Source organism: Polypterus senegalus, chromosome 11, assembly GCF_016835505.1.
Source record: "Polypterus senegalus isolate Bchr_013 chromosome 11, ASM1683550v1, whole genome shotgun sequence".
NCBI lineage: Eukaryota > Metazoa > Chordata > Cladistia > Polypteriformes > Polypteridae > Polypterus > Polypterus senegalus.
This window is the reverse complement of record NC_053164.1, coordinates 81218342-81290430: the sequence shown is the minus strand read 5'-3', so window position 1 is coordinate 81290430 and position 72089 is coordinate 81218342. Positions and strand designations below refer to the sequence as shown.

The following is a 72089-nucleotide window of genomic DNA, read 5'->3' as shown; positions in this document are numbered from 1 at the left end:
GTCAGCCAACACAGGGCTCAAGGCCGGAAACAAACCCTGGGCAGGGCGCCAGCCCACCGCAGGGCACACACACACCAAGCAAACACTAGGGAAGCCCTAATATAAGGGGGTAAAAAAAAATAGTCAAAGAAAAATATTAAATACAAACATACAGTAAACTGTTGACAATGACATTTAAACAAAAACAACAATAGAATTGCCCACTTGTTACTAGTAAAACCTGCCAAACAATGGAAAATGCTCAGCTTCTTAATATGTATTTAAAAAAGTTCAAGTTCAGAAATCTAAACGTCAGTATTGTTTGCAAGCACACACTCGTGGCATACACACAGTAAACTACCTGCATTATTGACAATGTGGCCTTCATGACTCTGAAGGCAGGCAGCAGGATGCTGTGGTCTCCTTGCTTTTTACAAAGAGGGCACTTGGATTCATTCAATGTAATCAAAGTTGTTTTTATATTCTCTGCCTTTATGGAGAAATGTGACTGTGGAAATCACGACTAAAATAATACGTAATACTAATTTGGCAGAAAGCGCTAACGTGCTTTTATAAATACCTAACTTAACTACAGAAAAATCAAGTTAAATAAGATATTTAACACACGTTAACGTTAAATATAAATACCTTTCATATTGTACACTAACATTGCAGATTCTCTACATAACATCTCATAAATAAGTGAAAAAGTTAATATAGATGAAATAATATGGCAAATATTAAAAAGAAATAATACAAGAGGTAAAAATAGTTAAAACGATATGCTTAAAAATACGACATGTCAGTAATGACGATAAACAGAGAACACTTGGATTCGCTATACAGTATATAATCGTACATCTTATTAGTTTTGTTTAATGAATCTAAAGTTTCTTTAAATATACTGAGCTTTTTATTCTGTGAGTCCATACCTGGTTCTGCTGTGCTATTGTTCCGTGTCGGAAAACGTTTTCAGCTCCTTTTCTTTTTCGAATTGGAAAAACTGTACAGCAGCTCTTCTCCATCTCTTTCTACGGACTCTGGCCGGTTGTGGGGCGGACTGTGAAAGGCAGGAGGCGTGGAAGGCCAAGTCTGCGACCTGCAGCCGGACCCTTCACAGTAAGTCCTGAAATGACAGAGACGTCACTTCCGGGTCCGTAACGGGGGTCTACAACTGCGGTGACGTATGGTGCTGTGGCTCTGCAAGTGGATGCTTCTCCATCATGACGCAGTCTCAGTACTACACATGTCTGCTCAAAGCTTCGACTCATTATTTATTTATCGAGGTCCCGTTTGAAGTAGCCTACATATGGCATCAACAGAGTTCAAAAACTCGACAGAATTCCCATTGAAATGAATGTTTGTAGATGATCAATACATGTTAAATGATTGTACCCGATAATACTTTGTGGCAAAAAATAAAATTATAAATTATACATCATACAAATGCCGACTTGTAGAATGCATAATATTGCAAAGAAGAGCTTTAATAATACGGGTGACGACACAACTCTCACTATAATACTCTTATAAATGTCCATTCTTCGCCTCATGCAACGTTTTCATGCAACACTGAATGTATGTCATATAGTATATATCTATATATAATTGTTTTCGTCTTCATTACATACATACATGGGCCTACATTAAAAAAACATACATTATATACATCCACTCTGCTGAAAATAGTAGTGGTGCAGCGGTAGCGATACCGCTTCATAATAAGGATTGCGTGGGTTTGGATCCCACGTCCGCCCACTGTGAGTTATTAACCAAAAGAGTCTGTTTTTCTTTTTTTTTTTTTCATTAAACAGCAAATTCCAACGTGGACCGGGAACGAGCAAGGCGAGAATACTAGTAAAGATATGTCAAATGGAAATGTGCATCTTGTTTTAAGTCTATGTATATAAAAAAAATATTTGAGTAACGATTGAGTAACTGTTTTTTACGGAAGCGTATTAGGGCCACGGTGAAAAAAAATACGGACACAGCGAAGAAAAAAAAATCTAAATGTCGAGATTAAAGTCGACATTTCCACTTTATTCTATTGTTTATTTTATCAGTAGAATGTCGCAAACTAAACATCTTTAAATTAATGTTCAATTTACTAGATTTTCTCAAACCCCTTCATTAATTAATGTAGCACATTAAATGCTTTATATTAAGTGTTCCCTGACCCAGTTGTTAATCTCTATGCGCTTCTTAAACTGACATCTTCTTGCACTGAGAGGCGCAGACAGCGATCGCCGCACATTAACTTCATGATATTCCTGCTCTAAGAACATTCAGAATACTAAGAGAAATGCTTGATATCTTCTTCACGATGAAATGCACTAAAGCATGTATTAAACATGGGTGGCGTGACTATAGAGCTGCTCCTTTGCATTAAGGGGTCCCCAGTTGTATGTTCAGTGTAGTGCAAAGTCCCAAAAACTGGATATATGAATGGGAATCGCACTGGTTTAACTTAAATATTGTGTAAATATTGGGCTTGGTGGGTCGGAGACACGAACACAGGATTAAATGGATGTTCTTCTGAGCGGGCTTTCTTTATTGCATGCGTGCTGTCTCTATCTGACGTACTAAACCTCCAGTTCCTATCCTTGATTTTTCTTTCTGCACATAACCAATCACCACAAGATAAACGTCTTTGTGAAATTAAAACAAGTTATAAACTTAGACCTCGGAGTTTTCAGAACTTTAAATTATTAAAGCATGTGGGGGCACGGTGCTTGCTGGGATGGAGTTTTCAGAAATCTTCATTATACATGTTTAATTATGCCATCCATTCAGGGTTGCGCCCATCCCAGCAAGCATCTTGTGCGAGGCAGGAGTAAATCCTGAATGAGACGCCAACACATCGCAGGGTGAATACGTGCAACAGATAAAGTAGCAGGGTCAATAATACATAACAAAACCCCACATCCAACATGCCTTTGAAAGGAAACTGAAACACGCCGAGTAGACCAACGAGAAAAACATGCAAATTCAAGGCAGGGAACACCCGGGACCCCCTTGCTGCGAAGCAGCAGTGTAACCACCACGCCACCGTGCCCCCATATGCTTTAATACATTTTAAGTTCTGTACATTTTAAGTTTTGAAAACTCCGGGGTCTATGTTTATAACTTGTTTTAATTTTACAAAGACGTTTATCGTGTGGTGATTGGTTATGTGCAGAAAGAAAAAATCAAGGATAGGAACTTGAAGTTTAGTACGCTAGATAGAGACAGCGCGCATGTAATAAAGAAAGCCCGCTCACAAGAACATCCATTGAATTAAATATTAAATTAATAAGGTGGAATGTGTTCTTACCTTGAGTGTTTTCTAAATGGTAAATGTGTTAGTAACTGGGATTGCGCCTCTATTACTGGAAGATTGCTTAGGAATGATACAGACTGGACAACTATATGTTTTAGGAAATGTTTTATTATTGCACTGTGCTGTGACTAAGACAACGTTTTACTGATCGCCTACCCGGACCTTGAACAATGTTTTCACGAGGGTGGGATGCTGCTGTTAAAAGCAAATGCTTTTTCGACAACAGCAGGTCCAGATGTGTTTATCCCGCTGCTTTTTGTTGCCTCAGCACTCAAGAGGATCTTTAATGCCGACCTCGATATCTGCAATGCTCACCTTGGAGTGTCCCGTGTGTGTCTGTGTGTCGGAGACTGATCTGCGCCGTGTCTCTCAGTCTCTCTGATGTGCTCCAGACCGACACCTTTGAATGTTTGGTGCAGCAGAGCAAATTCAACCTGATCTACCACAGTGGGTTTGTTATCACCTTATTCAATGGAGGGGTGGACGTGAAATGGCAATGAATAGAAGATGCATTAATGTAAATACGTGAGTTGCCGTTCGCAATTAGACATCTTATTTTGATGGCGATTTTGAGTGGGGATGATTCCCGAACAGATCTCTTATGCGATCCTTCCACAGCATCTCTCAAAATTATTTAGTTCAAATTGGTTATAAAGATTTCACTCCTGATCATTTTTTTTATTATTATTAAGTTGGATGAGTCTAAGTCGGATCAAACTCGGGCTTGCACTACGCTCAGAATTTGAAAAGCGACCACTTTAGTTAGTTGAGCCATTGACGGCGTCTTTTCTTTGCAGCAAACTCGTTACTTTTGTGCTCCACAAAATATTGTAAAGTATTAAAAAATTAAATATTTCAATACTTGATCGAATAATAACAACTGTGATTTAAGGATTTCACCTTTTCTTTCTCAAATGTGCTTACCTATATCATGGCAAAGTACAGGGATAAACCTTTATTTTCCGTCTACTCCGTTTTAATTAAGTCAGACCAAAGAAAACATTTAAGGCTATTAAATGTGATCTCGAGAAAAGATGAGGGATAATTATAACACTAATAACAGGACCGATTATAATCATACAGTGCAAAAGTAAATACTAATTCAAAGAGCCGGGAATCCATGAGTGAGGCGTCTTATTTTGTTTAACTCTTGATATCGTATAGTGCATTTCTGCCTGTCAGCGTTAGTGATATAAAAATATAAATAGTTATTTATATTTTTAAGACATCAGACACTAGAAGTCGCTGACGAACGCTTCTCTAAGTTGTCAGTCTGTACAAGCGACGAAATAAAAGCAATAAGAGTTATAACAGACGTCATTGAAGTAGATCATGAGTTTGTGTAATGTTAATGAAAATGGCCAGGAGGGGTCACTAGAGAGGTGAGTGTCAAATGCTTCGAAGCTTCGACACGATTTCCGACACAATTGCTTCAAACGTTTTGATGCTTCATGAGGCTTCACTCCGCCCATCACTATAGATCTCTGTTCTTTAAATAACACAGGGTGCCCACTCACAGCTGATTGTCATCCCATTGATTGAAAACACCTGACTCGAATTTCACCTTCAAACTAACTGCTAATTCTAGAGGTTCACATACTTCTGCCACTCACAAATATGTAATATTCGATCATTGTTACCCTCCCCAGGAGTGGTGGACCAACAAAGATCACTCCAAGAGCATGGCATGTAATAGTCAGCGACAAAGGACCCCATGGTAACTTCTAAGCAACTGAAGGCCTCTCTCTCACATTGGCTAATGTTCATGTTCATGAGTCCACCATCAGGAGAACACTGAACAACAATGGTGTGCATGGGAGGGTTGAAAGGAGAGAGCCACTGCTCTCCAAAAAAAACATTGCTGCTCGTCTGCAGTTTGCTAAAGATCATGTGGACAAACCAGAAGGCTATTGGAAGAATGTTTTGTGGACGGATGAGACCAAAATAGAACTTTTTGGTTTAAATGAAAAGCGTTACATTTGGAGAAAGGAAAACACTGCATTCCAGCATAAGAACCTTATCCCATCTGTGAAACATGGTGGTGGTAGTATCATGGTTTGGGCCTGTTTTGCTGCATCTGGGCCAGGATGGCTTGCCTTCATTGATGGAACAATGAATTCTGAATTATATCAGAGAATTCTAAAGGAAAATGTCAGGACATCTGTCCATGAACCGAATCTCAAGAGAATGTGGGTCATGCAGCAAGACAACGACCCTAAGTCGTTCTACCAAAGAATGGTTAAAGAAGAATAAAGTTAATGTTTTGGAATGGCCAAGTCAAAGTCCTGACCTTAATCCAATTGAAATGTTGTGGAAGGACGTGAAGCGAGCAGTTAATGTGAGGAAACCCACCAACATCCCAGAGTTGAAGCTGTTCTGTACGGAGGAATGGGCTAAAATTCCTCCAACCCGGTGTGCAGGAATGATCAAAAGTTACCAGAAATGTTTAGTTGCAGTTATTGCTGCAAAGGGGGGTCACACCAGATACTGAAAGCAAAGGTTCACATACACACTCACAAATATGTAATATTCGATCATTTTCCTTAATAAATAAATGACCAAGTATAATATTTGTCTCATTTGTTTAACTGGTTTCTCTTTATCTACATTTAGGACTTGAGTGAAAATCTGATGATGTTTTAGGTCATATTTATGCAGAAATATAGAAAATTCTAAAGGGTTCACAAACTTTCAAGCACAACTGTACATGGAGAGAGATCCACCGTTCCACTCTCATCTTTTAGCTTCTTAAGAAATTTTACTCTGGCTATGAGGACATTTTGATGTTAGGCTGAATTCAGCTCTTGTCTGTGGCTGGCGTGAAGGCTGACATGTCATGTCAAAGAAAGAAAGAGAACAATGACACTTTGTCCCACACCCCCTTCCCAAATCCTCTTTAATAAAACCCCTGTGTGTGTCCAGGTGTCTGTGTGTCTTCTGGTGAAGTGCGCATGTGCGGGCCGTGCCGTGCATGGCGCTGTACCCCACCCATGCGCAATGGCACCGTGGACGCACACACACTGGAAGCTGGGCACACAGTGAATGGCCTTGCCACGGCCGCGCATGATAAGAAATAAAGGACAACATTGCTGGGGAGAGTGCCGATTGGGTAGTCGCGACCGCGCACATAAAATCCGTTGCTGGGGAGACGCCACACATACAATAATCAACTGCACGCCAGCACAGATTAAAATTCTTGCTGGGGAACTGCACAGTACTTGCTAGGGAGACGCCACGGGCATAATTATCAGCTACACGCCACACATTAAATCAGTTGCTGGGGACACTCTGCAGATTGCCAACTGTTGTGACAGAAAATTAAAGTCATATTACGGACAACAAAGCCAGTATTACTGTCAGAGAAAATTACAGGCATTTTATGGTAATACAAACCAGTATTACTGCGAGAGAAAATTAAAAACATACAATAAATACAGTGACGCATATTACAGCCACATACAAGCCAGTATTACTGTAAGAGAAAATATTACGGACGTATCTACTAACAACATGACACCCAAAAAAAAGGACACGTCAAGTAGGACAAAAGACACAGACAATAAAATCCTATATAAGCAACATCTCTTGGAAGAACGGTCAGCTCAACAAGTAAACATCAACAAAAGAAAGGCTGAAAGACAAAGAAAAATACGAGCAAATAGATCGATTGAAGAAAAACAAAATGAGCGTGAGAAAAACGCTGAAAGAGAAAGACTCAGAAGAGTAAACCTTAGAAAAAGTTGGCATTTACTTGCCAGAACCAGTATTCAGCCACGGTCAGTTATATGTTGCGCTAGCAAAATACCCGCGCTTCGCAGCGGAGAAGTAGTGTGTTAAAGAAGTAATGAAAAATAAAAGGAAACATTTTAAAAATAATGTAACATGATTGTCAATGTAATTGTTTTATCACTGTTATGAGTGTTGCTGTAATATATATATATATATATATATACACACACACACACATCTACATATATACATATATACAGTAAATACACACATACATCCACATATATATATATATATATATATATATATACTCCGTTTGGGGTGTGAGCAGCTATTGCTGGGGGTGCCAGAATCCATTGAGGAAGACAAATGAAAAACATTATTTGTACAATTTGACTTCCGCTCTTACACGCACTTAGTGCTGCGTGGGTATTATGAACTATCGTATCTGTTCAAGTTCTATTTAAATTTTAAAAATATGTAATTTTTATTTAGACAACAGAAATATGTCTGGTGGGAATGTAAGTTAAATTTAGTCATAATTGGGGTGCGAGCAGCTATTGCTGGAGGTGCCAGAATCCATCAAGGAAGACAAATGAAAAACATTATTTGTACAATTTGACTTCCGCTCTTACGCGCACTTAGTGCTGCGTGGGTATTATGAACTATCGTATCTGTTCAAGTTCTATTTAAATTTTAAAAATATGTAATTTTTATTTAGTCAACAGAAATATGTTTGGTGGGAATGTATTGCATAAAGTTTTCTTCACCACAGGAATTTAAAGAATAAATTCAACTTACATTCCTACCAAAGATATTTCTGTCAACTAAATAGAACCTACTTATATCCAAATAGAACTTGAAAAGATATATTTTTTCGAATCTGACCGCGCATTTTAGATCAACTTGATGCACACTACATCAAGCCTGCGTGGTATTGTGCTCTCACCTAGGATTACAGTATGGCTTTACCAAAACAATCATTGATGGTGAATAAAGTATCCATTATTCATTAAGCTTCAATTGATGATCTTTTGTTCTGCGTTAACCTCATATTTTTTAATACTTCTTCTCAAACCAAGGGGGTGTGAAATCGGAATCGTTCGTCACAGGGGGTGCGAGTGTAAAATGAATCGGGAAGTGCTGATATATATGTATGTGTGTGTGTATATATATATAAACTGCTCAAAAAAATTAAAGGAACACTTTGAAAACACATCAGATCTCAATAGGAAAAAGAAATCCTCCTGGATATCTATACTGATATAGACTAGGTAATGTGTTAGGAATGAAAGGATGCCACATCGTTTGATGGAAATGAAAATGATCAACCTACAGAGCCCTAAATTCAAAGACGCCCCAAAAATCAGAGTGAAAAAATTATGTGGCAGGCTAGTCCATTTTGCCAAAATTTAATTACAGCAACTCAAAATTGTACGCAGCACTTTGTATGGCCCCTGTGTTCTTGTATACATGCCTGACAACATCGGTGCATGCTTCTAATGAGATGACAGATGGTGTTGTGGGGGATCTCCTCCCAGATCTGGACCAGGGCATCACTCAGCTCCTGGACAGTCTGAGGTGCAACCTGGTGGCATTGGATGGACCAAAACATAATGTCCCAGAGGTGTTCTATTGGATTTAGGTCAGGAAAGTGTGGTGGCCAGTCAATGGTATCAATTCCTTCATCCTCCAGGAACTGCCTGCATACTCTCACCACATGAGGCCAGGAATTGTCGTGCACCAGGAGCCACTGTACCAGCATAGGGTCTGACAATGGGTCCAAGGATTTCATCCTGATACCTAATGGCAGCCAAGGTGCCTTTGTCAAGCCTGTAGCGGTCTGTGTGACCCTCCATGGATATGCCTCCCCAGACAATCATTAACCCACCACCAAACTGCTCATGCTGAATGATGTTACAGGCAGCATAATGTTCTCCATGGCTTCTCCAGACCCTTTCACTTCTGTCACGTGCTCAGGGTGAACCTGCTCTCATCTGTAAAAGCACAGGGCACCAGTGGTGCATCTGCCAATTCTGGTATTCTATGGCGAATGCCAATCGAGCTGCATGCTGCTGGGCAGTGAGCTCAGGGCCCATTAGAGGACATGGGGCCCTTGGGTCACCCTCATGAAGTCTTTCTGGTTGTTTGGTCAGAGACATTCACACCAGTGGCCTGCTGGAGGTCATTTTGTAGGGCTCTGGCAGTGCTCATCCTGTTCCTCCTTGCCCAAAGGAGCAGATACTGGTCCTGCTGATGGGTTATGGACCTTCTATGGCCCTCTCCAGCTCTCCGAGAGTAACTGCTTGTCTCCTAGAATCTCGTCCATGCCCTTGAGACTGTGCAGGGAGACACAGCAAACCTTCTGGCAATGACACGTATTGATGTGCCATCCTGGAGAGTTGGACTACCTGTGCAACCTCTGTAGGGTCCAGGTATCGCCTCATGCTACCAGTAGTGACACTGACTGTAGCCAAATACAAAACTAGTGAAGAAACAGTCAGAAAAGATGAGGAGGGAAAAATGTCAGTGGCCTCCACCTGTTAAACCATTCCTGTTTTGGGGGTCATCTCATTGTTGCCCCTCTAGTGCCTCTGTTGTTAATTTCATTAACACCACAGCAGCTGAAACTGATTAACAACCCCCTCTGCTACTTAACTGACCAGATTAATATCCCATAAGTTTCATTGACTTTATGCTATACTCTGATTAAAAAGTGTTCCTTTAATTCTTTTGAGCAGTATATATATATATACACTAGCAAAATACCCGCGATTCGCAGCGGCGAAGTACTGCCTTAAAATTTTTATTAAGAAGAAAATGAAACCTTTTTAAACTGAGAGAAAATATACCACTAATTATTTGTTAAGGATCTCTTTGTATACCACATTGTCATTCCGGCCCTCCGGTTGTAATATGACCAAGCTGTGCGCTGAGCTTACTCTTGAGCAAGCAACGTACAATTGGCCATGTGAACAGCAATCTTGTTTCAAATCTCACAGCTTGGATTGCTGCTGTCATAACCGGTTTGACTTTCATGGTTTGTTTCAATTACATTAGTATTTGCAGGAATTGTGTTGAAGTGACATTCGACATCTGTCAAGCGTTGTAAGCATACAACCAGTTTCATCGATAACTTCACATCCAGCTTTTGAGAGTTTAAACATTCATAAACATCAAAGTGTCCACTACTGAAATCGTCACCTGTCAGTCTAAGATGTTTAAGAGGCATTGGCGGTTGTCGAAAGGTGTAAAATATTTGGCCATTTCGGGACACTTGAAAGAGACAAAAGAACAATTCAGCGGCAGCCATCAACTCACATGCAGAACCATAGGCGAAGGGCTTAAGCATTTCACTCTTATAGTGCTCCTGTGTAGTATAATTATCTCCTGTACCATCATCAGTCCACACCTTGAACCTGTTTCAGTCATTCAATACATAAGACAGAATGTTCCTCCAGATACCAAGAGTGAGCCTGATATGGCCGTGCAATATGTAACACAGAGAATGGAAAAGGTAGGTGCCATCTCCGGGCATGGAAAACACTTGGTAAGTGACAGTTCTTTGATCGATGGTGATCACCTCGATAGACATGTTAATGGGGGTACGGTTGGAACGATAAAGGAAATGGGTACCTGAACAATGTAAAGTAAGTCTAAAATACCTAAACAATAACTATAATCGTAATAAACTAACAATAAGACAGCAAAGAAGCCAAGGATTAAATAAAAAGGCTGTAGTTATCAGCAGGGAGACGTGAATCCCGTGGCGAAGCAAGGAAGGGAATGTAGAGACTGGAGCGACGGACGGCCTTATATAGGCAGGCAGCCAACAACGTGGGAGACGTTGGGATGGGGGACCCAACGCCACCTCACACGGTGACCGAGCTGCAGGCTATGGATGTATATATGTACGTAAGTAGGATTCAGTTAGCGTTGGGAACCCACATACAAATTTCTTGAAGATAGGCCCATAAGTAACAAAGGCCGTTGAAAAGTTCGACTTCGAAAAGGCAGCCGACAGTGGCATCATACCACTGAAATAAGTACGTACATCGGTTTCGGTTAGCTCAGGGAAGTCACCTACCAAATTTCGTGAAGATGGGGCCATAAATAAGAAAGTTCAACATGGCGGACGTTGTCGACCGTTATGACCGTTACGCGTAGAATTTCTAAATGAAACCTGCATAACTTTTGTAAGTAAGCTGTAAGGAATGAGCCTGCCAAATTGTAGGCTTCTACCCACACGGGAAGTTGGAGAATTAGTGACATTGGAAAGTTCAATATGGCGGCTGACAGTGGCATGATGCCACCGAAATAAGTATGTACATTGGTTTCAGTTAGTGCAGGGAAGCCGCCTACCAAATTTCGTGAAGATGGGGCCGTAAATAAGAAAGTTCAACATGGCGGATGTTGTCGACCGTTATGACCGTTAGGTGTAGAATTTCGAATTGAAACCTGGTTAACTTTTGTAAGTAAGCTGTAAGGGATAAGCCTGCAAAATTTCACCCTTCTACCTACATGGGAAGTTGGAGAATTAGTGATGAGTGAGTGAGTGAGTCAGTGAGGGCTTTGCCTTTTATTAGTATACATTATCAAGAGTTAGAAGTTTTCCAGATGTTGTTGTCAAGGTTGTAGATGGTCCTGATCAAGGCAAAATGTTGCCAAACTCAGACAGAATATTTATAAGAAATGTTGTCTATAATGAAATTTTATAGAAACATTTCATGAGGTAAAAAAATAGAACATTTTTCCTAAATATCTTGTTCAGATATTGTGTCTTACAGATTGTTACACTATGACAATATTAATTATACTTACTGTGTTGTCAGATACGTTTCTATTTTATTTTTATTATTATTTTACTTTAGGCTTCTTGCAAAAATATTTTTGACAAAAAAAAAAAATGAAGACAAGAAACAGAATGAGGTAAAGGTCCCATGCCATTTAATATAGACTGTTCCTACTAATGTTTATGCACTACTGTTCTAGCGCCCGTTATTGTAATGGGCTTAATGTCCAGTAAATATATAAAATAGATGAATGAATGAAAATGTAATGCAACTAATCCACTATACATCCATAAAGCTGTATAAAGAGTAAAGAGAACTGCTGTGGAAAGAATAAGCGAAGAAGAGCTAGTGTGTGAGCTTAGAGGGCCAATGGGCAAGATCACCTAGGGTTCAACTTTCCACCTTCATTCAAAACCCTAAAAGAACTGGCCAAGCACTAGAAAACAACACGAGGGATTTCAGTTGATTTGTGCAGAAACTTCAAAAGACTCTTTTTGGCAGGTGGTATCTTATCCAGGGATCTTGTTCTCCTGTCTTGCTTAATGAATCTTAGCCTGAAGAGCTCTATTCATTTTTTACATTTAAAACGTCTCACTTCAAGGTTTTCCAATGTCGTATCTGTCCTGGTGTCGATATAAACACAAGGAACTCCAGTTTCTGTATTACACCTTGCCTGAAGAAGGGGCCTGAGTTGCATCGAAACATTGTATATTGCAATCTTTTTAGTTAGCCAATCAAAGGAGTCATTTTGCTTGACTTCTCACTACATTCATGCTGAGTGGAAGACTCTAAAAACTGCAGAATACGTGTCAACAATATAGACGGCACACCTTCTGCACTTTCACACAAAGAGTAAATACCACAGAGAATTGGTGACAATCGGGTATCCATTTCCCTCTTTTCAGCAAGTACACACTCCATTAGCCGAAGCTATGAAGGTTCTCAGATGGTTCCAAGACTTGACAGTAAATTCAGCTTAGATAGATACGATAGATAGATACGATAGATACTTTATTAATCCCAAAGGGAAATTCACATACTCCAGCAGCAGCATATTGATAAAAAACAATATTAAAGAGTGATAAAAATGCAGGTATAACAGACAATAACTTTGTATAATGTTAATGTTTACCCCCCCGGGTGGAACTGAAGAGTCGCATAGTGTGGGGGAGGAACGATCTCCTCAGTCCGTCAGTGGAGCAGGACAGTGACAGCAGTCTATCACAGGACAGTGACAGCAGTCTATCGCTGAAGCTGCTCCTCTGTCTGGAGATGATACTGTTCAGTGGATGCAGTGGACTCTCCATGATTGACAGGAGCCTGCTCAGTGCCCGTCGCTCTGCCACGGATGTCAAACTGTCCAGCTCCATGCCTACAATACAGCCTGCCTTCCTCACCAGTTTGTCCAGGTGTGAGGCATCCTTCTTTATGCTGTCTCCCCAGCACACCACCACGTAGAAGAGGGCACTTGCCACAACCGTCTGGTAGAACATCTGCAGCATTTTATTGCAGATGTTGAAGGACTCCAGCCTTCTAAGGAAGTATAGTCGGCTGTACTTTCTTGCACAGAGCATCAGTATTGGCAGTCCAGTCCAATTTATCATCCAGCTGCACTCCCAGGTATTTATAGGTCTGCACCCAGTCACCTCTGATGATCACGGGGTCCATGAGGGGCCTGGTCCTCCTAAAATCCACCACCAGCTCCTTGGTTTTGCTCGTGTTCAGTTGTAGGTGGTTTGAGTCGCACCATTTAACAAAGTCCTTGATTAGGTTCCTATACTCCTCCTCCTGCCCACGATAGCAGTGTCATCAGCGAACTTTTGCACATGGCAGGACTCCAAGTTGTATTTGAAGTCTGATGTATATAGGCTGAACAGGACCGGAGAAAGTACAGTCTCCTGCGCCGCTCCTGTGTTACTGACTGCAATGTCAGACCTGCAGTTCCCAAATAGTTCACAATCCATGCCACCAGGTGTGAATCTACTCCCATCTCTGTCAGCTTGTCACTAAGGAGCAGAGGTTGGATGGTGTTGAAGGTGCTAGAGAAGTCCAGAAACTTAATTCTTACAGCACCACTGCCTCTGTCCAAGTGGGAGACGGATCAGTGTAGCATATAGATGATGGCATCCTCCGCCCCCACCTTCTCCTGGTATGCGAACTGCAAAGGATCGAGTGCGTGTTGGACCTGTGGCCTCAGGTGGTGAAGCAGCAGCCACTCCATGGTCTTCATCACATGTGACAGAGCAACAGGCTGGAAGTCGTTCAGCTCACTAGGACGTGATACCTTTGGGACTGGGGTGATACAAGATGTTTTCCAAAGCCTCAGGACTCTCCTCTGTTCCAGGTTCAGGTTGAAGATGCGCTGTAGATGACTCCCCAGCTCCAACGCACAGGCCTTCAGCAGTCCTGGCGATACTGCATCTGGACCTGCTGCTTTGCTGGCATGAAGTCTCCTCAGCTCTCTGCTCACCTGTGTTGCTGTAACCAGACCTCAATCCATCTGAGCACCTTTGGGATGAAATACATCACAAGGTCATCTGTCACAACAACAGGACCCATCAGAGTCAAAGATAACCTGATGCAGCAACCCTTTGTTTGTTAAACAAATAAATGTACCAAACAAGTTTTAGCTAAACCTTATTAGTATTATTTATATATTTGTAATAGGTGTTCTTTTAATATTGAACTGGCTATTCATATCTCTCTGTTATATAAAAAAAATCCTGGGATGAGACAAGATTTTTCAAAGAGACAATTTCATGTCTCACATTACAAGATTTTGTGCCAAGAGATTTAACCACGCCTGGGGCCAGAAAAAAAAAAAAAGAGTAGATGACAAAGTAGAACGTCGTAAAGAACTGGCCACGCTGGTAAAAAATGTCAGAACCTACAGAGAATGCAGTTTGTTGTGTTTTTATGAAACGTGGCTAACAACTACCATCCCAGATGCTAACGTGGAGCTACCCGGGTTTAGCACAGTTAGAGCAGACAGAAACTAAAATACCTACGGAAAGGAGGAGGACTCACTCTCTATGTAAATACAAGGTGGTGCAACTCTGGACATGTAAACATCAAAATCTCCACTTGCTGCAGGGACATCGAACTGTTGGCCGTAAGTTTGCGTCCCTATTACTTCCCAACGTCCCAACCACATGCTCATTCAGGAAGTGGTCCCCTGAGGCAGAGCAGGCTCTGAGAGTCTGCTTTGGAACTACAGACTGGAATATCCTGCAGGGGTCACATAGTGAGAACATTGAGGAGGCTGTTGACTGCAAAACTGATTACATCAACATCTGTATGGACATTGTAGTTCCAGTAAGAACAGTACGCTGCTATGCTAACAACATGTCATGGATTACAAGTGACATCAAGGGCCTTTTGAACCAGAAGAAAAGGGCCTTTAAAGGATGTGATCAGCATGAACTCAAGCGCGTGTAGAGGAAACTCTGAGTCCAGCTCAGGGTGGCGAAGGAGCAGTACAGGAAAAAGCTGGAGCAGAAGTTGCAGTATAACAGCATGAAGGAAGTGTGGGATGGGATGAAGATCATCACTGGCTGTAGCTTGAAGTGGGGTGCCACCATCGAGATAGACGTTGAGGGAGCAAACCAAGCGACCTCTTTTAACAGGTTCGACCACCCTAACCCACTCTCACCTTGGAGTACTGCATCCTCCAACAATCCTTCTGATGATACCAGCATAGGAGAGACATCCCCACCCACAATTACTGCAGCAAAGGTGAGCAGAGAGCTGAGGAGACTTCGTGCCAGCAAAGCAGTGGGTCCAGATGGAGTATCACCATGACTGCTGAAGGCCTGTGCATTGGAGCTGGGGAGTCCTCTACAGCGCATCTTCAACCTGAACTTGGAACAGGGGAGAGTCCTGAGACTTTGGAAACCATCTTGCATCACCCCAGTCCCAAAGGTATCACGTCCTAGTGAGCTGAATGACTTCCGGCATGTCACTCTGATGTCACATGTGATGAACACCATGGAGCGGCTGCTGCTTCACCACTTGAGGCCACAGGTCTGCCACGCCCTCGACCCTCTGCAGTTCGCATACCAGGAGAAGGTGGGGGCGGAGGATGCCATCATCTATATGCCACACTGATCCGTCTCCCACTTGGACAGAGGCAGTGGTGCTGTAAGAATTAAGTTTCTGGACTTCTCTAGCACCTTCAACACCATCCAACCTCTGCTCCTTAGTGACAAGCTGACAGAGATGGGAGTAGATTCACACCTGGTGGCATGGATCATGGACTATCTTACAGACAGACCTCAGTATGTGCGTCTTGGGAACTGCAGGTCTGACATTGTGGTCAGCAACACAGGAGCGCCGCAGGGGACTGTACTTTCTCCGGTCCTGTTCAGCCTATATACATCAGACTTCAAATACAACTGAACACCAGCAAAACCAAGGAGCTGGTGGTGGATTTTAGGAGGCCCAGGCCCCTCATGGCCCCCGTGATCATCAGAGGTGACTGGGTTCAGACCTATAAATACCTGGGAGTGCAGCTGGATGATAAATTGGACTGGACTGCCAATACTGATGCTCTGTGTAAAAAAGGTCAGAGCCGATTATACTTGCTTAGAAGGCTGGCGTCCTTCAACATCTGCAATAAGATGCTGCAGATGTTCTATCAAACGGTTGTGGCGAGCGCCCTCTTCTACATGGTGGTGTGCTGGGGAGGCAGCATAAAGAAGGACGCCTCACACCTGGACAAACTGGTGAGGAAGGCAGGCTCTATTGTAGGCCCGGAGCTGGACAGTTAGACATTCATGGCAGAGCGACTGAGGCTGAGTAGGCTCCTGTCAATCATGGAGAATCCACTACATCCACTGAACAGGATCATCTCCAGACAGAGGAGCAGCTTCAGCGACAGACTGCTGTCACTGTCCTGCTCCACTGAGAGACTGAGGAGATCGTTCCTCCCCCACACTATGCGACTCTTTATTTCCACCCTGGGGGGTAAACGTTAACATTATACAAAGTTATTGTCTGTTATACATTCATTGTTATCACTCTTTAATTGAATATTGTTTTTTTATCAGTATGTTGCTGCTGGAGTATGTGAATTTCCCCTTGGGATTCATAAAGTATCTATCTATCTAAAGAATTCAAAAATCTTGGCGCGGTACACATGCAGAGCAGGTTAGAGATAATGAAAGTATCAAAAAACTGACAATAAAAATCAGCAAACAGAAATTATTACTCGGTGAAATAACAGAACAGCAAAAAGAGATTGAATATATTGTTCGATTTAAACTTTAAGTCGGAGACTTGTAGATCATGTAATTCGTGTTGCCATCAGGGAAACGTAGCGTTTCTTCCCAATGAAGAGGTGTATCCGTGAGAATTAAAAGATTTGTTGTTTGGTGAAAGTTAAATCCACATATGCGAGTGGCAGAGATGCAAAGTGGCTGGCACGCAGTACAGGCTGGGGGGTTGGCGAGCGAAGTGAGCTGGGGGCAAAGCCCTTTAGGTATGTAATAGAAAGTAAAGAGCAGCAGGTTTCTTTTGATTGGGTGATTAAAAAAGGGGACCTTGGATAAGGTTACCAGATACCTGCAAACCCAAAGAAGGACGCGTCCCATTCCATTCATGAAACTCGGTGGGAACTGTGTTACATTGAAAACTTTAAAAACAACTAATTTAACAGGTCACAAAACGAGTCATCAAAATTAAAAGTAAAAGTATAATTATGCAGTTTCATATTTTTCAGACGAGGCGTCTTTTTTGCAGCAGTTCATCGTTCCGGCAACACAGGCGTGGAAGTCCAGACAAGAAACATTCTTGAAATTGTACTTCCTCTGACAGTGTCAAGAGACAGTCTATTTCTCTATTTTGTCCACTGTGCAATGATCAAGGAAAATGGTCTTTCAGCATTGCCATTGTGTCCAGGAATACAAAAGAAAAATTTGCAGATTTTAAGCAGCTCTGAGTAACTGGCTTCATTTGCACAACTTTGAAAGCATGAACACAGCTGTTCATAAAGGAGACGGTCAGAAAATGGGTCATCTTTCTGTCCTGCGAATGATTGCAAGTTGCAGTACTGGTCAAACAACTAAAAGTTGAAGAATATCGAGTGTACCCTCTTTCACCAAAATCCAACAAAAGCATAGAAATTCATCGAAGGGGGTCATCCACTTTTCCAAATAATCAATGCACCCTTGGTCTTGCATTCTTCACCTCGGCCGTTTTCACACTTTTTTTTCAGATTTTCTCTCACTTTCAGGGAAATAAAAGTTTCACTGTGTCTGCTAAGCTGTTTGTTTCGTTGGCTGAAGTTTCTTCCTTTTCAATAGCTGCACTTTTCGCCTCACAAACTGACATCAGCAAATGCATAAACCACAAATATACTTCTGAAAAACTGTTCTCGAAAAAATTGTTGATCAGTACCGGTGGCTTATGCTCTGACAGTATGCTTTCAGAGGGGGGGAATAGCTGAGAACAGCCACTCAATTGCTGGAAATAGGCTGAATAGCGCGTAGCCTCGATAAAACACAGCTGATTGTGTGCGACTTGAGCCAATAATCCTGTCAAGTCAGTGATTGATGAAAGCCGGACATTTTCACCTTTATAGGCAATGCCTACCGGACAAAGGACTCGATGCCAAAAAGGAGGCCATGTCCTCCTTTTGCCGGATGTCTGGTAACCCTAAGTCCTTGGACGACATGGTGCAGCATCCTACTTTTCAGGCTACAGTATACAAGAGGCACCGTAAATACATTCTTAGAATGAGACATGTGCTTAATTTCCTCCTGATACACTATCAGCCAAATTTGCCAATGATCTCAATAGATAAGCATATACACCAATTGTTATTTAATGAACATATTTTCAGTAGAGGGGGGTTAGGAGCACCCGCTGATACAGCGCATTGCCGCACCCGCCACATGACAAACCAACTCAGGATCCAGCTTAGGACCCGAGTGCAGCCATGCAATGGGCGACATCTCACCACCACACTAGTTCAGATGGAGTGGAACAGTGGGAGGTTTTTTTTGTTTCAGTAGAGACCAAAATTTATGAAAGATAACTCCTAGATTAAAAAATATGTTGATAGCATTATGTATGTAATAATGTATTTTATTTATATAGCGCCTTTCCCATTCTCAAGGCACTTAGTTATGTACTGTAAACTGGCTTTCCACAACTTTTTCAAAAATGGCCATTTACCTCACAATTAAACGATGAAGTGGATGACCTAAAGGTATTACATGCACATTAACTATTTAAGAAAAATTAGAAATTTTTGTGCAGTGTAAGGCATCATTAATTATTCAATGGCATTTGAACATAAATCATAAAGAATTGTAATTGGAAGCCGTTTCTGAGCCCATGATCACATTTATTTGTCTTAAACAAGACAACATACAAAACTATTTTCTGTAGCAATTGGTTACCCATTGTGTAACTGTGAAGAGGGCCTGCTTTTCTAGGACACAACTTTCTTTTTGACAATATCCCCCCACACACACACTTTCTCCAAAGCTTTAAACACTGCTCGTTTGTGTGTGTTTGTAGTACTGATATTATGTAAACTGTTCTCTAACCATCTTCTAATTTAACATTAAATGAAGGAAGACCAGGATCAGCCCTTAGAAGGGACACTTGCCCATCACATGTAGATGAGCCATGTTTCCTAACTATGCTGGGTGGAAATGCACACAAACATGATGTGAAAATATCAATTCCACACCAAGGGTACTCAAACACAAAGCTTCAGCTACCGAGTACACCATCAGTGCCACCTTCTCTGTCACTGTGCTGCCCCGCCAAGATATGAATATCTGGTGTTCAAGCAGCAACTGGATATATGAACAAGTACAAGAAGTATGAAACAAGCTAATATTTTTATTCTGAACTTTATTTCACTCATACAAATTAAAAAAATCCTTAACATGTCTTCCTATCAAGTGTTCACTCACAATATGGTCACTCAGAAATAATCAGATCACAAAATTTACAATTAAAAAAGGCAACTTAAAACTGGGTAAATGTTGCTCTCAGAGCTTTATAATGCAGAAAATATCTCTTCCAGTTACAAAGTACAAGGAATATTTCAAAATATTTGGAGAACTTTTCTGATCAAGCATTGTTTATCTTAAAATTACATTTTACAAGCATCTTAACCAGTTATTTATATTAAAAAAAAAAAAAGGAGAAGAAGTGAGAGCATTGGCTGCCGTGGTGCACACTAAATTACACACTAAATTAAAATGATCAATCATTTTCCCATTACTTATTTCCACTAAATAATACTCATAATGTCTAAAGTGAAGAGAGGGCCCTGCCCTTCTTCATTAAGGGGCAAATAAAACACAAAATGCACAACAGACCTCTAAAAATGTTCAGATCACAGACAAGCCTCACAGCACACACGTCCGTCCCCCTTGACCTCTCGTGTTCAGTGTTTTACATTTGCGTTCAGGAACAACTGCAAGATCAATTTGTGAGAGATGATCAAAGCTGTAACATCTTCTCTAACCTAATCTAATTTTTTCTAGAGAAAGCAGCTCGTTTTTTAACAACTGAAGAGAAGTGCTACTAAATCAGTCATTGGTATTCATCATTCTAAAGACATCTTAAGGAATAACAAACATATGGAGTTCTAGTGAGGATCCAGCGAAAGTGACCATTGAACAAATACATTCTCGTTTTATTGCGAGGCTAATTTTTATAAGTCACTGTCATGTCCTTTATCCAAGCTGTTAAAATCAAGAACAAAGGTTTTGTTAGTAAATAATTTCTGTAATGACCAAGCTAACATTTTCAAGTCATGTGGCACATACACCTTTAGAAAATGAATACTGTTACGAAAATAAGCATTACAAACAGAAAAGAATGACAAAATGCCAATCTGTGCAACTCTTTAGCTTATTAACAAATTTTGCAAATTTGCTACATTTTTAAGAGTGGTCAATCCTTGATTTACAATCACAAATACATTTTTTGTAGCTTTTGTTTATTTTCATTGGTACTGGTAATTTGTAGGAAAAATAATTAGGGGCAAGTGTGACTTTTTACTCAGAATTATTTTCTGGTGTATAAGTTTCAGAGTTTAAACAATAGTACTCCAATTTTTGTTACAAGAGGATATGTTTGTATATACTTGTTTTAAAAATATCACAATCCATTATGAATAAACCCTGGGGACAAATATTTATATAAATTAGGGGTCCTACATCTTGGGCCTGTCATGCCACAGTGCCTGTAAATTTCTCTATGCAAGTTTTTCAATTAAAAGCTAACTCCTGCTGTTGAAAACACAAGATATTTAGGTCTATAATGTATTGATTCTCTCATTCTTCCTTCCTTAAGTATTTTTAAAATATTCAAATATTTCAAGGACTAAAGCATAAAAAGTACTTTTTGGCTTTACTTTTGTCTAATGTTTCCCAGGACATTTTAATAAAACAAATTTCTTCATCATGAACAAAGGTCTGTGAATCTTAACAAGCAACCCAACAAAAATGTTTCAGTATAAGTAAAATAACTTGCATCAATTCACTGTCATTATCCTGTACAATATAATAAATTCACTGTAAAGAAAGCCCATAGCTATTGTGGCCCTACAGAACCAATATTCATATTACACTCCAGTGTAAAATGTCCCGAGACTGCATTACTTAAGATCCATCTAACCATCCATTAATTAATTGCTTAAATTTTCTAACATGCTCAAGTTTATGGGACACTGGACACTATCCAAGCCACACTAGGCTCGAGATCTAAAATTTTAAATTATCAAAGTAAATACATTGTCAGTGAAAAACAAAGCTCCAGTAAACAGAACTTTGCGTGGTCAGGGAGAAGTATTCATACCAGTATATGACAATTCCCTAATAACTTTAAAAAAGTTCAATACATAAATGTTCACCTACTGTTTATTAGGGCCAGAAACATTTTGACCAAATTAAAAAAAGAAATAAATAAATAAATAGAAATAATACACAAGCTTGGTGTCTATTAGGATTTTCCAAGAAAGGGCACATATATTGTGATTGAAGCACCACTTGTGTGATGTTTAGGCACCGTTAACCTGCACAAACATCACACGGCAAATGAGAAAAACAGACAAGCCAAGAGCAGCAAAAAGTTACACAGACTGGACATTTGAGGTACCAGTTAAAAAATGACACATTACTTCACAAATAATAGCTACCAGTTCTGCTTTGTATGCCTCGATACATTAGTAAGGCTGACTGAATTCTGACAGTGCTATACACTAAATCTTATACACTGGATGACGGTAACTTTCCCATTGTGCTTTGCTTATTTATACTGATGCCCCTGTTCAATGTCAGTCTTGGTTCACTAAATATTGTGCCAATCACCAATGTTGGATTTGCACTCATATAATTTGAAAATACTGGGTGTGTTCAATCTCTCAATAACATATTAAATTAAGAGCATGAAGAGCAGTATTCAGTTTGTAATACAGAAATATCATACACTTAAAGTGCCTGTTGCATTTTAAAAGATGAAATTAAAGATTGGGCTAGGGGGCCCTGGATTAACAACATACACACAACCAACAAGCTTTAAGGATTTACAAGATTTTAATAAAATTACAAATTAAAGTCATTAAAATGTTTTTTCAGGTCTGTCTGTTGGTCAGCATGTTTTAAAACAATTTCCAACGTTAGCATATCAAACTAAGAAATTAACCCAAAAAAAAAAAAAAAAAAAAAATAATGTAGCTTTAAATATACTTGTTTCCTTCTTAAATCTCTTTCTATGTTTAGACATCACTTAAGTATCCAAGGAGAAATGCAAAAGGAATTAAAACTCACTGACAGGAATGCATTAATCTTTACCGTTACCAATCTGACGAGCTGCTTGAATATTTCTTTTCCTTTCTTAAACAGATGTAATGGATTCTGTGGCTTAATATTCAGTACACACAGAAGTAACAAGTTCAGCCAGGCATCAGCAATCTCATTAACTGTGAGGACGAACATACTATGCTTTTCTGCATTGCTTAGCTGCCTTTTCCAGTGAATCATAAGCCCTGCAATTGTATTTTAATTAGATTTCTTTAACGGAAAAAAATATATATATCAAAATCTTGTGCAAAGGCTGGTGTAAAAATTATTTTATTATGGTTGCCTTAACATTTGCGGTTTATTTAATGAGGCAACACCAGTCCTGGAACATAAAGGTGCCATTTTAGAAACAATGTGCCTCAAATAGAGCTGCAAGTATTTTTATCCTCTTTTGGAATTGCATCTAAAAACAAACAAAAGTAGGAATAAAACTCCATAATGACACTCTGATAATGTTGACATTAACCAGACAAATGTTATTTTGTTTGTTTTTATAGAACATTTCAACTGCACACCCAGTCACATCAAACTTTTGTCAAAACTACGCCCGTGTTTCACAATTGGTTTAAGGGTGGCTGTTTAACGTCAGTGCAATACTTGAGTACTGGAAAGCACAGGCAGTTGAGCTGCTGAAGTGGACTGCAAAATTCCCAAAAAAAAAAAAAAACATTAGAAAGGGCTTATACAGCCTGCTGTTTTGTCAAAAGTATAATTTTAAAGTACAAGGGAATTCAAATTAAACTAAAATGTTTTCTCCACCGTAAGTGGAAAAAAAATTCATTTTTAAGGTAAAACACAATTCTCCTAAGAGCTGCATTTTTGCCCCACCCCAACCTAGAACCCATCCCCTTCCCACCCCCAAACTGCAGTAAAACTTAAAAGTAATACATTAAAACAAGTAGCTAGGAGTCATAATCCTCATCATCGTCATCGTCATTGTCATGTGGTGGTGCAGGTAGCACTGGGGTGGATACAGAACTCGGTACTGGTGATGCTGTTACAGGGGCTCCTATTGACATTGCGAGACCCGCCTGCGCTGAGCCCAAGTTCATAAAATGAGGAGCAACATGGCTGCAAATAAAAGAGAATCACAAACAAGTTTTTGGTTAAAATGAATTGTAATCAGGCACGGCAAGAACTAAGCAAGACAAGTTAACTAATACTACCAACTATTATAAAGAGCAACTCTATTCCTACAACAACATTTATTTATATAGCACATTTTCATACAAACAGTAGCTCAAAGTGCTTTACATATTAAAGAATAGAAAAATGAAAGACACAATTATAAAACAAAATAAATCAACATTAACATTGAATAAGAGTAAGGTTCAATGGCCAGGGGGGACAGAAAAAACAAAAAAAACTCCAGACGGCTGGAGAAAAAATAAAATCTGTAGGGATTCCAGACCATGAGACCGCCCAGTCCCCTCTGGGCATTCTACCTAACATAAATGAAACAGTCCTCTTTGGATTTAGGGTTCTCACGGATTCATGTATTCCTAAACATTTCTAAAGTTTTACTGAATTCCTCATAGAGCTAGGTGATATGGAAACACTTTTTATCAATTTTTTTCCATCATCAGGCATTTTATATATATTTTTCTGTCAAGCTTAAAGGTTCCTTTTTACCACTAAGTGAGATGTGAAGAGATGACAATGTTAATTTTGGTTTAAATTATAAATTTTCTGTCAGAGGTTGAACATGACAAATGTACTGTAGAACATTATAAAACTGTATTTTCAAATAAATAAAATTGGTATATATAATAAACTTAAATCTTACTTCTTACTGGTCAAAAGATTCAAGAATTACAGAAGAACACAAACAAAATACAAAACTAAATTCTTTGCTCAATTCCAAATAAATTAAATAGGCAATACAAAATAAAATCTCAATTCTGACCAGTCATTAAGATTTCAGGTTTTACAGGAAAACACACTAAATGTGTTGGTCAACTCCAAATAAATAAAATAAAATATTAATTCTAAAATTCTAAAATCTTAAAGCTTTCAGGTTTTACAGGAGAACACAAAGTAAATTCCTTGGTGAGTTCAAAATAAATAATGCAGGTATTCATACAAAATAAAATCTCAAAACAAAAAAACAACTGTATCCTTTCCTTTGTAAAGATTCAAACTGTTTGAAATGGTTAGGAAACAAACTCAAAAATAAGTAGGCAAAAAACCACTCTGTATATATCCTCAGTACAAATTCAAGAAGGGCAGCATGGTTGCGCAGTGGGTAGTGCTGCACCCTTGCAGTAAGGAGACCAGGGTTCGCTTCCCGGGTGCTCCCTGCATGGAGTTTGCATATTCTCCCTGTGTCTGCGTCAGTTTCCTCCGGGTGATCCGGTTTCCTCCCACAGTCCAAAGACATGAAGGTTAGGTGCATTGCCGATTCTAAATTGGCCCTAGTGTGTGCTTGGTGTGTGTGTGTGTGTGTGTGTGTGTGTGTGTGTGTCCTGTGGTGGGTTGGCGCCCTGCCCGGGATTGGTTCGCCCTGTGTTGGCTGAGACTGGCTCCAGCAGACCCCCATGACCCTGTGTTCGGATTCAGCGTGTTGGAAAATGGATGGATGGACAAATTCAAGAAGCTTTCAAATGAAAACAAAGGAGAACATAAACAAAATTGACACATTCACTCAATTGTGGTCAACTTATACTCCAAGGTGGAAGCCTGCACTGCGGGACTCGCGAGACCAATGCAATTGCATTGCAATTGCGTGCGTAAGCAGGAACTTAACACTGCGAATTTAAAATTAAATTTAAAAGAGAATGTACATTCATTCTTTTTGTACATACTGTATAGACAGAGAGAGAGAGGTAGAATGAGAATTCATATAATTCACTTTCCTAAGCAGTTAGAATGCATGCATATACTGTACTGTTTCGAAATGCCGCCTTCTCAAGATTGCAGAACTCAGAGACAGCCTTACATATATCCACAGCAGACAACATTAAAAGAAAATAAAGAGTACAAGACTGCAGAACTAACCGCAATATTTTGCTAACATAGTAACGTTAAGCAAAAGAAAAAGTGACATGATTGAAGTGTTTAAAATTATGAAGGGAATTTGTCCAGTTGATCGAGACTGTTATTTTAAAGTGAGTTGTTCAACAACAACACTGGGACAGTTGGAGACTTGTTAAGGGTAAATTCACACAAAGATTAGGAAATGTTTCTTTACACAGAGAACCATAGACACTTGGAACAAGTTATCAAGTACCGTGGTAGACAGTAAGACTTTAGGGACTTTTTAAGACATTTTTCAAAAGAATTACGTGGATAGGACTGGCGAGCTTTGTTGGGCTGATTGTCCTAATGTTCTAATAACAGTGGACTCAAGTCAGGGACCACAGGTTTAAATCGCCATGCATGTGCAGTAGCAAAGGGTCAAACTAAACTAACACTCTTACCAAATCTGTCAAAAGTAACAACGAATGCTAAAAGCGAAGCACAGAATAAATGTGCAGATTTTGTTTGCAAGGATATACAGCTTTACAGTAGTGTCTGATGAGGGCTATATTCAACCTGAGCAGTATCTGTCTGACACGGCAGCCAAAATTGGAAAGTCTAAAGTTTAAAGAAATACTGCCCCATCCAATGATTATATCGCTGCACATGGCAGAAAGGCAAAATAAGAGAAACGATATTGTATATGACATGCTGGAGACCGTTAATAACTATGGGTGTGCTGTCACAACTGATATTTGGACTGAAAACTTTGAGAAAACCTCTCTCTAATATCTGCTACCATCCATCATATTAACAAGCTATAATCTTGTGTCAAGGGTGCTTTTTGCAACCCTGTCTGAAGCAAGCACAATCAGTAACAGTCAGTTCTGAAAACTCTTTAAGGTTTTTCAAACACAATCGCCAACTTGCACAGCTACACCAGATTAAACTGTAGTACCCACATTCTTAATATGATTCTCTGAAGTGCTTTTACACCAGCAGCGATGGAAGAAGCACCCAAATTTGTACAGCTTCTGCCTGGCGTAAAAAAGATAGATATTTTAAACAAACTAGACAACAAAGAAAGATTACAATGTCATGTAAACAGATCTATGGAGAAAACATATAGCATTGAATCCAGTGTTGCAGCAATTTAAGGATTAGCCACATCAACAAAAAGATACAACTGTGGTCTCTTTTCTGAAACTGTTCAAAGATGTGGTGAATAAGAATCAGATATTACTGAATGAACTTTTCAACAAATTGTTCAGCACCAACTCTTATCCACATACTCTACAAAACAGCAACCTTCCTCAGCCCTTAGCTTCCGTTTCTATATGTTTTATTTAAGAGGATCACAGAGGTGCAGGAACAAGAGGAGATTTGGAATTATTTGTAAAAACTAGAATTTAATGCATTTGCACTAAAACAAGGAATGAAGTAAAGTTCACTGTTCAGCTGTTTGTAACAACCTCTTTTATAGTAGAGACTGCGATCAGACGCTTGGTTACAATGTATCTGTATGCATAAGCAAAAAGTGCAGTGACAAAGTGAGGAGTGTTAAACAGTTATAAGCCGATCACACTCATTCGCAAAGATTTCCACTCTCCCAGGAGCCAACGGGGTACTCAAAGTGTCACAAACAGTGCGAGAAGAGAGGACACCGCCCGAAACTGTGATGCTCTCGACCCAGCTGAGCAGCCCGACATTCCGTGCCTCCCTGCGTCCACTTTGTTCTCACGACCCCTCGCCACTGAAGGCAGTGTCTGTCACCTTCACATTGTTTACAGCTCGGCGCAGTTAAAAAAGTAGAAAGATGCAAAGCTGTTTCCTCATCTCTTCTACTATCAAGTACTGCCAATTAAAAAAAAGTTATAATGTGGCAGTTTCTGTGACAGTCACATGGACGAATAAATAAAACTTCTCTGTCAAAATTCACCTGGCGGCAGACGGCTCAGCACTGGAGTCCAGAGAGGAGGGCTAGGAGAGAGCAACGCGGGGCGCACTTCTATGGGATAGATCAGCGTGTTTGTGTTTACTTCTTTTCAATATCAGTAAAATAACTCTCACACAAATAATAACAATTCATAAAGACAATATAAAAATTGCATCCACAAATGAAGAGATTAGTTCCTGTATTATAATATATGTTCTGTGGTCATACGTAATTTCCGTTTCACATGGTCATACGTAATTTTCGTTTCAAACACGAAAAGAATTATATATATATATATATATATATATATATATATATATATATATATAGAGAGAGAGAGAGAGAGAGAGAGAGAGAGATTACACCACAAGTTCTTAAACTATGGATATCAGGTCTTAATTTAGACCATGCAGAGCTGAAAACAGTTAAAGCAAACACTATCACTATGTTATGACTTCTGTTCATGATTCTCCAAGGGGGCAGACCCTAAGAAAAACTTAAAGTGATGTAGCAAAAGAGCAGTAATACCTGTGAAATCTTGCAGTAGCCTGTTGGTTTATGTTTGACTGTGATATTTCTTCCTCTTCTGTCTCACTGTCTTCAGAGTCATCCTATAACAAATGAAAGGACATGAGGTATGTTATTGCTCTGTTTTATAAAAAAAAAAGGCCACCTGTTATTTAAAAAAAAAAAATCTCTCTCTCTCTATATTATATACTGTATATGCACTCACCTAAAGGATTATTAGGAACACCATACTAATACGGTGTTTGACCCCCTTTCGCCTTCAGAACTGCCTTAATTCTAGGTGGCATTGATTCAACAAGGTGCTGAAAGCATTCTTTAGAAATGTTGGCCCATATTGATAGGATAGCATCTTGCAGTTGATGGACATTTGTGGGATGTACATCCAGGGCACGAAGCTCCCGTTCCACCACATCCCAAAGATGCTCTATTGCGTTGAGACCTGGTGACTGTGGGGGCCATTTTAATACAGTGAACTCATTGTCATGTTCAAGAAACCAATTTGAAATGATTCGAGCTTTGTGACATGGTGTATTATCCTGCTGGAAGTAGCCATCAGAGGATGGGTACATGGTGGTCATGAAGGGATGGACATGGTCAGAAACAATGCTCAGGTAGCCCGTGGCATTTAAACGATGCCCAATTGGCAATAAGGGGCCTAAAGTGTGCCAAGAAAACATCCCCCACACCATTACACCACCACCACCACCAGACTGCACAGTGGTAACAAGGCATGATGGATCCATGTTCTCATTCTGTTTACGCCAAATTCTGACTCTACCATTTGAATTTCTCAACAGAAATCGAGACTCATCAGACCAGGCAACATTTTTCCAGTCTTCAACTGTCCAATTTTGGTGAGCTTGTGCAAATTGTAGCCTCTTTTTCCTATTTGTAGTGGAGATGAGTGGTACCCGGTGGGGTCTTCTGCTGTTGTAGCCCATCCGCCTCAAGGTTGTGCGTGTTGTGGCTTCACAAATGCTTTGCTGTATACCTCGGTTGTAACGAGTGGTTATTTCAGTCAAAGTTGCTCTTCTATCAGCTTGTATCAGCTTGAATCAGTCGGCCCATTCTCCTCTGACCTCTAGCATCAACAAGGCACTTTCGCCCACAGGACTGCCGCATACTGGATGTTTTTCCCTTTTCACACCATTCTTTGTAAACCCTAGAAATGGTTGTGCGTGAAAATCCCAGTAACTGAGCAGATTGTGAAATACTCCGACCGGCCCGTCTGGCACCAACAACCATGCCACGCTCAAAATTGCTTAAATCACCTTTCTTTCCCACTCTGACATTCAGTTTGGAGTTCAGGAGATTGTCTTAACCAGGACCACACCCCTAAATGCATTGAAGCAACTGCCATGTGGTTGGTTGATTAGATAATTGCATTAATGAGAAACTGAACAGGTATTCCTAATAATCCTTTAGGTGAGTGTATATATATATATATATATATATATATATATATATATATATATATATATATATATATATATGCTGTATATATATATATAAAACTCACATTTTTTACTTTGATCATAAGCCTCTCAAAAGCTCTGTGCAAACTCAAGAAATGTCATATGCATCTCTCTGATCATGTGCTTTTTGTTTGTTCCTCATATAATTCCATCATGTTAATTAAACACTGTTTCCTCTGTCAAAGCCTATGTTGACTTTTCACTAATATAAGTGTTCTTGCCACCCTTAATAAACGCTCCCATTAATTTAGCTGAGGTGTGTGTTAAGCTTGCTGGTCTGTATTTAATTGAATGTGGCAGATCACACTTTTTACAACAACAACATTTATTTATATAGCACATTTTCATACAAACAGTAGCTCAAAGTGCTTTACATAATAAAGAATAGAAAAATAAAAGACACAATAAGAAAAGAAAATAAATCAACATTAATTAACATCGAATAAGAGTAAGGTTCTTTGGCCAGGGGGGACAGAAAAAACAAAAAAACTCCAGACGGCTGGAGAAAAAATAAAATTTGTAGGGATTCCAGACCATGAGACCGCCCAGTCCCCTCTTTTATATAAAAGGAGAACAATCTATAGTATATTAATGAATAATTCAAATGGTTATAGTTCAAAACTCATTTAAGTTTAGTTTTGGTAATTTATCACATTCAGTGGTTGTAACAGTGATTGCAACTTCATTATAAAATACCTTTATTGATATCAGATACTTAATCTTGGACTGCAGTATAGGACAAGATAGCATTTTCAAATTTGCTGCACATCTTTTATCTCTAATAGAACTGTAATGGTACCTTTGGGCAACCTGTAAGTCTGAAAGCATCGTAATACACTTTATTCAAAGTATTAAGTACCTGTGACAGAGGCAAAACATTAATGTTATATACTATATGTCAAGCTGAACTTCACCCAGTCCCACAACACAGTAACCTTATTGACCAAGCTTAAAAACAATAGGCTGCTTAGACCATGCACTACTGATATCTTCGGGAGTGGTGTCATAACTGCACTGTAACAGCTTTACAAATAGTATACTACTGTTAACTGTATGCAAAGGAGGACACAATTTCTTTGAGTATTAAACCAGCAAAACCAAAGTTGATCTGTTTGTTGTATACGTACGCAATCTAAAAGATTAATATTTGGCTAAAGCACAGAATATAACCTTTTGTCCTTAGGTATTTACAAAAAGAACTTTTTAGTCCCACTCGCCCTTAGGTATTACCACTTTTAGTGTCCAGGCACATCTTACTACTCAGGATTTCCTCTAAACTTTGCTCAGTACACACAATACCATTAATAAAGAATGATCCTTTGAAGGTAAGCAAGCCATGTGAAAAGAAGAAGTAAGAATTTGCAACACAAAATCTATTAATTAAACATACACTTGTGCTCTTCTAATATTCATGTTTTTAAATGTGCAGTTATAGTTTGCTCAAAGTCAGTAAATATTATACTTTATCCCTGTCATTTTGCTCAAAGTCAGTAAATATACCTTATCCCTGTCATTTTGCTCAAAGTCAGTAAATATTATACTTTATTAATGTCATTTTGCTGTTTCTAAAAACAATATACACAGTATATTTAAAAATATAAAATATATAAAGTATACAGGCATAGCAGTTACAGAGAGTGTAGTGTACAGTAAAATAAACTTGAATTTGTAACAGAATCAATACATTACTGAAGTAACTATGATGCACCATGTTTTGGATATTATGAGGGGAAAAAAAAAAAGATATACAGTACCTCCTGCTCAGATTCAGTCCCAGACTGCTTCTTGTCTTTAGCCTTTGTGCCAGCACCACCATTTTTTCTTCCGGACCCTGGTTTTCTCCCTCTTTAAAGGAGATATTATAAAATAAACAACGTAAATTCTGGGGATCATGTAAGCAGTTGCATATTGATTCAGTAAGCACTAAAATATCCTGCAAAAGTAATTTTGTGAAACATACACTACTGGTCAAAAGTTTTAAAATACCACAGTTGTTCCAGTTTTTCTTCAAATTTAATCTATTGAATTGTAATAAATGACATAAAATGGTATAACGTAAGCGGTAACCTGACAGAGGTTTAAATTTAAATTTTAGGTTAGCAAAAACCGAAAGGGAAATTTCAGAATATAACAAATGGGCCTTCTTTAGGGAACAACTAATAGGTTACATCCTATAGATGTTCTGCAGCAATTCCAATAAATTAAGCCTTGCAAGCTGAACCAAACAATTTGCACGGGTGTCCCAACTTCTGCTGATTACTTAATAACCCCACTGTCTGTCTTAAAGCAGAGAAATTTAAACTTCTGACAGTTTTCTGCTTACCTATTTACCATTTTAGGCCTTTCATTGCATTATACTGATTAAATTTGAAGAAAAACTGAGAAAACTGAGTTGTTCTAAAAATTTTGACTGGTAGAAGCATTCATCTCCAGCTGTGTATTACGAATGACAATCTGATATTCATATACAAATATGTTTAGCTATTCCTTTGAAAGCTATTTTGTACAAATTACTGAATATCTTTTGCTTCACATAGAGCATACCGGTATACATTTGTTTATATAATAATAAAAACACTCTCACCTGCGCGAGACCTTTTCTCCCCCTTCGGTGTGGTTATCCTCATTGTCTCCTTGCATATCCGGTACTGCCGCCACTAGGTCCTTCAAAAAGTCAAACTGTTGCTCAAGCTCAATGCACTGCTTCCTGAAAACATAAATTAAAAATGTTAAGAGAGAATATAGTGCAAGCATTCAGCTAAAGGTATAATTAGATAAAACAATTTTTCACAATAATTGGAGCTTTTACCAGATTCTGCAGATTTCCAAATAGATCAGTATTTACTGTACAATCACACAATTCAGACCTTAAACCATAAACGAAAGTTATATAGCTAAACAATGATTTTCTGGCATAAATGAATGGTGTACAAGTTTAGGATATATTAAATTAAAGCATATATATCACAAGAAACCAAAAACCTGTAACTCTGTTGTTTGTATTCTGCTTTTGTTAGTAATGTAGTGCACTCAGCTTTCAAATAAATCAGTCACACAGATAAACTACTACTCTATAAGTAGCAGCAATAAAGAACAAGAGAGGCTACATGTCTAGTGTTAAGGAAAAATACTTACAGATGTGATGTGGTCATTGTTTTTGCATTCCTGGATTGTGTGACCTGACATGCCTTTGTAAGGAGGGACTCTAAGAACAGCTCAAGGGCTCGTGCTAATTAGTAAATTAAGGAAAGCACAAGTTTATGTAAAAGGAAAAATATAACGCAAGACCTTTACAATGGTAGGCAAAATTGGCTATCATGACTACAAGCATACTTCATATAATTATTAGGCACAAGAAAGTCCAAAGCTACACAATTTCTACTATACACTTATCTACTACGCATTATATGAAATACTTTACTCTTACAGATGTTATCCAGGCAGTCCATGTAGTCAGCTATACATTTGTTAACTTTCTAAAAAATAATTTAAAATAAAAATGTATATTGTTCATGGGCTCTAGGAACTGTAAGTTAATTCAAGTAAAAAAACAAAAAAAACAGCTGTTATCTGTTTGTGTATACCATAGACATGAATATAATAACTTCCAAAGAAAATTATCTCTCAGGGATAAGAATATCAAAATTTGCAGAGTGGAAGAACGGTACAAAACTATAAAATCTTAGTGATTATATTTTACAATGTTATTTATACTGTAAACCTAATAATGCCAATACTCCAAGATACATCCTTCTAAAAAATGGTAATAGGAGGAAAAAAGGACAGAAGCAAAAAGTTAAACAGTTTTGACATCTATTTAAAAAAAAGTTGGTCTTCTTACAAAAAATAGTGAAATTTTAATGTTTAGCATGATAAAAACAAAGGGTTTGTATTATACTGTGTTAACTTTAAATCCTGTCACTAGGAAAAAATATGTTGTTGTTTAACAATAAGTAAAGAACTGGGTTTGGGGTGGGGGAGGGGGTATTTCCAAGCTATAAAAAACTGGAGACTGCTTTAACTGGTATTCAGAACTTTAATGCAAGGTTCTGGATCTGGATAATGGTATTATAGACTTCCTTATGTTAAATTAAAATATTGTGGCTTATTTTCTTCCACACTTGGAATACCTTAAGAGAGCAACAGAAAATCTATCAAAATTTTAAAAAAATCATTTCTAGATAGGGTGTAAGACTGGTAGACAATTTTTTATTTAAACAGTTACTGCAGCAAAAAGATGTTCCACCCAGGATTAATGAAAGCAATCTAAATGCACATGCAAGTAGCATAACTTTACTCTTTAATATTTTCTGAAATAAAACTGCACCTGTGGAAAGTTTTAAGTTTGTATACTGAGGAAGAAAAAAGCATTATTAACTGTAATGATTATAAGTATTTAACTCACAAATACGGAGGACTGTATTTTGTATTAATCATGCTGCAGAGAGCTATATGATTTTTACTTCTACAGTATATGAATTTGTTCTTCATTTAGGTAGAAAAAGAATTAAGTTTGTACACAGAATTATTAGATTAACTTGCATTCTTTTACCTCTTGATACTAACAACACCCTGTGATATTATAAATCAATGCGATAGTTTCTGAATTCTTACTTAAAACTATAAGAAACGTGTCCCTTATGGATTAATAAATAAAGAATTATTAATCTAACCAAACAAATATAATCTAATGAAGATATTATATCTAAAAGAATGTAATTTCTTTATAACTAATGCACTGAACAATAAGAAATTGTCAGTCTCTTTGATTCACCAAGAATAAAGAAATTGCTTTATATATTAAATTGGTGTTTTTTGTCTCCCATTGTTGTTTTCGACTTCAGTCTCCACAGTTTTTGGTGGCCCGTACGGGGACAGAGACGGTCAAGCGACTTCTTGAGTGGGATCATCCAGAGGACTGGTGAAAGGACCGATTCTGGCCAGATTGGGAGGACCAGCTCCGGAAAAAATTAGGACTGGCCTTCCTCTGCCGAATCCCGCTTGAGGAGCCCTTGACCTCCTCTGATTTTTCCTGAAAGTCGAGTGAACTGGGAACTTCCAGACGGGAGGAAAAATTCTTGGCGAGTAGACCAAGGGAATCTGACCGGGTAAAAGAAACCAGGCAGTGAGTGGACCGGAATGTATAGATAAGCTATCGGAAATAAAACAGTGTAAAGATTGTGAATGTTAAGGACGCGAGTTAGTACACTCTCTAGGAAACAAAGAAGTCTCTTAGAGGCTTAAAAGTAAAATAAAGGAAGGGAGTGGGAAGAATAGATAAATAACTGAACATTTCGTGATTGGGAAAAAGCACTGTTGCGGGAGGGCGAGACTCTTTGCTCTAACGGTCTGGTTATATCCTGAACTCAACGGGCGACTAAAGGAACTGATCACCTAAACAGCGGTAACCTGCGGCCTTCGGGTGAGACTGTCAGTCCGCTAATCAGGTTGATTGTCCTAGTGGACTGGGGGACAGGAGGGACCAGTAGTGAAGCGACAATTGAGGCTGGTTTAGCAAAAAGAGTGCGGAAAACTCACTGACCATGGGGAAAATTAAAATTAAACTGGTTAAAACTCCTTTGAGAAACCAAAAGCCCTGTTGAAAAGATTGGGAGAAAAATTAACATTAAAGCCAACTGAAATCGGAAAACTTGGTTCTTCTGCTTTGCCACTCTTCTGTGACTGAATAAAGACTGAAAGAAGAAGAAAGAAATTGAAAAAACAGGGTGTGAAGGAGGAGCCTCTGTAGGAGGATTGTTTTTTTGGAAAACGTACCAAGGAAGAAAAAAAAAAGGCGACTCTCCAAGACGCTACATAGAACAGAAAACAGGGTTACATTTAAAAATAATGTAAACGGTGGAATAAACAGAGTGGGGGCAGGTGGCCAGTAGAAGGCTCTGGTGATATGAGTAAAATACAGAAAGTTAGGAAGATTGTATATAGAAATGCATGAGGGTGCTGTACTCGAGGGCCATATAAAATGGAAATGTTTGATAGATGGGAATTGATAATTAAAGACAGAGCCCTGAAAAGCGATGCAGAAGTGCAATGAGGGACTGCAAAGCCAAATGAAACTTATAGCAGAAAAAGAAAAGTTGTTCTTGATAATGCAAGAACCATCCCAAAAGTCTGGACAAAATAAGGAAGAATAAGTAAATAAAAATAATATAAATAAAAAGAAGGACAGATTATACTTTGATTTAGTGACAGAATGCATTTCCTCTCCCTTTGAGGACAATAGTTCATCATCACCCCTTGGGGCAGCTGGAGGAATTAATGAGGGAGAGGAAGAAGATGGTCCCGATGATTTCTAAAATGAACAGTTTCAGCCAGAGAGATGTGAAGAAAAGGAAGAGGGTAGAGATCACCACCGACCTCAGTTACGATCGGTACAAGCAAGTACTGTGGCACAAAGACACGGCTCAGAGAAAGGGATGCCTCATAAGCCTTGATTCTGACCCCTCAGGGTCAAACATGAATATGAAAAGATGGAATTTCAAGCACCATTAATACAAGTGCCCATTCCGCAATATAATGTACAACAGCCTGACTCAGATTAAAACCATCCCACCTTGATGGTGCAAAGAAACTGGTACCTGCAAGAATTAAAAGAGGTGGGGCAGGAATTCCTGAAACAGTTCGTGAGGGCGGAGAAACAGTTAGATATAAGACAAATGCTGCAGAATGGATTCAGGTCAGAAGGAAGGAGCCTCTTCCTTCAGCTTAGAAGGAAGCTAATTCCAAGCTGAAATGATGTGAGAAGCAATGGAATGAGACTCTGGGACGACAGGAGGTTGATAGCGGCCAGTTCAGTGTTCAGTGGACAGTTACAAGCATAAATAAATGCAAAATAAAAATTAATGCCCAGTGAACTTGTTTAGACAGACTTAATGGCCTGCCTGTGCCTTTGCATCTCAGTTACGAAAATGGAAGTGAAGGTCACAACAGAACAACACACCGCCCTTGCACTGACCACCACCATTACATGCTTGTATGCTGCCTTGATTGGTCATGTTTTTCTCAAAACAGAAAAAAAAATCTGTGCTGTCCTGCGTTCCTCTTTGATTACAGTATTCAAAATCTTTTTATTGTATTGCATAATTTTTTGGACTGTATTATAGTGAAGTCTGGCTATCAGACTTTTTAGCTGCTGCTGTCAGAAAAAGAGACTATTTGCATAACAAACTGTTATATCCCAGCAGAATTAACTGTAGCAGTATCTCTTTTTTGTCACGACGACTGCTTTTTTTCTGGAGTGGTTCTATCCCACATATCCACATTGCTAAATTCGCTCGCTTTCAATGGCATAGTGTGAGACAATGGGTATTAGCATGTTAGGAAGGGGAGAATTGGGGGTATGTGGGACTTAATATTTGGTCCACCCAAGATAGATCTGTTAAGAAAACTGCAGTAGGATGAGCTGTACCTGTAACCTGATCGCTCTGTCATTCATCTTCCACCTCTCCACCTACACCCATGCTGTTTACCCTTCAAATCTTTTAATTAGATTCGCTCCACTCATCTCTCTGGGTGCAAGAGAAATAATATTTTGTCTGAATAGCTCATGTTGAACCCTTTGCCATTTTCCCAAAGTCATCCTTCCATTTACCTTGTGCACAATATCTTTTTTCGCTTGAGGCTGAGGCCGGTATTACCTTTGTTTATGCTGACTTAGTTAAGCGCAGTGCTATTATTCCAATCCAAACCAATCCTCTCCCATTCTTCTAGTTAGCAGATGACTCATAACGGTTCGTTCTGGACCTCTGCGGAGTCGATGCTGCTAAACACCCTAGGACTCTTACAGTCCCGAAACTTTCCGCTATTCTTTCTACAGTCTCGTCCACTGCTATGTGGTTTTCTGTTACTGATTTTGCGAATGTGTTAATTTCAATTCCAGTTCACCCTGACTCCCAGTTCTGGTTCGCATTCACTTTTAAAGGGAAGCGTTGGACCTGAACTGCGAGGTCGCAGGGATATACAGAGGCTCTGTGTATCTGTGTACGTGTGTGCGTGCGCGTGTGTGTATGGACGAGAATTAGAAAAGTTCAAAATTGAAAGGTTATTGGTCAAAAGGGGGTAGTGTCCTGGTGCAATATGTAGCTGAGTTGCTTTTATGCTCTGAGGCTCAGGAATAATGCGAAGAAGACACAAAGGCTTTGTTGGTCTTCCTAGCGGAAATCAGGCACAAAGTGTTCCGGAAAAAGTTGCAACCGATTAAAGAAAAGTGAAATACCTGGGTCATGATTTGACTGCAGGGAAATGTGCACGGTCTGCAAGGCGGCAAGTTATGTTTGTTCTTGGAATATTAGGATATTGCCGGCAATGGGTTTAAAAAAATATATATAAAATTCCATGGACGGAGCAGGCTGAGAAAGGATCCAGTGGCCGCTACAATCCCAGCCTGTTTGAAAGCAGCTGCTGCAACAACAGAAGCCATATTAGCATGCTCAGATGTTGTCACGAGTCTAATAACTGTTAAGGTACCACATGCTGTACATTCCATCTTAGTACAGGCAAGAACATCTCATTTGACAGGTGCACTAGCAGTAGTGAAGTGTCAAGCTCACAAGGGGAAAATGAATCCAGTGAGTGAGGGAAATGCGCTAGCAGACGTGGGCAAAGAAAGCCGCCCAGGATCCTACTTCACCACTAACCTCTTTATTTCTATAACAGAAAGAGGAACAAGAGTCACCCGAGGATGCAGTTTTATCTCTACAAACTGTAGCAATGGAAAAGGAGATAAAGACGAGGCAAAAAGAGTGATCAGAAAAAGATCAGAAAGATGCCAAGTCAGTTGGCAAAGCGCTAATTAAAAAAAAAAATTCATCCCATATTTGGGGTTTGCCTCAGAAATTGCAAGTAAATACAAGAGTTTTTACAAGAGTTGTCTCTACTGCAAGTATCATCCACAGAGTGGAGGGATGGTGGAGCATATATATCCCACCTTAAAAATTTAAATTGGCAAACATCTTTGAACAAATAGACCTATCTCGGTCTGATGCATTGAGTTTGGCTCTGGCTGGTCTGTGGGGAAGAAGAACTCATCGCCAAATAAGACTCTCACCATTGAAGATTCTTACTGGCCACTCCAGCCTAATGTGCTTTCTGCTATGTAAAATTACTCTCCACATGGTCAGCAATGATCTTGTATCTTTTCTTTCAGGTCTGCGTAGTGCATGAACAAGTGAGGGAAACATGGTGAACTACTTCACTACTGCAAGGGCAATACACTATCAAAATATACTATGTACCCTGTCAAATGTCACTATTGAAAGATGCTCAACTCTGAATCCGGCTACCTTACTCCCCACTGAGGGAGAGGGGGAACCACATAAGTGCCATGATGAGATAACAAAGGTCCTGAAACCCAGGCCAGACCTCCAGGAAACTCCACTAGCTGTTCCTTGCGATTACACGACGGGACACTCTCCCCCAGTTATGCAGTGGTCAAAGGAGACCACTTACTTGAAGCAAATCGAATCTCTTTTAGTTTAAGTGCACAAGCAGCTGAGCTAATAGCTCTCACCTGAGCTTGCCAGATGTCTGAAGGGAAGGTCATAACTATTTACACAGATTCCAGGTACGCTTTGGAGTCTGCCATGATCATGGGGCATTATGGAAATTAAGGGGATTCAAAACCAGTACTTGAAGCTATAACAAAACCAATCGAAACTGGCAATAGTTAAATGACAAGCCCATACTGGGAAACAAGACCCAGTCAGCCAAGGAAACGAAATGGCTTATCACTTTGTTAAACAGGCCGCCTATAATAACACACCAGTCTCTTTATTCCAACAGAAGGATGACAAATTATTTCTTTACAGAGTGCCACCACTGACCAAGAAAGGAGAAAGTGGTCCCGAGAAGGATCCCTCTCTGATGGGGTCTGGACCCATAAGCAAACTAACAAACCTTTCCTTTTAAAGGCTTCTTTTCCAGGAATGGCAAAAATTGCACATGGCCTGGATCACGCAGGAAAAGACGCTATGACTCAGGATGTCAAGCGACATTGGGAAACCACAGGATTCTCTGCATATGCTGAACAATTCTGCTGACAGTGTGCCCTATGTCAAAGGTGTCATATAGGCAAAGGAATTCAGGTAAGTCGCACCGTTACCCCGAAACCAGTGGGTCCATTTGAGCATCTTCAAATGGACTTCAGTGAACTAACGCCGTCCAAAGGATATCGATACTGCCTTGTGATTGTGGATGTGTTCTCCTGTTGGGTTGAGGCTTTTCCTTCTAAGCATGCCGATGTAAAGGCAGTGGCTAAAGCAGTAATAAAAAAAAATTATTCCAAGATGGGGAATACCACAGAAACTGCAGACCGATAATGGTACCCACTTTGTGAATTCTGTAATAAATGAGCTGACTACTTGGCTCCAGATAGATGTACATCATTACTGCAAATACCATCCCCAAAGTTGGAGGTATTGTAGAAAGGTGCAATGGCACCCTAAAATCAAAATTGGCAAAAATCTGTGAGCAGACAAACTTAACCTGGCCAGATGCTCTACTCCTGACCTCGATGGGGTTGACAGGAAGGATACATCAGCAGTTGGGACTGTCACCATTTGAAATTTTACTGGACGCCCCATGCCCGTTGGCATGGTTATCGGAAATAAAATTATACTCTCTCCAGTTTTACAGGTCTCCGAGCCTCCCTGAAGGAAGTCCACAAACAGGTTAACCAGGCTTGGTGGACCAGTCTCCACCGACGGAGTTCCAGATCCCCTCTGGAACCTGGATACTGGTCAGAGACACCCGAAGGAAACATTGGCATCAACCTCGCTGGAGTGGACCATTCCAGGTGCTGCTATCTACATGCCCATATGCCATGCCATGAAGGTTGAAGGATTCTTTTCTTGAATGCACATATCTCACTGTAAAAAGTGGACTGAATCATTAAGCTGTTGCTATTTTTTGGACTTTCTGTGTTGAGACTCTGTCAAGGGATTATTCCCTTTATCTTATAGGACAATCTGCGATATAAGTGGTAGAAGGTTACTGTTACACAATTAAAAACAGATTCTTGTTCTGTATGTGCCACTGCTAAACCCTATCTCCTAGTTGTATCCCTTCCCAATAAACTTTTTTAATTGTGATATTTTTAAGGATGCACATAACTTTCCTGGTTACCCTTTCAAGTGTATCTTAATGTCAGGAAGTACACGCTAGAAATGCTTCTAACTGAAAAGTGAGGATTGTGTGTGTTGTGTTCAGCAACAGTTGCTGTACCTTTATTTCTAACAACACTGCCCGTGATGGTTCCATTACCAGTGCTTTAGCTGGCATCACCTCCGTATCTATCGAATTAGCTGAAAACTCAGGAATAGCTAACCCTCTTGATGAACTCTTTCAGATTGGTTTGGTTCTTGGGCTGGTTGAATTAAAACTATTTTCATAACTGTCCTTATTTCTCTGGCAGTTTTCATGCTCTTGGGTTGCTGTCTTATCCTGTGTATCCAAGCCCTTCTACAAAGGTTTATTAACGCCTCCATTACTAGGGCTTATCTCCACAGCGCTGACCCAGACTCCCAGTACACATCTTTTCGACCATCCCCCTGAACTATTTCCCAATTATGATGATGCAGAAGTCTAATTAACAAAGTGCACATTTAATGTGCAAAGGGGGGAATTGACAAATAAAAAAAACATTATTAACTGTAATGATTATAAGTATTTAACTCACAAATACCGAGGACTGTATTTTGTATTAATCATGCTGCAGAGAGCTATATGATTTTTACTTCTATATGAATTTTTTCTTCATTTAGGTAGAAAAAGAATTAAGTTTATACACAGAATTATTAGATTAACCTGCATTCTTTTACCTCTTGATACTAACAGAACACCCTGTGATATTATAAATCAATGTGATAGTTTCTGAATTCTTACTTAAAACTATAAGAAACATGTCCCTTATGGATTAATAAATAAGGATTATTAATCTAACCAAACAAATATAATCTAATGAAGATATTAAAGCTATAAGAATGTTATTTCTTTAAAACTAATGTACTGAACTATAAGAAACTGCTTTAAACTGATCTTGTGTTCTGATAAGGGCTTATTTTAAGGAACGTGAGTGCCCTGATGACTCTTTAAGTTGGTAATAAACTCTGTACACTCCTGCATGTAATAAATCAGGTTGTAACCATAACTTACAGCAATCTATGTATGACCTCAAAATGAACTGCCATGTTTTTTTCTCTTTGGTTAATGAATAAGATAGGTAATATAAAGAAAGGATTATTTCTCTTTTAAGTTAGGCATGCAGGCTGATCTGACCAGACCAGCCAGTGGCACTAATGGAGGAGGAGGGTTGTTTTCGACTTCAGCGTCCACAATACACAAGTTTTAAATTAAAAAAAAAATACAAAAAATTTTAAATCAGAATGATTTGAAAATGTTCCATATTAGACATTATACTGTATAATGAACAAAATACATATTGAACTTTCCAACGTCACCAATTTTCAAACTTCCCGTGTAGGTAGAAGGCTGACCCCATCTTCACAAAATTTGGTAGGTGGCTTCCCTGCGCTAACCAAAACCAATTTACGTACTTGTTTCGGTGGTATGATGCCACTGTCAGCCGCCATATTGAACTTTCCAACGTCACTAATTCTCCAACTTCCCGTGTAGGTAGAAGGCTGAAATTTGGCAGGCCCATTCCTTACAGCTTACTTACAACAATTAAGCAGGTTTCATTTCGAAATTCTACGCGTAACGGTCATAACGGTCAACAACGTCCACCATGTTGAACTTTCTTATTTACGGCCCCATCTTCACGAAATGTGGTAGGTGGCTTCCCTGAGCTAACCGAAACCAATGTACATACTTATTTCGGTGGTATGATGCCACTGTTGGCCACCATATTGAACTTTTCAACAGTCTTTGTTACTTATGGGCCCATCTTCAAGAAATTTGGTACACGGGTTCCCAACGCTAACTAAATCCTACTTACGTACATATATACGTCCATAGCCTGCAGCTCGGTCACCGTGTGAGGTGGCGTTGGGTCTCCCATCCCACGCCTCCCACGTTGTTGGCTGCCTGCCTATATAAGGCCATCTGTCGCTCCAGTCTCTACATTCCCTTCCTTGCTTCGCCACGGGATTCACGTCTCCCTACTGATAACTACAGCCTTTTTGTTTAATCCACGGCTACTCCGCTGTTTTATTGTTTGTTTATTACAATTATAATTATTGTATAGGTATTTTACACTTACTTTACATTGCTCAGGTACCCATTTCCTTTATCATTCCAGCCCCCATTACCATGTCTATCGAGATGATCACTATCGATCAAAGAACTATTACTTACCGAGTGGTTTCCATGTCCGGAGATACCACCTACCTTTTCCATTCTCTTTGTTACATATTGCACGGCCATATCAGGCTCACTCTTGATATCCGGAGGAACATTGTGTCTAATGTATTGAATGACTGGGACAGGTTCAATGTGTGCACGGATGACGGTACAGGAGATAATTATACTACACAGGAGCATTATAAGAGTGAAATGCTTAAGCCCTTCACCTATGGTTCTGCATGTGAGTTGATGGCTGCCGTTGAATTGTTCGGTTGTCACTTTCAAGTGTACCGAAATGGCCAAATATTTTACACCTTTGGACAACCGCCAATGCCTCTTAAACATCTTAGATTCACAGGTGACGATTTCAGTAGTGGACACTTTGATGTTTATGAATGTTTAAACTCTCAAAAGCTGGATGTGATTTTATCGCTGAAACCGGTTGTGTGCTTACAACGCTTGACAGATGCCGAATGTCACTTCAATACAACAAAGCCTGCAAATACTGTCATAATTGAAACAAACCATGAAACTCAAATCGATTATGACAGCAGCAATCCAAGCTGTGTGATTTGAGACAAGATTACTGTTCACATGGACAATTGTAAGTTGCATGCTCAAGAGTAAGCTCAGCGCACAGCTTGGTCATGTTACAACCGGAGGGCCGAACTGACAACATGGTATACAAAGAGATCCTTAACAAATAATTATTGGCATATTTTCCCCTCAGTTTAAAAAGGTAAAATTTTCTTCTTAATAAAAATTTGAATGCAGTACTTTGCCGCTGCGAAGCGCGGGTATTTTGCTAGTATATATATATATATATATATATATATATATATATATATATATATATATATATATAATATTTTTAGTATTATTATTTTTATATATTTTAAGCTCTTAGAAACTCTCCCACACTGTTTATAAATATTCTCCGCACAGTTATACAGTAAACCCTCGTTTATAGCGGTTAATCCACTCCAGACATATAAATGGATTTACAAGAAGTAGGATTCTTTATTTATAAATCTAATATTTTCGCAGTTAGAGCATTGAAAACCTGTTTACGACCTTCTAAATACGCTTTTTTAACATTATTAGAGCCATCTAGACATGAAGTAACACCCTTTTGTCAAAAGTTTAAACTGTGCTCCATGACAAGACAGAGATGACAGTTCTTTCTCATAATTAAAAGAATGCAAACATATCTTCCTCTTCAAGGTGCTCCGTCAGGAGCAGAGAATGTCAGAGAGAGAGTAAAGTAAACAATCAAAAATCAATAGGGCTGTTGCGCTTTTAAGTATGCAAGCACCACGATAAAGCGGCACAATGAAGGGATCAATGTGAAGGTAGCCTTTCAGTATTTTTTTACAGGCGCGTCCGTATCTTCTAAGCAAACAGCCACTGTGCAAACAGCCCCTCTGCTCACACCCTCCGCCAGGAGCAGATAATGGGGCCAATCATACGTCTCCCTGATGGTATTGCATGATGGATAAGTATCTGCCTGTATTTCTCAGGGAGAGTGAGAGACAGAGAAAAGCAAACAATGAAAAATCAATACGGGCTGTTAGAGCTTTTAAGTGTGCGAAGCAGCGCGGGAAGCATATCGTATATCATTGAGGAGTTTTATTTAAAATGTAATACGTGCTCTGATTGGGTAGCTTCTCAGCCATCTGCCAATAGCGTCCCTTGTATGAAATCAACTGGGCAAACAAACTGAGGACCTTTGAGTCTCTTTCAGCAAAATGAACGAATCATTTTTCGAGTCATTTCGTTCAATTCTCTTTCCGGCTCAGACTGCATAGGTTAAGCTTACGGGGCTGTCATGTGATGAACGAACGACTCAAACCCGAAGACTTGAGAGATGAACTAATCAATTCTGTTTCCGGCTCAGACTAAGTTGGTTTTGGTTATGCTTATGGGGCTGTCACGTGATGAACGAACGACTCGAAAAACCTGAAAACTCGAAACAGGTGAATCAATTCCAATACAGAAACTATAGGAAGTGACTGAACGAATCACTCCCACGAGACGACTCATTCTTCCCGAGTCACATTAAAGATTCGTTCAAAATGAACGAATCGTTCAAGAACGACCCATCACTAATATAGATATTGTATAGTATAATATAATGTATGATTTTTACACATAATATGACAGCTAGATATTACTTTATAATCATCACAATGTTTAATAAAGGACATCAAAATTAGACTTTAAAACTTTCTTTAAGTTACTGATATTCCAGGGCTAGCTATACTACAGAAATAAATACTTACAGCCACACTTTATCATACACTAGGGGTACAGTTCAAAGATGCTGATTATTTAAATTACTACATCTTGTGACATATAAAGATAACAATACTTTACTGTCAGTCAAAACACTGACTAAACTTGAAGCCGGGGTGGACACTCAAGCTACTTCACAATCCCTCCATGGCTCTAATTGTTAAACTACTTAACAGGATCTTTCAAAGGAACAAGGGGCATTTTTAGCACATTTTCCTTGCAGTTTGGCAAAAGGTGTCCTGCCTGTTGTCAGCGAATTATAGCTGTGACTAACAGCTAATTATCGGCAAAGAAATATACATTGGAAAGTTATACAGCTTTGTCATTGGTTCTCAGTTCTACAAATTAAAATTGACTTATAGCTGAAAATGACCTATGAAATCCAAAGAATAGGCCAACTAATGGTGAAAAGTTGCTGCTTGTTCTCCATGGTAAAAAAAAAGACTTGCGGCAGTTAAAAGATAAATGAGAACATTTTAAATGTAACTGTAATTACTCTGACAAAAATATAAGTAAACAAGTATCATTTTCTGGAACTACTTTGAAACATACAATTTTTCAAGAAATTTGCTTAAGTACAAGCAACATAGTAAATGTAATACATTGCTACCCACTTCTACCTGTGTGATTTTGACATGGGTTGTCCTTTGTCACGTGACCGCAGATGGCTGCATACCTGTAATTTACTTAATAGTTAAATGTGTTTTACTGCATTTGCAAAGAGACAAAACAAGGCCAGAAGAGATCAGCAATCTGATGCCAACTGAGACTCATGACATTATAGCAGCTAAGTGTACAAGAAGATTATAAGTGGGCAACACAAACACATGCATTGATCAAATTCTTGTCTAAGCTAACATTATGCCCACAAAATTTTCTTGAACATTCCAGCTTGCATATACTGTACATTATGCAGACAGACAAGTGCCAAGGAAAAGTTAAATTACAAAAAATAAAAGAAAGATTTCAAACATGTATAGTATATAAACTGATTATTAGGCCAGAAGAAACGTCATATGGCATACTAAGCTTAATTTTAAACTTTTGTTTTTTTAAATATTCTTCCTGCAGGTTATCTGAATAATTTTAAACATATCAGCATGCTGAATTTGACACTTGTCTGCATTTCAACTTTATTCAAAGAATAAAACCATGAATAGTATTAAGAAGCTGTTGTTGAATTAAAATGTATTGCAAGTTTTAACAAATAAAATGTATACAATGTACATTTCTATAAACACAATAGATTTTATCAAATTTATTGAAAAAATGTTATTTGGAAGATAATTAATTGCATCTAAATGTCACTAACACACACAAGTAAAGACAGCTGTTGATTCTACAATACATAAACAATAAGCTTTTAAACAATTCAATTCAACTTGCACCTCATTTCAGTAAAGTAGATACAAGTAAGGATACAGATAATGACAGGTACTGCAGCTGCAACTTTACCAATCTCTTCATCAGTCTGCATAATCTTCTTTATTCTAGCCTAAGAAAATCAAAGAAAAGGACCATTAGTGCATTTTGCTTTGAATTAAAAAGTAGTTGATCCTACAATATCTTATAGTCACTAAGGTGCCAATTAGTATTTCTTATTAAAGTAATTCATATTAAATTCTGCTTATACTATTAACAAGCTAAAATTACATTATTCATTGCAAGTCCCTGAACTCGTAACATGTATTGTGCTCAGATGTTTTAGTTGTAGAATAAAATGCTGGATCCACTGAGCCTCACTTTTTTGGTACATTAAACCCTACTATTTTTCGTAAACAAGCATATGCCATTGATAATTAATACCTACTGTTCTTAAATCAGTCTTCATGCCACATAGTTTTCTGTCAAAAGGGTACAATTAAGAACTCCATTTCCCCTGAATCTTAAGAAGCATGGTAAGATGACTCAATAATTCCTTAAAGGAATGACTCCACCAAAATTCAGAATGATATTAACTTGACAATTAACTCATTAGGGGATAAAAAAAAAATACTTTTACGGATAATTATTTTCTTGTTTTTTGTTTTGTTTTTTTTCTTTGTAGTATTGCAGCCACTGAGTTCTAGGCTTAAATCTCAGCAAAGGGACTGTCTGAATTTTTTCTCCCCATACACATGTACTGCATCTTCCTGAATGAATATAAAGATGTAGATGGTAAGCTGATTAGTGACTTTAGTCAGCAAAATGTAGATACTGTATTGTATACATACACGAATATTTACACAAACATACATATACATGAAAGAAAAAGTTAACAGGGCTTTAACTTAAATGTATCACAAATTAACAGACTAACTTATAAAAGACAAAACTGAGAACCAGCTATTCAATAAAAGAATGTTACTGGACAGTCAGAATGATATTAGATAGGACAGATTGTGTTTATCTAAAATATTAAAATTTCCTTGTGGAAGATACAAACACTTTATGCTCTAATATACAATGATATGCATCTCAGCTTCAAAAAGCATTTCATAAGATATTTAATTAGATGACCATTATTAAAATAATTAAAAAGATACTGATTCAGAGTACGCAAACAGATCAACAGAACTAATCGCTTTATTAACTCAGATTGAAACTAGGGTCCCATGCAAGCAAGCACTAGGGCTACCATTTTGTAAGTTTATACATAACTTAGATTAAAGAAAAGGTTAATTAAGGCAACAGTAACACCATAGAATCTACATAATACCTTCAGTGAGACAATTTGAAAAAAATCAAAGGCAAATATGGTAATTTTAATGTTTGTATCTAAAGCACTCTTCCACCAAATGCTACAGGTGCAGTCCCCACATGTAAACTAGATTTCTTTCTGAAGAAGGTGTGTGTTCAGAAAGACATCTTAGCAACACAAGAGTACCAGTCGAATGGACCACAATAGCACTAGAACTGAGTAAAGCAATAGTTATTTATAAATTAGGCAACATACAGTGGCTTGCAAAAGTATTCGGCCCCCTTGAACTTTTCCACATTTTGTCACATTACAGCCACAAACATGAATCAATTTCATTGGAATTCCACGTGAAAGACCAAAACAAAGTGGTGTACACTTGAGAAGTGGAACGAAAATCATACATGATTCCAAACGTTTTTTACAAATAAATAACTGCAAAGTGGGGTGTGCGTAATTATTCAGCCCCCTTTGGTCTGAGTGCAGTCAGTTGCCCATAGACATTACCTGATGAGTGCTAATGACTAAATAGAGTGCACCTGTGTGTAATCTAATGTCAGTACAAATACAGCTGCTCTGTGATGGCCTCAGAGGTTGTCTAAGAGAATATTGGGAGCAACAATACCATGAAGTCCAAAGAACACACCAGACAGGTCAGGGATAAAGTTATTGAGAAATTTAAAGCAGGCTTAGGCTACAAAAAGATTTCCAAAGCCTTGAACATCCCACAGAGCACTGTTCAAGCGATCATTCAGAAATGGAAGGAGTATGGCACAACTGTAAACCTACCAAGACAAGGCCGTCCACCTAAACTCACAGGCCGAACAAGGAGAGCGCTGATCAGAAATGCAGCCAAGAGGCCCATGGTGACTCTGGACGAGCTGCAGAGATCTACAGCTCAGGTGGGGGAATCTGTCCATAGGACAACTATTAGTCGTGCACTGCACAAAGTTGGCCTTTATGGAAGAGTGGCAAGAAGAAAGCCATTGTTAACAGAAAACAATAAGAAGTCCCGTTTGCAGTTTGCCACAAGCCATGTGGGGGACACAGCAAACATGTGGAAGAAGGTGCTCTGGTCAGATGAGACCAAAATGGAACTTTTTGGCCAAAATGCGAAACGCTATGTGTGGCGGAAAACTAACACTGCACATCACTCTGAACACACCATCCCCACTGTCAAATATGGTGGTGGCAGCATCATGCTCTGGGGGTGCTTCTTTTCAGCAGGGACAGGAAAGCTGGTCAGAGTTGATGGGAAGATGGATGGAGCCAAATACTGGGCAATCTTGGAAGAAAACCTCTTGGAGTCTGCAAAAGACTTGAGACTGGGGCGGAGGTTCACCTTCCAGCAGGACAACGACCCTAAACATAAAGCAAGGGCAACAATGGAATGGTTTAAAACAAAACATATCCATGTGTTAAAATGGCCCAGTCAAAGTCCAGATCTAAATCCAATCGAGAATCTGTGGCAAGATCTGTAAACTGCTGTTCACAAACGCTGTCCATCTAATCTGACTGAGCTGGAGCTGTTTTGCAAAGAAGAATGGGCAAGGATTTCAGTCTCTAGATGTGCAAAGCTGGTAGAGACATACCCTAAAAGACTGGCAGCTGTAATTGCAGCAAAAGGTGGTTCTACAAAGTATTGACTCAGGGGGCTGAATAATTACGCACACCCCACTTTTCAGTTATTTATTTGTAAAAATTGTTTGGAATCATGTATGATTTTCGTTCCACTTCTCATGTGTACACCACTTTGTATTGGTCTTTCACGTGGAATTCCAATACAATTGATTCATGTTTGTGGCTGTAATGTGACAAAATGTGGAAAAGTTCAAGGGGGCCGAATACTTTTGCAAGCCACTGTACTTCCTCTTTTGTTACCTGTTCTTGGGATCCTGTTTTGTTAGTGTTGTCCATATTAAACCACACCTTACAAACCATGTGGTGAAGCCAAAAGCTCAGTGATATTTTTTCAGATTTTATGTTGCAGTTGCAAAGAGAATTACCAAGTAGATCACATGCCATCTCTTATACGATGCCCCATATCACTTCTCTTTTCATTTGCGTGACAAAGTCTTCCTGATCTGTCGTTCTGACTGATAATCTGCACTATCTTTAGACTAAGATATCTTACTAAATGACTTTATACAGTGGTCAGGAGAACTTGATGTTTGCAAAGTATACGACTTTCATGTGTAGCATACACACTTAAATATGAAGTACAACTCTGTTTTTGTTCCAGGAATATCTTCATTTTTTAAGTTTATCCACTGGAAGTTTTTTTTTTAAACCAACAACAGATGTGTTAAGGGAAACGGTTATATAACAGGGTCGGAAAAGAAGGAAGTGAGCCTTTTTATATACTGTATATTAATCCTGAGGGAAAATCATCTTTGCACATGACCTGGTCCTGGAACAGGCCGCTTCAAATACCTTAAAAGGGAAAACACAATGGATCACTGTAAATGTCTCAGAATGTCATCAGTCTTCAAGTGGTACAGGTTCTTTTGGGTTGGCATCTGTTTGCCAGAGGCATGGGCTCACAAGCTCTCAAGTCCACTGGTGCTTTGTAATATAAGCAACAAATTGTGAAATTTTGAATTTGGGGACAATTTATTATTATAACTGCAAGACAATGTGGAAGACAGTTTAAAGGAAACTGAACAAAATTAAACTGAAATATATTGGTTAAAATGTAATCAATTTTGATTACAATTATAAGGTTAATCCACTTACAAATCAAATGTATCATGTTGGAAATAACGTAGGATTACATCCAGCATAGGATGGAAGGTCTGATTAAGTACATCAGCAAATTGTTTTCATGACTAAAAAAAGAAAGACCTTTGCATGCAAAAAATAATGAAGGCTGGAACCACTTTCATTTGCAATCTTATCCTATAAACATTTGCAGTACCTAAACTTTTTAATGCAGGAAATATAAAAATTACAACAGAAATGGTACAAGAAAAAATAAATAAAACCCTTTCAGTTCAGGTCTACCTGCTTTCTGCAACTATTAACTGAAATATTTTGACAAAAAGGAAACATTTAGTGTGTTTGCAGAAAGAAAAAAATTGAACCTTTATTTAGTAAATGAAATGTTCCTGTGAACTAATAAGCAACAGGATTCTTATATTTCTGTTCAACCTTGACTGCAACAATCTGTGTATGTGTTGCGTGTTCCATAGATCAATGCCTCCACAAGCAGATCACCACACATATACACATATAAATAAACAGATGTCACACTGTAACTGGACAAATTTAAATTTTAATATATGGTAATTTCTTGTATACAATGAAGGTAAAAGAAAGTAAACATTTCTCCTTTAATTAAAATGTTTTATTAGGCACAATAATTAACTGCATATTTAAATTTGAGTATTTTTAGTATTTCCTGTAGAAATTATCTAAATCTGATTCTTAAATTACAGGATCGGGCACCAAACTACACTTGCCTAAATACCCACATTCAATCACAGTGGTACAATTAAGACATCTTCACCCTCAAAAAGCATTTGCTTTACGCCAAATTAAAATGATTAGTGATTCTTTTATTTTAAATCTTCACTCATTTCACTTGCGTTTCACACTGCAAACTTTCAAGTGAACTATAATTTAATATTAAAAAAGCCTGTGGACTTGTAGTGGACTTTTTTCAGTGAGCAAAACAATTTTTTTTTTTTTTTCCCCCAAGAAAAAATAAGATCATGGAGGGTTGACATAATAGCTGTTTGTGCACTGCCACATTTGCAATAATTACAGTGCCCTTCATAATGTTTGGGACAAAGACACATTTACCTTGAATTATCCTTCTGCTCCACAGTTTGAAATTACAAATAAAACCATTCAGACGTGATTAAAGTGCACATTGCAGACTTTCATACATTTCAGTAACACAACGTAGACACGACACTTTTTATTTATGGCCTCCCCATTTCTGGGCACCATAATGTTTTGGACAATTGGCATCACATGTGTTTGTGATTATTCAGGTGTGTTTCATTGCCTCATTAGTGCCAGCATAAGATAATTATTTTTCAACATGAGGAGAGCAGCTGTGCCAATAAAAGTCAAATAAGTCATTATGAAGCTGAGAAACAAGAACAAATGCATACAGACATTGGTAAAACTTTAGGATTACCTAAAGCAACTGTCTGGAATATCATTAAGAAGAAAAAACACACAGGAGAGATCAGTAATCACAATGGGACTGGCAGGCAAAGGAAGACCTCCACTGTTGAGGACAGAAGAATCCTCACTACGGTAAAGAAAAGGTCTCAAACGCCTGCCTGTCTGACAGATCAGTAACAGTATTCAAGAGGCAGATGTCTATGTGACAGAGACTAAAGACTGCAGAGGACATCATGAACAAAAATACAGATGCCACACTGCAAGTTGCAAACCACTAGATGGCCATAAAAACAAGATGGTCAGATTATAGTTTGCAAAACAGTACTTAAAATCGGCTGCAAAATTCTGGAAAAAGGTCTTATGGACAAACGAAAAAAAAATTAACCTGTATCAGAGTGATGGCTAGAGCAAAGTGTAGAGATGACAAGACACTGCCCAAGACCTAAATCACACCACATATGTCCCAAACATTATGGTGCCCTGAAATGGGGGAAACCAAATAGAAACATGTTGTCAGTTCTACATGTTGAAACCAAAATGTATGCAAATACCCATAAATTTAATTCTGCACTGTGCATTTTAATCATGTCTGAATTGCTTGATTTGTAATTTTAAACTGTGGGCGAGAGAGATAAATCAAGGAAAATTGTCTCTTTGTCCCAAACATTATGGAGGGCACTGTATATTGTTACAGAATGCCTATAATCTGATAACTAGAAGAATACATGAAAGTATTGTGCTATTTTACATCCTAAAGAAATTACCATTATTCATCTAGGAGTTTCTACAGAAGATGGCAAGGTTTGCTTAGGGCATACAATGATGCATTTCAGTTTCATTTAGAAAGAAGCTATGCCAAGCAAGTTTTTTTCACTCTGTTGTTTCATGAATGCAAGTAAGAATTTAATTGTACTATGTACACGATAGTAATGACCCTATACAGCTACAAACATGTTTATTCTCAAGTAGTCTACATTGGGTTGAGTAATGTCAGTCTTAGAGGGGAACATCAGATGCTGGTTTTCATTCCAACCCAGATGCTTAATGAGAAGTCGATTATTGCTGATGAAGCACTTATTGCCTTAATGCTTCGTTTTCGTTATCTGCGTCCTTAAGGATCCCCACCCTTAATTTCTTATTTTAGTCTTCTAAACTGCTGCATCCACTGTTTTTTAATTGCTTCACATTAGCTATAAGATACAAATGACAAAGGAAGCAACACTTCTTCCTCTAACTTGTTTCCATTTACACCCACCCGTGTGTATTCATCATGAACTATCTGGTTTAATTAATTTAATTTTTATGTTGCTGCTGCTGTGTTCATCTAAATGTCCTCTTGGGGTTAATAAAATTTATCTAATCAAACAAAATATTTGGAAGAAAACTGAACAGAAAAAAGTGAAGGACTGAGAATCAATCATCCTTTTTAAGGCTTCAGACCATTTTGGTGATATCCATGGATAGGAAAAATATTTTCGATAAGAATGACCTGATATTGCAGATTTAAAACAGTAAAAAACATAAAATCAAATACAATATGTCATTGGCAATGACTGATTCTTCATTAAGCAACTGTATTGGAACAAAAATCTGTACCTACTATGGCCCTCCAGGACCAATGTTGCCACCCTTGGTCTATATGAATCGAACCCCTATTTAATTTATCTCAAATCACATCTGCTACTCTTAGTCCTGTAAATACTTGTTAATAATTCTCCTACTGTATTGTATATATAACATTTGTGTGCACTGTGTCCAAAGAATGAACACACTGAGAGGACTCCCCACCTGCATGCATAAATCTTGTAGTGTATGATTAGTGTATTTGATGGATGATTTCATGGCAACATGGCTATTCATTTCTTGCCACTGCTCCATGGTTTGGTCGACTCAATCATAAGTGATTTAAATAAAGTCAACTGCAATCCAGTTCTGAACATGAATCAAGTGGTAGACTTGCTCTGACCGCGTAGTACTCATTTGAGCTGTTTAATGCAAGATGTGTTACATTTGTAAGTATGCTTGATTTATTTTTATGATGAGATTGCCTAATTACCGGTTGCAATGGTGTAGCCTTTACTTAGATTGTATACTAGTTAGACTGTTGTTGTGTTCTTGTTCTGTACTAGAATGCTATTGGAGTGTTCACATCTATCTAAATGAACTGAACTATTGGGGAAATCACTTCAGATTCTGACCCAACTGCTCCAAATGAACCAAGACTGAAACATATTTAAAGTCGCCAATTAACCTAATATATACCTTTCGACTACAGTCTACAGACAAAACCAACAAGTAACATGTGCAAAATCACTTCTGGCTCCATAACAAATTAGCAAATTGTTTCTGTGGCAGGGCTCAGCAATTTGGAAGAGTCTCAAAGTACAGCTGCAGCTCCTCAACATCGAGAGAAGATGGTGGAAGCAGCCATTCGCACAACCCATTGGCAAACCCAGGACACACTAGAGAGTTTTCATCTCTCATCTGGTTTAGAAAAGACTTGGAACTGCACAATAGGAACTGCACAGCAAGGAACAAGGAGGTCTCTGCTGACCTGCAGCCATAAAGACATTCACTAAGAAAAGTGGTTTGAGAAGAGATGATGAGAATTCTACAACCATAAATGCGGTTATCCTGAGCAGGGCTGCAGACTAATTTACTAATTCCTAATCTCCCTAAATGAATGCACATTCAAGAACACATTTGAGAAGAGATTTAATTATACATTACTGTCAAATTCTGCTACAGAACAATTTATTATGACAGGTTCAGAGAATTAAACCTGTTTAGTCTCAAACACAAGAGGCTGTGTGGGTATCTAATCCAAGTCTTCAAACTTCTTAAAAACATCAATATAGTAGATCCAGCCAAGTTCTCTCATTTAAACAGTGAATTATGTACAGAAGGACACTAGTGGAAATTAAGGTTACCGGCTTTCAGGAAGCACATCTTTACTAACAGAGATGTAGGATTCTGGAACAAACTACCAAGACATGTAGCTGAAGCAGAATCCTTTGACAACCTTTAAGAAGTACTTGTATGAAATACTGGGACATATTAGCTATTAGATAAACAAACAAGCTTGCCGGAGTGAATAGTCCTCTTTCATTTGTCAGATTTCCAATGATCCTTTCTCAATGTTTATACAAACTACAGTACAGGGTATAGTTTTTAAGTCTGTTTTTTCTCCCATATTTCATAATGACAATCTTAAATTGCCCATCCCTAATATAATCTTCTTCTTAAATTTAGTGTATTAAATAGTTTGCTATTTTCAATAGACCTGGGGCCTTTAGTTTTAGCATATTATCTTCATTATTACAAAAAACCCTCAAAAACCCTCATCAATTATTTATTTTTCAGTGAATTCACTCCTGTGTATCTTACATTATCGTTTATCTAAATAGTAGGCACTCAAGTATGTGATGTATAAAAGTGACGCTAATCGATTAGTAGTAATCCAAGTACTCCTCATTGTTTTGAATGACTTACTACCTTGAAGACAGCACAGTGATTCTGTGGTATGCATTGCTGCCTTATAGTTCCAGAGTCCTAGGCTTGCATCTCAGCCATGATTTTGTCTGTGTGGGGTAATTTTTCATATAAACCCAATATAGCATTACACGACTTCTAGCTGCAAGAAATGCCAGACTTGGCCACTGCAGACACTGATCTTGTTGCCAGAGCATGTCAAATTACACAACTGCATGATGAATTTCCAGCACAGTTTCACACTTCCAAACAATTGCACATTCACCTCTTTTTCCTACAGTCACTAATGTGCTGCCTAACTGAGCTGGTGCTGTACAAAGAGTTTACAGATATGGCTAGTTCTTTTCACCATTCTGACATGACAAGTAAAACACCAGACCTCAGAAAGACATGCCTCAATTCCGTTTGTGAGGTCTAAAACACTTGCGCTGCTTATTCCATCTCGCTGTCTTATATGCATTGTATTTCCAATGAACATTCATTGGTTGTCAGCTTTCATGCCCACAGAACCTATCCCCTACGACTTAAGACAAAATCAATTGGTTTTGTCAGGTAAGCAGAGACCTAGTTGGAGTGCGTCCTTAGGTATGTCAGACTATACAGCTAAAGGTTAGGGGAATGTGCCACAAATTTCTCCAACTTGTTAAGATTATTCAAATGAAGTCTGCAATTATAAATTGACGGAATAGTTATCTCATATGACATTGTCTTCAGGTGCACTGATGTACACAACATTTTTCCAGTAGTCAACAAATCCACCCCACCACCCTAAAATATGCCAGTTATGTTCCAATGTCTTTATTGAAAAATACATCCAGCTTTTCCTTGTGACAGATGCTTAAAATTTTACCACAAAACAGCAGTTGGTGTGAGATTTCAACTTTAAGAAGCGGACATTTGTCTGTCCCTTTCACCAATAACAATATATGCTAACTGGTAAACCTTTTTCTTTGTTTTGTTTTTTTAAATACCTGCTCTATGTTGCTAACTTTTATGAGAGTCTAATTCTCTTACTAGTTTTTCTTCAGGACTAACGTTGTGTGGCTGGATTTGAATTTTGCCTTGTCTGTGATGCTGTTAGGTTACTCTTTCATGGATCAGGTGGATATGATAATAGACAGATGGACTGAAGGAATGGTTTGTAGCAATTTTTGCAAGTCCAGAGTGTGATGAGGTAGGTGACTTTGATCAAAATACAGAGTTGTGTGATTAACAGCAATTGTACATCAAATGATTTTAATAACCTAACTGTATGTAATGCACTATTTTAAAAAGGCGTTTTTAAAATTTTGATCAAGACCAACATACAACATATCACCTACATGAATGAAATAATTAAAACGTATGTATTTGAAAAGTTTATCTAAATGTAAGACGTAATAAATACATTTTCAAGTGCATTCTGTAATGCAGTGTTTTTCAACCACTGGGTCATGACCCACTTTTGGGTTGCAGGCTGTCACCAGTGGTTTGTGAGTTGCTATTGTTTATATTGTAGAAGGTCTGCCACTGTAGTGAGCTGCTACTCCAACTATCGCCCACTTGCATTATCATTCAAAAATTAGTGAAGAAAAAGAACATACCATCACACACATTTTTGCTTTTCTATATGTCATTTCAAAAATAAATGGCAAGTGATAGGGAAATTCTAACTCAAAGCCCTAAACTTGTTCTATGAACACCAAACAAGAACAAAAAACTACAACAGATTAATAGGAAGCCTTTCATTTAAGGCTGTATTTTTATGTACAGTAAATTTTATAACTATAAATTCCTTACTTTAAAGATAACAGATTTGACAGCTTTATTAAACCTACACGTAATTTAATAGTTCAATTAAATGGGTAAAAAGTGCAACAAAGTATTTTTTCTTCTTCCTTGAGTTTAATATATAGTCAGTATGCCGGTGCATCTTTTAAAGATGCAAGCTTTCTGAAACAGCTGACCAATTCAAAATCAGTCTGACTGCTAAGGAATCAAAATCATAGTCTGGAGAAATGAACATTTGGGCAGCTTGTTTGAGAGACTCCTGTTGGGTATGTATGGAGACAGTACATACTGACACAGCTCACGGTCAAAGTGCACAAGACACTACTACCATAACATTGTGTCCATCAAATTCTTCACCCAGATCCAACAAAACAAAAACAATGTAACATGGTCAAGATCATCCCATTCTTAGTCACTTGAGCCTATCAGTGCACATTATGCAGAAACTCAAGTCAGTGCAAACAAGTAATGATTTAAATGCTGAAGCTCAACAATTAATCTATAATCAAAAAACAAACTAATGCCTTCTTATACCAAAAAAATGCTTCCCTCTCCCCCACTCCTTTTTTTTTTTTTTTCAAATATGTCAAGCTATTATTCTTAAATAGTAAATAAATGTAGAGAAACCCACATACAATATTACAATCATGTGTTATATGACTTTTCATTTCCTATTTTCAGGCATTATACCAAATCAAACAGTGTAAAAATCAGGGAAACTGGTGATTTTAGGTGGTTTATGGGTGGACAGAAATGGCAAACAGCTATTGTCTACATCTGTCCACCCCTTACAGGTAGTAGCTAACAAGTAAATATAGGGGTCCAAAGGATAAAACAATACAACAAAAGGACAAGCTCACTTTAAAATGTGCCTCAAATGTTAAACTACATTAACTCATGTATTGTAGTAGCTTGTATAAACTGTGGAACACCACTTATGGAGAACAGCTTTATTAAACTTTACTATTGAACTGTACTTCAGAGAACAATACAGTGTTTAGAACTGGATTTGAGGAGATTGGGTTTGAGAAGTGATATCCAAGTTAATCCCATGACCCACACTCACTGCCAATCTTTACAATAACATCACAAGTCTAAATCACCTTTTCTTGTCCACACCTTCTTAAAATTACTTTAGGCTCGCCTCAGATACATGCTTATAGTGTAAGTATAATACAGGTGCTGGCCATAAAATTAGAATATCATGACAAAGTTGATTTATTTCAGTAATTCCATTCAAAAAGTGAAACTTATATATTAGATTCATTCATTACACACAGACCGATGTGTTTCAAATGTTTATTTCTTTTAATTTTGATGATTATAACTGACAACTAATGAAAGTCCCAATTTCAGTATCTTGGAAAATTAGAATATTGTGAAAAGGTTCAATATTGAAGACACCTGGTGTCACACTCTAATCAGCTAATTAACTCAAAACACCTACAAAAGCCTTTAAATGGTCCCTCAGTCTAGTTCTGTAGGCTACACAATCATGGGGAAGACTGCTGACTTGACAGTTGTCCAAAAGATGACCACTGACACCTTGCACAAGGAGGGCAAGACACAAAAGGTCATTGCTAAAGAGGTTGGCTGTTCACAGAGCTCTGTGCCCAAGCACATTAATAGAGAGGTGAAGGGAAGGACAAGATGTGGTAGAAAAAAGTGTACAAGCAATAGGGTTAACCGCACCCTGGAGAGGATTGTGAAACAAAACCCACTCAAAACTGTGGGGGAGATTCACAAAGAGTGGACTGCAGCTGGAGTCAGTGCTTCAAGAACCACCACGCACAGACGTATGCAAGACATGGGTTTCAGCTGTCACATTCCTTGTGTCAAGCCACTCTTGAACAAGAGACAGCATCAGAAGCATCTCGCCTGGGCTAAAGACAAAAAGGACTGGACTGCTGCTGTCCAAAGTTATGTTCTCTGATGAAAGTAAATTTTGCATTTCCTTTGGAAATCAAGGTCCTAGAGTCTGGAGGAAGACAGGAGAGGCACATAATCCACGTTGCTTGAGGTCCAGTGCAAAATTTCCACAGTCAGTGATGGTTTAGGGTGCCATGTCATCTGCTGGTGTTGGTCCATTGTGTTTTCTGAGGTCCAGGGTCAACGCAGCCGTCTACCAGGAAGTTTTAGAGCACTTCATGCTTCCTGCTGCTGACGAACTTTATGAAGATGCAGATTTCATTTTCCAACAGGACCTGTCACCTGCACACAGTGTCAAAGCTACCAGTACCTGGTTTAAGGACCATGGTATCCCTGTTCTTGATTGGCCAGCAAACTCGCCTGACCTTAACCCCATAGAAAATCTATGGGGTATTGTGAAGACGAAGATGCAATACGCCAGACCCAACAATTCAGAAGAGCTGAAGGCCACTTTCAGAGAAACATGGGCTCTCATAACACCTGAGCAGTGCCACAGACTGATCGACTCCATGCCATGCCGCATTGCTGCAGTAATCCAGGCCAAAGGAGCCCCAACTAAATATTGAGTGCTGTACATGCTCATACTTTTCATGTTCATACCTTTCAGTTGGCCAACATTTCTAAAAATCCTTTTTTTGCATTGGTCTTAATTGATATTCTAATTTTCTGAGATACTGAATTTGGGACTTTCATTAGTTGTTAGTTATAATCATCAAAATTAAAAGAAATAAATATTTGAAATACATCAGTCTGTGTGTAATGAATGAATCTAATATACAAGTTTCACTTTTTGAATGGAATTACTGAAATAAATCAACTTTGTCATGATATTCCAATTTTATGACCAGCACCTGTATATACACTTTAAAACAGAAATGCATTTAAGTATTTATATCATGATACCTGCATTAACTTCGTCCAAAGAATCCTACTGCACTTTCCAATACCACAATGTCAGCCAAAGAACATTATAGCTATAAACTAAAGTCACCAGCTTAATATGCACAAGGGGGAAAAAGTCTTCCTGTAAACCTCAAGTTGGATTAAGTAGTTGGATGAATATTTGTCAGTTTCTCATGTATTTTTGTTGGGCTGAAGATAAGACAGCTTCAAAAAACTCCTAGCTTTTGCAGTCACTAAAAACATGCCTCAATGGCCAATCACAAAATTAAAACAAAGCAAGTTTTAATTGATGAAAGCACCTCAAAAAAGAATAACCAAGAACCTTTGCACCCCAATGAGCACACATTGTGGTCAAACAGTATCCGTCAATGATGCCTCATCTTCCAGGAGAATGGATCTAATCCGCAACTCTTTCACCAACTGTATGGAGTTCATATGTTCTCCCTGTGACTTCATGGGATTTTTCTCCAGAAAATCTGGTTTCCATTCATCAGTATTGGCTGTTGGGAAATGATGAAAGTCACAGTCCATATATGATCTTGCTGTGTCAATACAGGGTTTACAATTCCAACTGAATGGCTCCCATTTCAAGGTTGACTTTATTAGCCTTCTGTCCAATGCTATATGGTCAGACCCTACCCCCAGTGTCCCTGCATTAGGTAAGTATTTTTAAAGTGCATAGATAGATTTATAGCTTCTCTCTGTCATCTTTCACATCATGTGTTAAAAAAAGTTGTTTACATTAGTAAAGTCATATTGCAAACATAATATTCAAAGTTAGGGCCAATGGCAATCTCAAAAGGACTTTATTTTAATATAAGAAATAAGTAAGTTCAGTATCAAGACATGCAGTATTGTATGTTTTCAAGTAAAGGACAAAAGAGGTTGCTGCAACAGATGCAATAGAAGTCTGATGACATTTAAGCAGTATGTCTGAAAACCACAACCAATACACGTTATACTCCAAACCATGTTTGATCCAATTCAGGATCAATATGTCCTGGAGCCCATCTCTGCACCACTGGTCACAAAATAGTAAACAGACCTTAACAGAGCATCAGGGCAACCTGGAATAGATTCTGGCTAAAAACATGTTTTCTTACTACTTTGCATATACAGTATACAAATACAGAAATTCCTCATTTTTTTGTGTAATACACAGGCATCCCTTATGAGCAGCTGAAAGCACCTACAGAACTGTTACCTGGATTGTCGTCTAGAATAGGCGAAGCTATCTACAGGCAATCCATATTTTTTAAAGTATGCCTATGGTTTGTGTTGCCATTCATTTACAGTGGCAGTGGATACCAAGTGAAATACAACATTTATGACACAATTGCTGACATTTTTTTTGGTTTTCCAATTGGAGCACAGGCAGGTCAAGTGACTTCCTCATGGTCACACAGTGTCAGTAGCAGGACTTGAACCCACAACCTCAGGGTTTGAAGTCCAAAGCCTTAGCCACTACACCACACTACCTATAAAAATATAAAATGGAGATGACATGAATGAAACTCTTAAGCCTTTAAAAATAAATTGGCAGAATCAATAACGATGAAACAGTTTGGATCATTGTCCTAAACATGCAAATGTGCAAGGTACTCCTTTGCATGGAAGACGATATACTGCTGAAAACGCTAAAGTTTACTCTAAATACCATACAATTTCTTGGGAGATGAACTGTATTCCGTAAACAACCCAAGGGGAATTTTCCTTTAGAACTTTCACTTCAACGTAACGAATCGTGCAGTATCTCACCCGTGCATTAGCTGAACGACAGACATACAGAGACAGACAGACAGACACACAGACACCAGGCTGTCTTGTGCCCCACTACATCCTGACATGAAGCGATTTCGAGACTGCATCGCTTTTTGTTATAAGTTGGTGGACAGATGGTGACAGCGATCATCCATCAATGCCACAAGCAATGCTGGGGTCTTTCGAATAACGCGCTTTCCATATCACTACAATTCCCTCACTACGTAAAAGTGCAAAACTCCATTAAACCTCCCAGCAGACTTTTGCTTTCAATCAAACCGCTCATATGCATGATATGCTATGCACCACAAAAAAGAAAAAAAAACAAAACTTTTTTTAAAATCTAATACCATCAAAAAGAAAGCGCGAATATGCATAATAAGAAACGCTTTATGAAACATTCGAAAAAGAAAGCGGAAAGTTGTTTCCGGCGCCCGCACATTCTCGTAATCCACTGAAACGTGTAGCTTTCGGTTGCCATGCCTACAGTGAAGTGTCTCGGAGACGTTGCGCAGGATAGTCCGCGGCTCCACACTACCCGGCAGGCCTCTCCACTACCTTCTATGAGAAAATAGTGCAGTGATTAGTCGTCATTATACTTACTGGAGGGAACCGGGCGTTGTATTTCTTTTTCTTGCTCGGCATCCTGTGTGGTACTCTTCGGCTTCAAAAACTCGTTTTCTTTCCCCCTCCTGTTGCAAGACCGTACCGGCAGCAGAGCCTTCTCCCGAGAAGCACAGAAGGTTCCGCTGGGTCTTACAAGCCGCGGCCTCGCCTGCTTCAAGCCCAGTCCTCCCTCAGCCGGCAGGGGGCAATGCAAGGATGAGACGCTCGTCTGATTGGACGAGGCGATCAGCTGACCTTGCCTTGAAGAAAAAGAAAAGCAAATCAACGGGAAATTCGTACAGCCCGTCGGAGTACCAAGAGGCTTTTCACTTCAAACTACGCGATGCACCTGCTGACTAACGGAAGCTTCAGTGCTGAGGTGCGTCTTTCCAGTTTAAAAGTCCTTACCTCTGTTGCTTAAGTGTAAAGCGGCGGTGGCCTGAACTTTGTGAAAATGGATTTATATCAATTATTAAAAAAAATACCGTTTTTGCAAAGTGAATTGGGGTGAGTGTTCGCTGTCAAACTATAGCCAAACATCAATGCATTTTCAAACCAGTTTAATTCAGTAAAGGGTCAGAGGGCAGCACTAGGAGCAAAACTGGAACTTTGTCTGGATGGAATGTCAGGCCATCTCTGGACACACTTACTCAAACCAGCCGATTTAGAATCACTGGTACAATAATGTGCACAGCCATTAATACAGGTCAGTGATATTTTATAGGGCATTAGCATATGTATTTAACAAATTATATTTAAAATATATGGCAGCATAGGTAAAATTGCTACCTCATAGGTCCAACATCTTGGGTTCAAATTCTGTGCCTCGTTATTGATTGTGTGGAGTTTCATATTATCTCAGTTTCTTCATGGGTTTTCCTCCCCTCATCCAAAGACATGTGTACTGAGTGAATTGGCAATTCCGAGTTGGCTACTATTTGCGTTTACATGATAGTGGGCTCTGTGACAGACCAGCACCCTGCTTGGGATTGTTTGCCACCTTTGTCAGTGCTGCTTGGATGAGTCCATGCTCCTCATGCCCTCACATTGGAACAAACAGGGAAGGAGGCTAAACCCTATGCTATGTTATTAATCAAAAACCAGTCTACCGGTTAGTGATATGTATACTCTCATACATATGTATATTTAGTAAACCAAAGCCTCACTTGGTATGAACTAACACAGGATGCAACAGCAGTTCATCAAAGAGCACATTCACACACATAGTCATACCAAGCCAATTTAGAGGCATCAATTAACCTAATATACATTAGGAAAGAAAAGAGGAGTCCCAGGAGAAACCACCCATAGATATATGGAAAACATGCCAACTGAGTACAATAACTGGGCAACGTATCAAACTTGGATCCCTAGGCCTCTGAGGCTGAAGCAATAATCAGTGGTATCAGTTTAGGGGGGAGGGCTTCAGAGTTTAAGCCCCTGGTATATTGCATTAACGTCTGTTGCAACGTGCGGCCATTTTGTCAATGATAAGTACAGGGACGTGTGCCAAAAGTTGTGTCGCTGAAAAGGTGCCCTGCGGGTCACCACAAACATTTTTTCCAACCAAACATACCCCATGACCTTCTCCTGGTCACAAAGGAGCCCCATCCCCAGTTTGGTGCCACTCGGACGCCTGGTACAGATTTGTATGGTGGACAAACAAACATACATACATACATACATACATACATACATCAACTCTGCTTTATATATATATACTAGCAAAATACCCGCGCTTCGCAGCAGCGAAGTACTGCCTTAAAATATATATTAAGAAGAAAAGTAAACCTTTTTAAACTGAGGGAAAATATACCACTAATTATTTGTTAAGGATCTCTTTGTATGCCACGTTGTCAGTTCGGCCCTCCGGTTGTAACATGACCAAGCTGTGCGCTGAGCTTACTCTTGAGCATGCAACATACAATTGACCATGTGAAAAGCAATCTTGCCTCAAATCTCACAGCTTGGATTGCTGCTGTCATAATCAGTTTGAGTTTCATGGTTTGTTTCAATTACATTAGTATTTGCAGGACTTGTTATGTTGAAGTGACATTCGACATCTGTCAAGCGTTGTAAGCATACAACCAGTTTCATCGATAACTTCGCATCCAGCTTTTGAGAGTTTAAACATTCATAAACATCAAAGTGTCCACTACTGAAATCGTCACCTGTGAATCTAAGATGTTTAAGAGGCATTGGCGGTTGTCCAAAGGTGTAAAATATTTGGCCATTTCGGTACACTTGAAAGCGACAACCGAACAATTCAGCGGCAGCCATCAACTCACATGCAGAACCATAGGTGAAGGGCTTAAGCATTTCACTCTTATAGTGCTCCTGTGTAGTATAATTATCTGCTGTACCGTCATCAGTCCACACCTTGAACCTGTTCCAGTCATTCATTACATAAGACACAATGTTCCTCCAGATACCAAGAGTGAGCCTGATATGGCCGTGCAATATGTAACACAGAGAACGTAAAAGGCATCTCCGGACATGGAAACCACTCAGTAAGTGACAGTTCTTTGATCGATGGTGATCACCTCAATATACATGTTAATGGGGGTATGGTTGGAATGATAAAGGAAATGGGTACCTGAACAATGTAAAGTAAGTCTAAAATACCTACACAATAACTATAATCATAATAAACGAACAATAAAACAGCAGAGAAGCCGTGGATTAAAAAAAAAGGCTGCAGTTATCAGCAGGGAGACATGAATACCGTGGCGAAGCAAGGAAGGGAATGGAGAGACCGGAGCGACAGACGGCCTTATATAGGCAGGCAGCCAACAATGTGGAAGGCGTGGAGATGGGGGACCCAACGCCGCCTCACGTGGCGACCGAGCTGCAGGCTATGGACATATATATGTATGTAAGTAGGATTCAGTTAGCATTGGGAACCCGCGTACCAAATTTCTTGAAGATGGGCCCATAGGTAACAAAGACTGTTGGAAAGTTCAATCTGGCGACTGACAGTGGTGTCATACCATCAAAATAAGTACATACATCGGTTTTGGTTAGCGCAGGGAAGCTGCCTACCAAATTTCATGAAGATGGGGCCATAAATAAGAAAGTTTAACATGGTGGATGTTGTCGACCGTGATGACCGTTACTCGTAGAATTTCTAAATGAAACCTGCTTAACTTTTGTAAATGGTTGATGGGTGTCCATGAGGTGACACTCCTCTGGTCATGGGTGACTTCAGTGCAACCGCTGGCACTGACAAGGCTGACTGTGAGGATTGTGTCACCATGGGTCTGGTGACTGTGATGAAAGTGGCTCCATGTTCCTTGACTTTGCAAAAGGTTAGGAGCTGCATATCGCTGGATCCTGGTTCCAGCGTCCTGAGGCACATTGGTGGACTTGGTACTCCAATACTGGTGCTGTGAAGAAGATCAATCACATCCTTGTAGGCAGAAGCTGGAGGCTCTTACAAAACTGCAGGGTCTATAGAAGTGCCTAGTTTGTGAATTCTGACCACAGACTCTTGTTGTTGGGCGTTGGCTAAAGCTGGAGGTAAATGATGCCAAGAAGGTTGTTGAGGTCGTATGCTTGCAACTTCCTCCTGAACGCTCTCCACGATTTCCTTCCTCAGTCGGTCTGATGACTGGAAATCAAATCCATGGCAAGCCTCATTGCAGCCCTTGACTGACACATTGTGGTCTCGCAAGTCGAATGCTCGGAATGGTCTGCTGATCGCTATAAAGGCCCGATGGGATGTATCACCATACCTAAGCCTATCTGAAGCAAGATGGAAAGATTAGTTGAACCCAAGGGGAAGCCCTCAACCATCCTTTGATGATACAAGTACAGGTAGGTTGGCCACATCATACCATCCTTCCCTTGCTTTGGTGAGCTGATAAATTGTAGCTGGACGTGAGGAGAACGGTATTGTTTCACCGTCTGGGGTGGTTGTTGTTAACAGGCACAAAATTACACAAATGATTAATTCTGGCTGTAACATTTCGATTGTTCCTCACTGCTTTGCGCTCCCACAATAGTGGGAAACAGGTAAAACCAGTCTGACCCACATTCATTAGGAAACTCATTGGTACAGGTCCACCTCTTGCATAATCACATATCAGGGGTTAACTTGTAAGATCAGGGTGGCGGTTATGTGCAGTCCTCCCTACCCTGTGATACTGGGGTGAGACTAGTCACAAAATAAAAGCAGGGAAGCACAAACCTCCAACAAATACTTGAGGGATCCACATTAATGATAGGTTGGACTGCTCTCTTTATTTAGGAGACTCTGTTCCTTTAATGTGGGAAGTGACATTCTTCACATCTTCTATAACTTTGTGATGGCCAGTGCAATTTTCTACTCTATGGTGTGCTGGACTGTAACATCACTTCAAGAAAGGCCCATCGAATCAGCAAGCTAATTAAAAAGGCAAGCTCAGTTATAGGATGCCCTGCAGACCCTCTGGAGGTCATAGCAAAGGAAAGAATTAAAACTGAGTGCCATTATGAACAATTCTGCACACCGTTACTCTGATACAATAACACTGAATACTTTCAGCCAACATATTGTTCAGTAGAAGTGTGTCAAGAAACACTACTGCGGCTCCTTTATGCCAACAGCGATAGGTCTACATAATGCCTCACTGTGACTTTCTTTTGAATTTTCTTGCTTTGTAGTCATTCCAGTGTGTGTGTGAATATTTATTTATTTACTTCTCTACCTTTTAATGTATTTATTTATTTAAAGAGCTTATGTGAAAAGGCAAATTTTCCCCTGGGGACAAATAATCTATCTATCTATCTATCCATCTAGAATATGTTAGGTCATCAGCCAAGACTTTCAGGGATTTGTGCTAGGCCTGCCACTCTTCCTAATTAATCATTAATAAACTGGTCCGATACATAATAAATCACTTTTGAAACTTTCAAATGACACAAAAAAATAGAGTGATAGCAAATATAATCCATAAAGACCAGGAAAATCATGACGATGGGGCAAACACGGAATACAACTTAAAGTAAAAATATGCAAGTAAACAGAACATTAATTACAAATAAAAGCTCAATGATGGTGAAGTGTCAGAATGAAATACTAAAATAGATTCAGAGAAATGGGTTTGCACATCATTGTCATCTTCAAGGCAATGCATAAAAACACATAGTGGGGTAATTAAAATGTTGGATATTTTCATTACATTTTTAAAATATAAATCAACAGGCGTTTTGTTCAGCCTTAACTGTTGATGCCCATTGCCCAACCTTTTGACTCTGATTGGTCATTTGATTACATTCAGTTTTGGCATGATTAAATATATTAATTTTAATATTATTATTATTATTATATTATATTAATAATAATAATAATTTTATTGATATCATCAATAATAATAATTTTATTATTATTATATTAATTTTACTATTATATTATTATAATTATTATTATAATTAATTAACCTTAAATCGACAAGCAATACACTTGGAGTAGCCATTATGTGAAATGGAAGACATTTACTTTGCCTTTAGTAATGCAATGCTTTTGGATTGCATTTTAAACTCACATGAAAATTGTGTGCCATGCTGAAAAGCAATACATGATTTGGTTGATGTTTTTAATTATGACATGATAAAACCTTGTCAAAATAAATTATACCAATGCATATGTATAGCAATATGGTCAACACGTTGAATTGCATTTCATTTTAGCACTAATAATCTTCCAGAGAAACTCGGACAATGTAGTCAACACGTTGGACTGGAATTAATGTTGGCATGAATAATCTTCCATAGAAACTAAGTGGTACTTGATCTCCTCGTGTTTGTAACATTTATTTATTTGTGTACTTTCAGAAGTCATCCTGTAATTGCTACACATCTCCAAGGTCGAAGGGCTGACATCTACAGTAAGAGGTGGGATGGGTGGGAATCGTTTAGCAGATAATAACGTCTTTGCTGCCCTCTGCCGGGCTAAATCAAAAGGAGGGCCTAAAGTCCACTTGACTATAAACGGCAGTAGACAGAGACGTGGAAGAAGTACAGAGTTGGCCAGGATAAAAATCACGGGCAGTACCATAAAGCAGGTGAGAACGAGAATAGCTATGAATGACGACAAAATAGAGACGATTTTAACTTTTAACTGTTGTTTCAAAAATAAGCAAATGAGACAAAGGTTCCTTATCTTCATTTATGAGGGCCTGCTTCTCTTGTCTGGAGGATTTGTTAAAAGTAACTTCAAAAATAAAGGACGAGTATTGTCCGTATTGCATTTGAACGCACAAGTACAAAAGAACGTTATTCCAAAGCTTTCTATATATATATATATATATATATATTATTTTTTTTGTTTCGTTGAACTGTTGGTAAGAAGATTCGTTTGGGTTAACGGGTGGATTTTTTCCCCACTGCCTCAAAGTGATTTTTTTTCACACAGCCGTCTAAGCATTAGTAGTGTAAGAACAAGCGGTGAAAAATGTCTGTTGTTTCTTTCCAATACTTCATTTAGAAATAAGAGATTCTACGCTACGGTTTTACAAATTTTAGCAAGTCCAGGAGAATCAACGGGAAAACATTTCCTTAGTGACTAAACCGGAAGTTCCTGGTCTGGTCACTTCTCACGGAAGTGCTTCCCAATTCGATGTCATTTGATCCCATGATTCATTTTTTTCCCATAATTCAGTTCTTTAATTGTTGTTCTCAGTGGCACCACGTGGAAACGTATTAGACAAGTGAGTGGGGTTTGTACAGGCGGTTAATGTCACGAGATATATTGCTCCAGTATTTGAAACATGCAGAAACATTGACAATATTTAAGAAGTATCTGGGTGAAATATCGGGACGGCGTAGCAATTGGATAAACAAACGAGCCTCGTAAACTGAATCGTCTACGCTAGTTTGTCAATTTTTTTACGTTCTTATGAGCGAGTCTTCCATTCGAAAGTCAAAGGTTGAATGCGTTGTGCTGGCGACTCGTAACAACGGATGGTTAGTATCTTGTTGATAATTCTAAATATTTCACCGTATAGTTATTGTACGCCCTTCTCTTCATTTCCTTTCTGATCATTATGAAAAGTGGTGTGATTGTCTTGTTCCCACTTTTTCTTTAAGTACGAATTAATTTCCGTATTTTCTTCATAATTCTATTTTAAATATTTCGAAGTGATCAAATTTTCACAAAAGCTGTTCAAGCTCAAAAATGCTGAACTAGCATAAGCCGACTAATTCGGGGTGTTTACGGGAAATTCAACGATTTACTTAGTGAGGTTCAAGTACATAATAGACAATAGTGTTAAATATTTGAAATTATTAGTATGTGCTTCAGTTTCTATATAATCTTTACTAATCCCGAAGGAAATTGCAGGGTTACAGTTGCACAAAATAGACAAAAATGTATACATATACAAGAAGGTAACATTTTAGGTAGTGCAGAAATTTTCTCATCTGTAACAAGTCCTTAACAAAGGCATCTTTTGGTCTTCATAACTCTTCTAAAGCATCAGTAGATTAGTTATTTATCGCTGTGTGGTGTATTGACATGGTGTATTACTTAAAAGGATTCATAGGACTTGTACTAAATTTTGTAATATCTAGAGAAACAAGTCTCAGTTAAGCCGAAACAGACCACAGCGAAGTTTTGTCAGTAAGGTTACATTGCAGAGATGAATGAACACTTTACTGATGCTTTGTGTTAAGAAGACCCAAAGAAGTACATGTTAAGGTCTTGTTACATAGCAGTAAATGAGTAATACAGTTCGATGCATTTTTGTAGGGCCAAAATTGTTACAAACAAAAATAATAGTTTGCAGTATGCTAACAAGGTGCAAATACACATATAAAATCTATAAGTAGGTTAACAAAGTGATTATAATTGCACACACGTACTGTAAGTTACAATTTTCCAGTACAGGATGTCAGGCACTGGCATAGAATGTTGCACATAGTATCATTGTCTTTTAAAATGTCTGCTGGACCAGCTCAGTACCTTACAGCACACTGGAACAATACCACCTTGGCCAAGGGGTGACTCGTTTTAGAGCCCAATGGCTGTGGGTAGAAACGACCTCACATAGTTCTCCTTGGAGCAACACAGTTATCAGTCTGCTACTGTTGGTGCCCCTCTGTTTAGCCAAAACCTCATACAGGAGGTGAGTGATATTGTCCAGGATAGTCAGCAGTTTTCTGAGTGACCTCTTTTGTACTATTTCCTAAAGTGAATCCAGCCTGACTCCCAAGATTGCCCTAGGTTTTTTGGTCAGTTTATTTAGTCTGTTGTTATCACTTGCATTAATGCCATTTCCCCAGCACACTACCACATAAAAAGTATACTGTCCACTATAGAGTGTAAGAAAACATGTAAAAGTGGACTGCAAATCCCAAACAACCTCAACCTCCTCGTGAAATAGAGGTGACTCTGACCCTTCTTGTATACCTCTTTATTGGTACTCCACTCAAGCTCTCGTTCAGATGCACACCAAACTGTTTTTATGTCCTCAAGACCTCCATATTTTCACTATCAGTGAGAAATGAGGGCAGAGTGGGTTTGACCTTTCTGAAGTCTACGATAATTCCCTTTGTCTTGTTGAAGGGCAGATGGTCTTAAGTAGTGTCTTGTATTCATTCTCCTGCCTACTGCTGATACATCCAACTATAGCTATATTGTCTGAAAAAGTCTATAAGTCACATCATTCGGTATTTTGTCTAAAAGTCTGAGGTGTACAGGGTAAGCAGGAAGGGCCAGTACAGTTCCCTGTGGAACCCTTATCCTCATCATAACCATGAGAGATACACAGTTGTAAAGCTTCACAAACTGTCGTCTAAAAGTGAAGTAGTCCCATTATCCAGGACATGGTGGTAGTGTCAACCCTCATACACCAGTGCTTCTCCCCCAGCAGTTTTTATTGTATGTTGTTAAATGAACTAGAGTAGTAAAAAATCGATCCTCACCATGCTGTCCTGTTTCTCCAGATTGGAGTAGAGTCTGTGCAGCAGATGGATAACCACATCATTCACCATTATGTGGTCCAGTTAGGCAAACAACACAGGGTCCAGTTATGTTCTGTCCAGGGGCTGTAAGCCTGGCGATATTAGCCTTCCCAAGGTATCTATACTAATAAAAGGCAAAGCCCTTACTCACTCACTCACTCACTGACTCATCACTAATTCTCCAACTTCCAGTGTAGGTAGAAGGCTGAAATTTGGCAAGCTTATTCCTTACAGCTTACTTACAAAAGTTGGGCAGGTTTCATTTCGAAATCATACGCGTAAGGGTCATAACTAGAAGCTATTTTTCTCCATATAATGTAATGGAGTCTTGAGTTGGAGATGGCCGTGGGGGGCGGAGTTTCGTGTGACATCATCACACCTCCTACGTAAGTACGTAGAGAACAAGGAAGAACTCCAAACAGCGATGAGCACAAAACGCCATTTCACAATTGAGAAGGCAGAAAAACATTATGAAGCAAATGATGCATACAAGCATATTCATAAGTACAGCTACTGCGGAAACAAAGCACGGCGTGAACCGTAAGTTTATATTAAATTAAGTTCATAGACAGGCTGCCACTAGCGCTTGTAATTTAGTGCCTGCCCATATAAGGCCGCCCATCAGCGGCAATCCAATACAAACACTGCCGGTAAATATTCACGGGTGAAGGACTGTGCTTATGCAGAGGAAGATGAGATGGTCAGGGTGGTGT

At 38.8% G+C, this 72089-nt stretch overlaps 2 protein-coding genes and 1 long non-coding RNA gene across 5 annotated transcripts in view; 1 reads left to right on the top strand and 2 right to left on the bottom strand.

Annotated features, from left to right (window-relative positions):
* The window catches only part of LOC120539263, a 2948-nt gene extending 1815 nt beyond the window's left edge, over window positions 1-1133 (bottom strand). The window contains exon 1 of one of the 2 annotated variants that reach the window (XR_005635581.1): window positions 912-1133. This is a non-coding gene — a long non-coding RNA (uncharacterized LOC120539263). The remainder of the gene's footprint in view (window positions 1-911) is intronic. The other variant, XR_005635580.1, reaches the window with a different exon arrangement.
* An 18521-nt stretch (window positions 1134-19654) lies between these two features.
* Window positions 19655-62639, bottom strand: drap1 (DR1-associated protein 1 (negative cofactor 2 alpha)). The gene is made up of 7 exons (XM_039769170.1): window positions 62431-62639; window positions 46581-46653; window positions 32682-32775; window positions 32131-32253; window positions 31301-31391; window positions 28072-28154; window positions 19655-23720 (listed from the first exon to the last, which is right to left on the bottom strand). The coding sequence occupies exons 1-7, from the start codon at window positions 62470-62472 to the stop codon at window positions 23552-23554; spliced, it is 675 nt and encodes a 224-aa protein (XP_039625104.1). The 5' UTR covers window positions 62473-62639; the 3' UTR covers window positions 19655-23551.
* A 5573-nt stretch (window positions 62640-68212) lies between these two features.
* Window positions 68213-72089, top strand: part of c11h11orf68 (chromosome 11 C11orf68 homolog) — a 27600-nt gene continuing 23723 nt past the window's right edge. For both annotated transcript variants that reach the window (XM_039769169.1, XM_039769168.1), the window contains exon 1: window positions 68213-68477. The gene's annotated coding sequence lies outside the window, so the exon portion shown is untranslated. The remainder of the gene's footprint in view (window positions 68478-72089) is intronic.

Excerpts from the sequence above, each read along its gene's own strand:
- drap1 (XM_039769170.1), bottom strand. The coding sequence starts at position 62,472 with ATGCCGAGCAAGAAAAAGAAATACAACGCCCGGTTCCCTCCA. Across the intron at positions 32,776-46,580 it reads TGCAGTACCTGTCATTATCT|CACGAGCCCTTGAGCTGTTC; the intron begins GTATCCTTACTT and ends TTTACTAATTAG. Across the intron at positions 32,254-32,681 it reads ACAATGACCACATCACATCT|GAAGCAGTGCATTGAGCTTG; the intron begins GTAAGTATTTTT and ends TTATGTTTTCAG.